Source organism: Hypanus sabinus, assembly GCF_030144855.1.
Source record: "Hypanus sabinus isolate sHypSab1 chromosome X2 unlocalized genomic scaffold, sHypSab1.hap1 SUPER_X2_unloc_4, whole genome shotgun sequence".
NCBI lineage: Eukaryota > Metazoa > Chordata > Chondrichthyes > Myliobatiformes > Dasyatidae > Hypanus > Hypanus sabinus.
The window spans coordinates 703484-770054 of NW_026779004.1; the positions used below are offsets into that span (position 1 = coordinate 703484).

General features: G+C 46.4%; 1 protein-coding gene across 3 annotated transcripts; it reads right to left on the reverse strand.

The window, feature by feature from the left end:
- Positions 1–18317: 18317 nt before the first annotated feature.
- On the reverse strand, positions 18318–51395 carry LOC132385898 (E3 ubiquitin-protein ligase TRIM39-like). 3 transcript variants are annotated; one of them, XM_059958138.1, is made up of 9 exons: positions 50896–51395; positions 50327–50422; positions 49683–49916; positions 47830–47852; positions 47625–47743; positions 37635–37766; positions 28143–36147; positions 23758–25896; positions 18318–19359 (listed from the first exon to the last, which is right to left on the reverse strand). In XM_059958138.1, the coding sequence occupies exons 1-7, from the start codon at positions 51304–51306 to the stop codon at positions 35597–35599; spliced, it is 1566 nt and encodes a 521-aa protein (XP_059814121.1). In that variant the 5' UTR covers positions 51307–51395; the 3' UTR covers positions 18318–19359; positions 23758–25896; positions 28143–35596. The 3 variants fall into 3 exon arrangements, with proteins under 3 accessions (XP_059814121.1, XP_059814120.1, XP_059814119.1); XM_059958137.1 differs by lacking the exon at positions 23758–25896; XM_059958136.1 differs by lacking the exon at positions 23758–25896 and having other exon boundaries at positions 18318–19363.
- Between the last annotated feature and the right edge of the window lie 15176 nt (positions 51396–66571).

Here is a 66571-nt window from a genome sequence, read left to right on the forward strand (position 1 = left end):
CCTCGGTTCCCCCGACCCCGAGCTCCTGGACTCGGGTCTGGGCAGCTTGTGCTCCCTCCCGCAGCGTGCAGCAGTTGTGTGAGCCTGCAGGCGGCCTCGGTTCCCCTGACCCCGAGCTCCTGGACTCGGGTCTGGGCAGCTTGTGCTCCCTCCCGCAGCGGGCAGCAGCGGTGCCGGAACTGTTCTGGCACCTTGTCCTTCTGACCACATCAGTGCTGAATGTGGTCGGTAATCTTGACCTGGCGTCTCAGCAGGGACGCAAACAACCAGAAGGCACCCCTTTGACCCCCCTGGCTTTGGGAACCCTGATTCCTTAAGGAGGGAGACCACATGGTGGCCCAGCCTCTCGCCAAGGGGTCTAACTGCTCCGACCGGTTCACTGGTTTCCCGTGGTCTGCCAGCATGCTGGCCAGACTCTCAAACCCCTCCCTTTCATCGGTCCACCCGGGGATCCTATTCTGGATGCCTGCACTGGCTTTCTTCCCCTTGTTCCAGAACATTCTCCCCTGTGCTTCTGTGTCCAGCCAAGACCGATGAGATCCTGCTCGCAGCGCCGAATGTTGTGACGGAAAAGAGAGATTCTCCGGGTCTCACAGGCAAGAGCTCTGGACACACAGTTTTAATGATGAGTTTATTTACAAGGGGAGAAAAGCTTGGGAACAACACAAATGGCTACAATATTCGCACAAATGCTTAGAATAGAGGAGCGTGGGAAAAGTTGGGTCGGCCGTACAATACCCGAGAAAACGGTGTGGGGACAGAGTACAGGTACGCATACGTGCAAGGTAAAAGCAACTACGAAACTCGTCACACCTAGATCATGGGCAGACACGGCTCTTTGCTAAAGGGACAATACTAAACGCTCCCACAGCCCTGTTCAATGCACACCTTGTCTCCAGCGCTGTTCTGCAGTCTTCAGCCTGGAGTGAAACAGGGTGGCCCCTCGAGGATGACAAAGAGAGCGAGCCAAGCACATGTAGGGACTGTGTCAGAGAGAGAGAGATGGGAGAGTGAGGGACTTTGAGAGTGGGAGAATGTTGACAGGGTGGGAGGGGAGGGGAGCGAGCGAAGAGAATGTGGAGTTTGGGACGGTGAGATGGGAGAGATGATTGTGTGGGAGAGAAAAGGGAACGTCGGTATGTGACGGGGGAGTGGAAATTGGAAGACAGAAGGGAGAGAGGGGTCTGGGAAAGAAAGAAATGAGCATCGGCGCGGGTCGGGAAATGCGGAGAGTGGGCAGGGCAAGGAAGCGAGAAATCTGAGAGTGAGTGTGTGAGTGACAGAGGGACTAAGGCACGGACAGAAGGAAGGGAGAATTGGGAGAGCGAGCGAGAAGTGGTTGTAAACTGTGGGAGAGAGAGTGGAGAATGCGGAGCGGGTGGAGAAATGAGGGTGGTGTGTGGGTGAGAGAGAAGGAAGAGTGGGGAGTGGGTGACAGAGATGGGATGGGATGGCAGATAGAGACAGTCAATTAAGAGAGAGGGGAGAGACAGAGATAAGGGAGAGTGTGGAGTGGGGAAAGGGAATTTATATTGTTGATTGGGAAAAGCAAGAATGAATCTGGTAGTGAGAGATGGGAAAGGCGTCTGTGAGACACAGAAGGGAAAGTAGAGGAGGGAGATGGGAGTGGATAATAGAGAACCGAAGGAGCAGTGTGGACTGGGAGAGAGAAAAAGGATAGAGTGACAGAAAGGGAAAGGAGTGGATAAGGAAAGGGAGAGTGGGGAGAAAGGGAAGGGAGAGAGGGGAGAAGGAAAGGGAGAGTGGGGGGAATGGGGAGAAAGGGAAGGGAGAGTTGGAGAAAGGGGAGGGAGGGTGGGGAGAAGGGAAGTTAGAGTGGGAGAAAGGGAAGGGAGAGTGGGAAGAAGGGAAGTTAGAGTGGGAGAAAGGGAAGGGAGAGTGGGGAGAGTGGAAGTGTAGAGAGTGTGAAAGAGAGATGGGAGATTAATGAGTAGACCAAATTGAGGGAGAGTGGGAAGAGTGAGAGAAATTGGACAGTTGCTTATGAGAAAGAAAAGCGAGTGCGTGTAGTGGGGGACAGAGTCAGGAGAGTGGAGAGTGGGAACGTAGGGATTGGGGACAGATAATGGAGAGAGAGAGAATGAAGTGTGAGGAGTAGGAAAGAGACGTAGAGTGAGAGCGGTTGGGCAGTGGGAGAGAGGGAAGGCAGCGTGGGAAGGGCGTGAGAGAGAAGCAAACTTTTGTGGTTTGAGAGAAAGAGGGGAGAGTGAGAAGTGAGAGAGAGGGAGCGTGTGTAGTGGGAGAGAAGAAAGGATTCGGAGTGGGAAAAGTGGGGATTGGGAAAGTGAGATGGGAGAATGGGGAGTGGCAGAGAATGAAGTCAGAGTGGGGAGAAGAAGAGAGATAAGGAAGAATAGGGAATAACTGAAGAGTAAGGACCAGTGTGTTGTGGAAGAGGGATTCCGGAGAAAGGGGAGTACAACAGTGTCACTCCACTCTTCAGGAAGCAAGAGAGGCAGAGGGAGGGAAACTAAAGGCCAGTTGGTCTGACCTCAGTGTTTGGGAAGATATTGGATTCGATTATTAAAGATGATGTTTCAGGGAACTTTGGACAAATGATAGAAAGGGCCGGAGTCAGCATAGTTTCCTGACAAATCTGTTGAAATTCATTGAAGAAATAACAAGCGGGATAGACAAAGGACAATCGGTTGATGTTGTGTACTTTGAATTTCAGGCCTTTGAAAAGGTGGCAGACATGAGGCTGTTTAACAAGCTACGAGCCCATGGTATTACAGAAAGAGCCCAGCACATATAAAGCAGTGGCTGATTGACAGGAGGCAGAACGTGTGAATAAATGGAGCGTTTTCTGTCTGGCTGCAGATGTCCAATGGCATTCCACGGGGTCTGTGATGGGACCGATTATTCTCTGCTAAATGGCGATGACTTGGATGATGTATTTGATGGCTTTGTTGCAAAATCTGCAGAGGACATGAACAGAGATGGAGGGAAAGGTAGTTCTGAGGACGTAGAGAGGCCACAGAAGGAGCTAGACAGATTAGGACTGGAAATGGCAGATGGAATACAGAGTCGGGAAATGTATGGTCATGAACTTTGGTAAAAGAAATGACTGGTTGGACGGGGAGAAAGTTTTTTTAATAATAACGAGGTACAGAGGAAACTGGGAATCCTTGTGCTGAATTCCCTAAAGATAAATTTGTAGGTTGAGACCGATGAGGAAGACAAATCTAATGTCAGCATTCATTTCATGAGGACTGAAAGGTAAAAGCAAGGACGAAATGTTGGAACTTTAAAAAGCTCTGGTGAGGCCTCACTTGTATTTTGAGCAGGTTTGAGCTCCTTGTCTTAGAAAGGATGTGCTGAATCTCGAGGGGGTTCAGAGGAGGGGCACGAAAATGGTTCCAGTATTGAACAGGTTGTCATATCACCATTGATGTCTCTGGGCCAGAATTCAGAAAAATAAGGGGTGAACTCGTTGAAGGAGGAGCCTTGATAGAGTGGATGTGGGCAGGGTTTTTCCTGTGATTGGTGGGTCTAAGACCGGATGACCCAAAACAGCCATCCTGTTAGAACGGAAATGAGGAGGAGTTTCTTTAGCCACAGTAGAGAATCAATGGGATTCTTTGCCACAGGCAACGGTGGAGGCCGAGTCTCTCTGTACATTTACTACAGAAGGTCATATATTACTGATTGTTCAGGGTGTGAAAGGATACGGGGAGAAGACAGGAGATTGGGTCTGCGACGAAATTGGATAAACCAGGATGATATGGTGATATGTTAAAGCAAAGTCCATGGGCCGAATGTCCTCATCTGCTCCTGCACCTTATGGTCTTATGGACTATCTGCCTTTTGAACACTTCTGTCTCTTTGGGATGTGTATATCCTGCGCTTTCTGAAGTGCTTCCCGAAATTCCACCCCGTCTTGCTTTGACATTATCGGTGCCAAAGGTCTTTTCCAATCACTTTTGGCCAGCTCCTCTCTCACACCTCTGCAGTTTCCTTCATTTCACTGCAACACTGCATCTACGTTGTGCTTCCCCTTCTCAAATTGCAAATTCAATCCCGGTTCATTGCATCACACCCTATCCAGAACAGCAGAACCCTTAGTGCAGTGGTCCCCAGCCACCAGGCCGCAAAACATGCTGTACCGGGCCGCGAGGGAACGATATGATTTGGCAATAGTGGGGTTAACCACGAGCTGCTCTCTGAAGCCACCTCGCAGGCATTCTAGAAATCCTCCCTCGGGGCATCCAGCACCAACCGGGTTTTCCCAATCTATTTGTGTACTGAAATCCCACATGACTATTGTAACGTTGACCTGCTGACTTGCATTTTCTATCTCCCGTTGTAGTTTGTAGACTACGTCCTTACTACTGTTTGGGGGTCTGCACATACCTTCCACCAGGATTTCTTTGCACTTGCAGTTCCTCAGCTCTCCCCACAGCGACTCAGCACCTTCCGACCCTATGCCAGCTCTTTCTGATGGTTTGATTTTGTTATGTTTACCAACAGGGCCACGCTGTCAGTGATGCCCACAACCTCATGTATGCCAGTCCGCAGCTCTTCCTCCTCGTCAGTTTGCACAATGCGCGCATTCAAATGTAATACCGTCAGTCCTGTGTTCAGCCTTTTAGATTCTGTGTGTCTTTTCCATCGCAACTCATCCTGTCGACTGCCAGGTTGCCCTATCAGCAGCCTTTCATTGCCAGCAGTCTCACAACATACTGTCTCTGTCTACAAACCAACTACCTCATCCTCGGCGGTAGCACATCGGTTCCCAAACCCCCTACCTAACTCACAAAATATCTTTTTTAGGGCCTGCTGACATTTTCTACCTGTCAGTGGTGCCAATATTTACCAACAAGTCTGGTTGCTCGCCCTCCCCCTTTAGAATGCCAGGGACCTGATCGGAGTCATCCCTGTCCCTGGCACCTGGACACATCTCACCATCCGGGTGACTCTATCGCCAGCACAGAACCGCTGGTCGTTGGTTGACAACAGGAGGAACTCTAACCCTGTTACGGCGGAGGGAGGATCGGGTGAGAGTTAATGTTCTGGAAATGGAGGGGATGCCTCATGGATCAGAGGGAATGAAAGGTTCGAGAGGCTTCAGTTGTTTCCTCTGTAGCGATGGGGGCTGAGGGGAGACCAGAGGCAGACTGAGGCTGAGTAGAGCTGAGAGAAGAGAACCGGCATCGTTTGTTCACCAGGTGAATATCTCAATTACCAGAGGACGTGATTTCAAGGTGACTGTGGGACAGTCCAAAGATGATGTTGACCTGTGCCCCAGTACTGTACTCTGCTCCACAGTTCGTTCTCTCTCTCTCTCTCTCTCTCTCTCCCTCCCTTTCTCTCTCTCTCTCTCTCTCTCCCTCCCTTTCTCTCTCTCTCTCTCTCTCCCTCCCTTTCTCTCTCTCTCTCTCTCTCTCTCTCTCTCTCTCTCTCTCTCTCTCTCTCTCTCTCTCTCTCTCTCTCTCTGTCTCTCTCACTCCCCCCTCAATTTCTCTATCTCCTCTTTTCCTCATCCGTACTCTTTTACACCTTCCCACTCTTTCCTCCAAACATTCTTCCCTACACCGTCACTAACCTGCATCTTTCCCTTATTGTCTCTTACTCCGTTTTTGCCTAACCTTTCGCTTGCCGCTCTTTCTCCCCAATTCCCCCTTTCCTGTAGCTGGCTGTCTCCGCCACCCACCCGTCCAGACCAGCACCACTCCCCCACCCCGCACTGTGATGACGGTTTTACACTCAGTGGATTACAGATGCTGTATAATGTCTCGTCCGTTGCAAAGATAAAGGCTTGTGGTTTCCGGGAGAGGCCTGTATGTTCCCGTTTAGTGTGCTGCAGAATAGGCGGTGGAGGAGTGTGGAGAAGCGGGGAGAGAGAGGGTAAGTGAGGATGTAAGAGAGGGGGAAGAAGAGGGGAAAGGAGAGGGGTAGAGAGAAAGGGAAGAGAGAGAGAGGGAGAGAGTCAGAGAGAAAGAAAGAGAGAGTGACAGGCAGAGAGACTGAGAGAGGGGGGAGAGAGAAGAGGAGAGGAGAGGTGAGCGTAAATTTGGACATTTGCTTTCAATGAATCAAGGTACAGTGATAACCTTTGATTCGCATCCCGTCCATAGAGATTAATTCTTCACCTCGAGACAGGGAGTGCGGGGTCACGAAATGTGAGGGCCAATTAATTAACTTAACGAATCATACAGTTTCCATGATGTACTGAACTTGTTCACAGCTCTCTGCAGTGTTCCGGTGGTGGTCAGTGCTGTTGCCATGACAACACGACTAGTTTCCGCACAGGATGTGTTCTGTAAAAATAGATGATGGTCGTCCAGGAGGCGCCGATTTTCTTCAGCCTCTGGAAGAAGCAGAGAGGCCGCTGAGTTTTCTTGGCGATAGTGTCCTTGTGGCTGGACAAGGACAGGCTGTTTGTGGTGTTCACTCTCAGGAGATTGGAGCTCTCAACCCCCTTATCCTCTGCCGTTGATGTAAACAGGAATGTCTGCATCGCCCCGGCTGACTTCCTGTTGTCAGTAACCAGCTCTATCGTGTTGGTGAAATGGAGGGGGTGGGGAGTGTTGATACCAGGTCACAAAGCTCTCCAGCTCGGACCCGACACGCGGGTGGAGAAGGTTTACAGGAGTAAATTCCAACCGTGTGCAAACAGCACTGGCTCTGTGAACACGGGTGGAACTGTCCAGACGGACTGAAGGATCTATTTCCGCGCTTTCCCCGAATCTCGTCCTTCTCTCTCACTTTTCTCACTCTCACCTTCCTCACTCTAGTCTCTCTCCGCTTCTCCTCTCTCATCCCAAACTCTACTATCCCTCCTCCTCACTCTCCTCTATTACTCCCCACTCCCACTGCCTTACACCACTCTCGCACTAACCCCTCACCCTCTGCTTACTCCCTACCTTCCTGAATCCTGCATCACTCATATGAAACATATTCCTCCCGCGCCCTCCTCATCCAGCCGAAAGGCTTTATCTGCTGTTGCTTCCGCAGGACACGGATTTAATCAACTTCCGGTGACTCTAATTCACTGTCAAAGATAGAACGGGTAAAGTGCTCGGGGGAAGTTGAGAAGCAGGAGATACTGGGAAAATGGAGAAACAGGACTGAATGGAACCAGACAGGAGAGAAATTTCACTCTCACCCTCTGCATCTCCCTGTATGTCTCCCTCTCTCTCTGTCTCTCACTCTCTTTCTCTCTCTCTCTTTCTGTCGCCCTCCCTCTCTCTATCGCTCTCCCTCTCTCTCACACTCTCTCTCCTCTGTCTGTCTGTCTCTCTCTCTCACTCTCTCCACACCCTCTCTCTCCCCTCACTCTCTGTCTCACTCTCTGTCTCCGTCGCTCACTCACTCTCTCCCCATCCTCATTCTCTCTCTACCTTTCTGTCTCTCTCCCTCTCTCTCTCCATCTCTCCCCCTCTCACATTCTGTTCTCTCTCCCTCTCTTTCTCTTTCTGTCTCTCTCTCTGTCTCTCCCTCTCCCCACCATCCCTCTCTGTCTCCCTCTCTCTCTGTCTCTCTCACTCTCTCCCCACACTCTCTCTCTGCCTGTCTCACTGTCTCTCCTCTCTCTCTGTCTCTGGCTCTCCCTCTCTCTCCATCTCTCCCTCTCTGTCTCGCTCTCTCACTCCCTGTACCTCTCTCTTTCTCTTTCACTCTCTTACTCTCTCTCTGTGTCTCTCTCTCCCTTTCTGTCTCTCTCACTCTCGCTCCCCCGCTCTGTCTATCTCCCTCTCCGTCTCTCTCACTCTCTCCCCACCCTCTCTCTATGCCTGTCTCTGTCTCCTTCTTCCTCTTTCTTTCGCTCTCCCTCTCTCTCCATCTCTCCCTCTCTCTCTCTATCTCACTCTGTTCTCCCTCTCTCCCCACCCACTCTCGCTCTCTCTCTGTCTCTCTCTCTGTTCCTCTATCTGTCTCTCTCTCTTGCTCTCCCTGTCTTTCTCTCTCACTCTCTGTTCCTCTCTCTCTGATTCTCTCCCTCTCGTTCCATCTCTCCCTCTCTCATCTCTGTCACTCTCTCTCACTGTTCCTCTCTCCCTCTCTCCCCACCCACTCTTTCTCTCCCTCACTGTCTTTCTCTCCATCTCTCTCTCTGTTCCTCTCTCTCTCTCTCTCTTCCTCCCTCCCTCTCTCTCTTTCTCACTGTTCCTCTCTGTCTGCCTCTCCCCCTCTCTCTCAGTCTCTCTGACTCTCCCTCTCGCTCCATCTCTCCCTCTCTCTCTGTCTCAGTCACTCTCTCTCTCACTGTTCCTCTCGCTCTCTCCCCACACACTCTCTCTCTCCCTCTCTCTTTCTCTCCATCTCTCTGTTCCTCTCTGTCTCTCCCTCTCTCTCTCTCTCTCTATCTCTCTCTGTCTTCCTCCTACTCTCTCTTTCTCTCTCTGTTTCTTCCCTCTCTGTCTATCTCCCTCTCTCCCTGTCTCTCTCACTCTCTCCCCACCCTCTCTCACTCTCTGCCTGTCTCTCTCTCCTTCTCTGTCTCTCCCTCTCTCTCTCCCCGCGCTCTCTCTGTCTGTCTCTCCCTCTCTCCCCACCCACTCTCTCTCTGTCTCTCTCCCTCATCTCTCTCTCTTCCTCTCTGTCTCTCTCCCTCTCTCTCTTGCTCTCCCTCTCCCCTCTCCCTCCCTCTGTCTATCTCACTGTTCCTCTCTCTCTGTCTCTCCCCCGTCCTCTCCCTCTCCGTCTCTCTCACTCTCTCCGCACCCTCTCTCTCTGCCTGTTCTCTCTCTCTCTTTCTCTCGCTCTCCCTCTCTCTCCATCTCTCCCTCTCTGACTCTCTCTCCATCTCACTCTGTTCCTCTCCCTCTCTCCCCAACCACTCTCCCTCTCTCTCTGTTCCTATATCTGTCCCTCTCTCTTGCTCTCCCTGTCTTTCTCTCTCACTCTCTGTTCCTCTCTCCCTGATTCTCTCCCTCTTGCTCCATCTCCCTATTTCTCCATCTCTGTCACTCTCACTCACTCTGTTCCTCTCTCCCTCTCTCCCCACCCACTCTTTCTCTCCCTCTCTCTGTCTTTCTCTGCATCTCTCTCTCTGTTTCTCTCACTCTCTCTTCCTCCCTCCCTCTCTCTTTCTCTGTTCCTCCCTCTCTCCCCACCCCTCCCTCTCTCTCTTTCTCTCTGTCTCTCCCCCTCTCTGTCTATCTCCCTCTCTACGTCTCTCTCACTCTCTCCCCACCCTCTCTCTCTCTGCGTCTCTATCTCTCTCTCCTTCCCACTCTGTCTCTCCCTCTCTCTCTACGCTCTCTCTGTCTGTCTCTCCCTCTCTCCGCCCCTCTCTCTCTCACCACACCCGCTCTCCCTCTGCCTCTCTCTCTCTCTCTGTTCCCCCACTTTCTCTCAGTCTCTGTCTCTCTCACTCCGTTCCTCTCTCTCCCTCTCTCTTTCTGTCACTCTCTCCCCACCCTCTCTCTGTCTGTCTCTCTCCCTCTCTCTCTCTGTGCCTCTCTCCCCCTCTCTCTTGCTCTCCTCTGTCTCTCTCACTCTCTGTTCCTCACTCTCTGTTCCACTCCCTCTCCCTCTCTCCCTCCAGCTCTGTCTCTCTCTCACTCTCTGTTCCTCTCTGCCTCTCTCCCCCTCTGTCTATCTCCCTCTCTGTCTCTCTCACACTCTCCCCACCCTCTCTCTCTCACTCTCTCACTCTCTTCCCACCCTCCCTCTCTCTCTGTATTTCTCCCTGTCCATCTCTCCCTCTCTGTCTCTCTCTCACTCTCTCTCCCCTCTCTCTCTTCCTCCCTCCCTCTCTGTCTTTCTCTCTCACTGTTCTCTCTCTGCCTCTCCCCTCTCTCTCTCTCTCTGTCTCTCTCTGCCTCTCTGTCTCTCCTTCTCTCTCTCTTAGCCTCTTGCTCTCCCTCTCTCTCACTCTCTGTTCCTCTCCCTCTCTCCCCACCAACTCTCTCCCTCTCTCTCTGTTCCTCTCTCTCCCCCTTGCTCTCCCTCCCTCTCTCTCTCTTGGTCTTTCTCTCTCACGGTTCCTCTCGCTCCCTCTCGCTCCATCCTCTCCATCTCTGTCTCTCCCCTTCTCCCCACCCACTCTCTCTCTCTCTCTCTCCCTGTCTACGTCTCTCTCACTGTTCCTCTGTCCCACTCTTTCTTCCTCTCTCTCTCTCTTTCTGTCTCTCCCTCACTCTCTTCCCATCTCTGAAAATCTCCCTCTCTCTGACTCACTCTCCCCATCCTCTCTCTCTGCCTGTCTCTCTGTCTCTCACTCTCCCTCTCTCTCTGTCTCTCTCCTTCTCTCCATCTCTCCCTCTCTCTTTCTCTCTCTCACACTTTGTTCCTCTCCCTCTCTCTCTTTCTGTCTCTCTCTCTCTGTCTCTCCCCCTCTCTGTCTCTCCCTCTCTCACTCTCTCCCCACCCTCTCTCTGCCTGTCTCTCTGTCTCTCCTTCTCTCTCTCTCTTAGCCTCTCGCTCTCCCTCTCTCTCCTCTCTCCCTCTCTCTCACTCTCTGTTCCTCTCCCTCTCTCCCCACCAACTCTCTCCCTCTCTCTCTGTTCCTCTCTCTCCCCCTTGCTCTCCCTCCCTCTCTCTCTCTTGGTCTTTCTCTCTCACGGTTCCTCTCGCTCCCTCTCGCTCCATCCTCTCCATCTCTATCTCTCCCCCTCTCCCCACCCACTCTCTCTCTCTCCCTGTCTATGTCTCTCTCTCACTGTTCCTCTGTCCCACTCTTTCTTCCTCACTCTCTCTCTTTCTGTCTCTCCCTCACTCTCTTCCCATCTCTGAAAATCTCCCTCTCTCTGACTCACTCTCCCCATCCTCTCTCTCTCTGCCTGTCTCTCTGTCTCTCACTCTCCCTCTCTCTCTGTCTCTCTCCTTCTCTCCATCTCTCCCTCTCTCTTTCTCTCTCTCACACTTTGTTCCTCTCCCTCTCTCTCTCTTTCTGTCTCTCTACCTCTGTGTCTCTCCTGCTCTCTCTTTCTCTCTCCCTCTCTCCACCCCTCTCTCTCTGCCTCACTCTCTCACCACACCCTCTCTCTCTGCCACCCTCTCTCTGTCCCTCTCTTTTCCTCTCCCTTGCCCTCCCTCTCTCTCTCTCCCTCTCCCTCTGTCTCCCTCTCTCCCCCTCTCTCTTTTCCTCTCCCTCTGCCTGTCTGTCTCTTGCTCCCTCTCTCTCTCCCTCTCTCTCTCTCTCTCCCTCCCTCTGTCTCCCTCTCTCCCCCTCTTTTTTCCTCTCTCTGCCTTTGTATCTCTCTTGCTCTCCCTCGCTGTCTCTCTCTCCCTCTCTCTCTGTCTGTCTGTCTCTCTCTCTGTTCCTCTCTCTCTCACTCTCTCTTTACATATACAATTCCTCAATTTCTCTATCTTTTCTTTTCCTCATCCGTAATCTTTTGCACCCTCCCACTCTTTCCTCCAAACATTCTTCCCGACACAGTCACTAACCTGCATCTTTCCCTTATTGTCTCTTACTCCGTTTATGCCTAACCTTCCGCTTGCCTCTCGCTTTCTCCCCAATTCCCCCTTTCCTGTAGCTTGCTGTCTCCACCACCCACCCGTCCAGACCAGCACCCCTCCCCCACCCCGCACTGTGATGACGGTTTTACACACTCAGTGGATTACAGATGTTGTATAATTTCTCGTCGGTTGGAAAGATTCAATGTTCTCTCAGAAGATAAAGGCTTGTGGTTTCTGGGAGAGGCCTGTTTGTTTCCGTTTAGTGTGCTGCAGAATAGGCGGCGGAGGAGTGTGGAGAAGGTGGGGGGGGGGAGAGAGAGAAGAGAGGAGAGATTAGCGTAAATTGGGACAGTTGCTTTCAATGAATCAAGATACAGTGATAAATTTTGATTCGCATCCCGTCCATATAGATCAATTCATCACCTCAGGACTGGGAGTGCGGGGTCGCGAAATGTGAAGGGACAATTAATTAAATGAACGAATCATACAGACCAATTAATCACAGCGCTACATTAGGGAGATTGTGAAGTTGGTGGTCCATCTCTCAGGAAGTCAGAATGTTGTCGTGTGTGGGGTCTTTGATAGCATGGACTGTTTTATTGAGGCAGAGAGATGTGTAAACAGTGTCCACAGTTTCCATGAGGTACTGAACTTGTTCACAGCTCTCTGCAGTGTTTCCGGTGGTGGCCAGTGCTGTTGCCGTGACAACACGACTAGTTTCCGCACAGGATGTGTTCTGTAAAAACAGATGATGGTCGCCCAGGAGGCGCCGATTTTCTTCAGCCTCTGGAAGAAGCAGAGAGACCGCTGAGCTCTCTTGGCGATAGTGTCCTTGTGGCTGGACAAGGACAGGCTGTCAGTGGTGTTCACTCTCAGGAGATTGGAGCTCTCAACCCCCTTATCCTCTGCCGTTGATGTAAACAGGAATGTCTGCATCGCCCCGGCTGACTTCCTGTTGTCTGTAACCAGCTCTATCGTGTTGGTGAAATGGAGGGGGTGGGGAGTGTTGATACCAGGTCACAAAGCTCTCCAGCTCGGACCCGACACGCGGGTGGAGAAGGTTTACAGGAGTAAATTCCAACCGTGTGCAAACAGCACTGGCTCTGTGAACACGGGTGGATCTGACCAGACGGACTGAAGGGTCTATTTGCGCGCTTTCCCCGAATCTCGTCCTTCTCTCTCACTTTTCTCACTCTCACCTTCCTCTCTCTAGTCTCTCTCCGCTTCTCCTCTCTCATCCCAAACTCTACTATCCCTCCTCCTCACTCTCCTCCATTACTCCCCACTCCCTCCGCCTTACATCACTCTCACACTGACCCCTCACCCTCTGCTTACTCCCTACCTTCCTGAATCCTGCATCACTCATATGAAACATATTCCTCCCGCGCCCTCCTCATCCAGCCGAAAGGCTTTATCTGCTGTCGCTTCCGCAGGACACGGATTTAATCAACTTCCGGTGACTGATTCACTGTCAATCCCTCAGCGGAGAGGGAGGGAGAGGGTGAGTGGAAGTTTCAGGACTTTAGGAATAGGGAGAAACACAGTTGAGGGAGTTGGGAAGCGGTGAGGGAGGAGGGAGACTAGGGGATGACGAGATATGGGGAGAGGTAAGTGTGTAGAAGGAGGAGAGATAGAACGGGTAAAGAACTCCGGGGAAGTTGAGAAGCAGGTGTTACTGGGAAGATGGATAACCAGGACTGAGTGGAACCAGACAGGAGAGCAAGTTCACTCTCACCTTCTCCATCACCTTCTCCCTATCCGTTTCCCTCTTTCACTACCCCTCCTCTCTCTCTCTGTCTCTCTCTCTCTCCCTCTATCTCTCTCACTTCATTTCCTGCCTAAACGTACGAGTCAGTTGCAAAACTAAAGTTAACCCTTTCTGAATTGGTGGTGGATGGGGAAGATTTTACATTGATGTAGGTCCCCATCACCCAGGACATGCCTTCGTCTCATTGCTCCCATCAGGGAGGATGTACAGAACCCTGGAGACACACTAACTGGTTCGGGAACAGCTTCTTCCCTCCACCATCAGATATCTGAATGGTCAAAGAACCCATGAACACTTCCTCAGTATTTTCCCTCTCATTTTGCACTACATTTCAAATTTAATTTTACACATCCTAATTGTAATCTGTAGTTTTTATTGCTAAATATTGCAATGTACTGCAGACACAAAACAACAAATTTCACCACGTATGCCGGTGATATTAAACCTGATTCTGATGCACAAACACACACAGCTGGGCTCAGACATACAACACTCCCACATTCCTCCCTTTGTGACACCCTGCTTGCTCCGACGGGCCAGATGGCCTCATTCTGCTCTTATGTCTCACGGTTCTTATGGTCTCATGGACTATTTTCTAAATGGGGAGAAATTTCAAAAACTGAGATGCAAAGTGCACAATTCCCACAAGTTTTCTGAATTCAAAAGTCAAATTTAGGGGCTCAGCGTTGGGGACGTTGCATGAAAGTGGCGCTGATATCAAAGACACGACCCACCCAGCCAACACACTTTTTGTCCCTCTTCCCTCCGGGAGAAGGTTCAGGAGCTTGAAGATTCCTACGGTCAGATTTGGGAACAGCTTCTTTCCAACGGTGATAAGACTGCTGAACAAGTCCTGACACGGATCTGGGCCGTACCTTCCAAATATCTGGACCTAACTTGCACTACCTTACTTTCCCTTTTCTGTTTTCTGATTATAATTTATAATTTAAATTTTTATTGTATTTACTTCGAATTGTACTTCTGGGAGCGCGAACACAGAATCAAACATCACTGTGATTATTGAACGCTCTAGTATCAATTGTTTGTCCGCCCTCAAACACTGTTGGGAGAGGTATGCTCCCATTGCCAGAGGGGTGTCAGTGGGTGGGACGCTGAGAGCCCGGCCGGGCCAGAGTTTGGAACCGGGACCGACTGAGGCCGGAGACCGGGAGCTGCGCCTCGGGTTTCGGCTGCAACACCGGCGGGTCGTGAATCCTTTTGAAGGCAGAGCTGAAGAGACTGGCGGAGATTCCGTGAGATGTTTCAGCTACACGGAGGGAGCCCGGCCTTTCCCCGCCGAGGATCGGGGCCTGTTGTCTGGAGTTGTCTCCCAGACCCGTCCCTTTCTGCCGGGAGACGGGAGCTGACCCGCAGCGGCTGCCGGTGGATCTCCGGAGCTCTCACCGCTCCCCTGTGCAATCCGGATGGCTGAAACCCATGGTCAACTCTTGCTTTAGAAAATAAGAAACAGTAGCAGGCGTGCGTGGCCAGTCAGCCCTTTGCGCCTGTTCTCCCCTTCCCTCAGAATACCCGATATTTATACTTTATACTTCTCTTTATTGTCACCAAACAATTGATACTAGAATGTACAATAATCAAAGCAATATTTGACTCTGCGCTTTGCGCTCCCTGAAGAACAAATCGAAGTAAATGCAATAAAAAATTAAATTATAAATCATAGTTAGAAAATAGAAAAGGGTAGTACAAGGTAGTACAAGTCAGGTCGGGATATTTGGAAGTTGCGGCCCAGATCCGGGTCAAGATCCGTTCAGCAGTCTTATCACAGTTGGAAAGAAGCTGTTCCTAAATCTGGCCTTACGAATCTTCAAGCTCCTGAACCTTCTCCCAGAGGGAAGAGAAACAAAAAGTGTGTTGGCTGGGTGGGTCGTGTCCTTTCCCATCATCGCTGAGTCCCTAAATTTGAAATTTGAATTTAGAAAACTTGTGGAGAAAATTCCAAATATTCACCACAATATGGGTGAGGAAATTTCTCCGGATCTCAGCCCTGCTGAGGTAACCTCGGATTTTGAGTCTCTGACCCCTTGTTCAACACCACCCCGCCGCCAACCCCCACCTAGGAAAACATCATTCCTGCCCCTGCCCTGTGATTCTGTGTCTCTTTCAGTCAGACCACCTCTTATTTCTCTAGTTTTGAGACAGGCCCAATCATTGTAATCTCTCTGAGGACACTACCACAACCGAAAATCAATCTGGGAAACTTCTTCATTCCCTTTATCCGATAGGCTGCCTCTGGGACGGGGACCAGACCTGTGCACAGTGTTCCATGCAGGCTCTCAACAGGACCCCATATACCTTCAGAGGAGATCTTTATTCTTGTATTTATTCTATCACGTCTGCTCAGCCATTTCATCATGGCCGATCCATTTTTACTCTCTACAGCAATCGCCTGTCTTTGCCCCGTATCACGTCAGGCACTGACCAATCAAGAATCAATCAACCTCTGACTGAAAAATACATAATGAATTGGCCTCGCAAGCTGATTTCCACAGATTCAGTTCTCCCGGCAACAGAAATTCTCCTCATCTCTGATCCAAAAGGACACCCTTCTATTTTGAGTCTGTGTCCTTAGACATGCCCACCAGAGGAAACACCTTCTCCACATTCACTCCATCAAGCTCTCTCAGTATTCAACAGGTTTCAATCAGGTCACCCCTCATTCTTCTGAATTCCGGTGAATTCAGACCCAGAGCCATCGAATGATTTTCATATGACAAGACATTTAATCCTGGAATCATTTTCATGAACCACATTTGAAACCTGTCCGGTTTCAGCACATCCTCTCCAAGCTCAGGGGCACAAAACTGCTCCCAATACTCCAAGTGAGGTCTCACCAGAGCTTTATAAAGACTCAACAGTACATTTTTGCATTTATAGACTTGTCCTCTTCAAATGAATGGTGACATCGCATATGCCTTCCTCACCACAGACTCCTGCAAATTAACCTTCAGGGAATCCTGCGCAAGGACTCCCAAATCCCTTTGCATCTCAATTTTTGAAATTTCTCCCCATTTAGAAAATAGTCCATAAGACTATAAGAACCGTGGGAGATAAGAGTAGAATGAGGCCATCTGGCCCATCGAGTCTACTCCGCCATCAATCATGGCTGATCCCTTGTTTAAAATCTCCTCCTCAACCCCAGATTCCAGCCTCCTCCCTGTAACCTTTGATGTCATGTCCGAACAAGAAGCAGTCAATCTCTGCAATAAATACTCCCAACGACCTGGCCTCCACAGCTTCATGTGGCAACAAATTCCACAAATTCACCACCTTTTGGCTAAAGAAGTTTCTTTGCATCTCTGCTCTGAAAGGATTCCCCTCTATCCTGAGGATCTGCCCTCTTGTCCTGGACTCTCCCACCATGGGAAACATCCTTTCTATATCTACATTGTCTAGGCCTCTCAACAGGACCCCATATACCTTCAGAGAAGGTTTTCTTCTATTCAAACCTTCCTTCCCATTCAATGCTCTTCATTTAATATCGAACTCAAACAGTGAACAGACACAACACAGCCTCAGCCATGAATTTAAAGGGCAGGTGTTGCAACAGTTTGAGCTTAATACCGGGGGCCACGGAGCAAGCAGGGTGTCACAAAGGGAGGAATGTGGGAGTGTTGTATGTCTGAGCCCAGCTGTGTGTGTTTGTGTATCAGAATCAGGTTTAATATCACTGGCATATGTGGTGAAACTACTGATTACAATTAGAATGTGTAAAATTATATTTAAAATGTAGTTCAAAACGAGATGGAAAATGGGGATGGGGATGTTCATGGGTTCTTTGCCCATTCAGAAATCTGACAGTCGGGAAGAAGCTGTTCCTGAACCAGTGAGTGTGTCTCCAGGGTCCTGGACATCCTCCTTGATGGTAGCAATGAGACAAAGGCATGTCCTGGGTGATGGGGGTCCTTAATTGTGGATGCCCTCTTTTTGTGGCATCATCTTTTGAATGTGTCCTGGATGCTGTGGAGTCCAGTGCCCATGAAGGAGTTGGCTGAGTTTACAACTTTCTGCAGCATTTTCCGATCCTGTGCAGAGGACTCTCCACACCACGCAGTGATGCAACCAGTTAGAATGCTCTCCACGGTGCATCTTTAGAAATTTGCAAGTGTCTTTAGTGTCAGTCCGATTCCCCTCAATCTCCGAATGAAATATAGCCGATGCTGTGCCTTCATTGTAACTGCATCAATATGTTGGGCCCCGGATAGTTCCTCAGAGATGTTGACAGGCAGGAAATGGGAACTGCTCACCCTTTTCACTTCTGATCCCACGATGAGGACTGGTGTGTGTTCCCTCGACTTCCCCTTCCTGAATCCACAATCAATTCCTTTGTCTTCATGATGCTGAGTGCACGGTTGTTGCTGCGACACCACTCAACTTGCTGATCTATCTCCCTCCTGTACTCCTCCTCGTCACCATCTGAAATTCCACCAACAATAGTTGTGTCATCGGCAAGTTTATAGATAAGCCTGGACACACAGACGTGGTGTAGAGAGAGTAGAGCAGTGGGCTGAGCACGCATCGTTGAGGTGTGCCGGTGTTGATTGTCAGCAAGGAGGAGATGTTATTTCTGATCCACACAGACTGGGGTCTCCTGGTGAGGATCCAGTTGCAGAAGGAGGTACAGAGGCCCAGGTTTTGGATCTTGTTGATTACAATTGAGGGTCTGATTGTGTTGAATGCTGAGCTGATATCAGCAGCCTAAATTGCTTTTATCCTGGTGATCTAAGGCTGAGTTTGAGCCAGTATTTTTTGACAGATTGTGGCGGTTGGCAAATTGCAGTGGGTCCCTGCACACAGACAGGAGTTGATTGACCATGACCAACCCCTCAAAGCACTTCATCACAGTAGTGAGCATCACTGGGCGATAATCGTTGCGGCAGGTCACCCAGGTATTTTTGGGCGCTGGTATGATTGTCGACATTTTTAAGTGTGTGTGTGTGTGTGTGTCTACGTGTGTTTGCACACTTGAGCAGAGAGACAGAGCATTTGAGGGTTTTGGATGCAGTAATATTTCCAGTAATTGGTGTGCCTCGAAGGATGGGTCACAGTGTTGGGCCGACCATTCAGATCAGAACAAAATAATTTACCCAGCAGACCGAGCTCACAACCCGCTCTTGTGTTTCAGAGTTATTTACAAATTGGAATGTACAATTTAAAATGTGCAAAGTAAATTTATTATCAAAGTATACGCATGTCACCAAGTATAATCCTGGGATTTGATTATATTGTAAATTCAGTAAACTCAAGAACCATTATACGATGAATGAAAGATCGCCCACAAAAGGACAAACAAAACAACCATGTGGAAAAGACAACGAAATTCAAATACAAAAGAATAAAACTAATAAATAACCCAGAAATAAAAATTAAGAACATGAGATGAAGAGTTGTTGATCATGTCCATCGGTTGTGGGAATGGTTTAGTGATGGGGCAAGTTAATTTGAGTAAAATTATCCCCTCTTTTTTAGGACCTGTTGGTTGAGTGTAATAACTGTTCCTGAACCTGGGGTTGAGGCTCCTGAGGCTCATGCACCTTCTTCCTGATGGCAGCATTGAGGAGAGAGCATGGCCTGGGTGGTGGGGGTCCTTGATGATGGATGCTGATTTCCTGTGACAGCAGCCCTCAGAGATGTGCTCAGTTGTAAGGAGAGTTTTACCCGTGATGTGCTGGGCCATATCCACTATTTCTAATCGGATTTTCCTTTCAGGGGCTTTGGTGTTTCCATACCAGGCCATGATGCAACCTCTGAACATGCTCCCCACCACACATCTGTCCAAGTTTGTCAGGGTTTTAGATGTCATTCTGAATCCATTCAAGCTTCTGAGCAGGAACAGACAGTTCCTGCTTTCGTGTAATTGCACTTGTGTCCCGGGCTCGGAACAGATCCTCTGAAATGTTGACACTGTGGAATTTAAATTTGCTGAAGGTCTCCACCTTTGAGCCCCGATGAGGATTGCCTCATGGGTTCCTGTTTCCTCCTCCAAAGTCCAGAACCAGTTCATTGCTCTTGCTCTAATTGAATGAGAGGCTGCTCTTGGACCATAAGACCATGAGAGACAGGAGCAGAATTAGGCCATTTGGCCCATCAAAACTGCTCTGCCACTTCATCACGGTAAATCCATTTTCCCTCTCAGCTCCATTTTCCTGCCTTCGCCTTGTATCCTTTCATGTCCTGACCGATCGAAAGTCCATCAACGTCTGCCTTAGCAAAAGGAAAAGCAGAATCCGTCATCAGGGCAAGATGAGGTGAGGCACCTCCCACTCCATACACATCCATTTCTGTCCCTCCCCCCTCCCCACTCTCTAGCCTACAAACCTCTTTTACTCCTTACCATTCTCTTCTCTCCCTCCCCTCTCTCAACTCTCTCCTCTCTCACTCACTCTCCTCCCCTCTTCCACACTCTCTCCTCACACTCCCGCAACTTTCTGCTTCACTCTTTCCTCCCCAATATACCTCACTCTCCTACACTTGAATCCTCTCTCCCCACGTTCTTTCTTTCACTCTCACCCCTCTCTTTCCTCACTCTACCCTTCCCTTTTCCCCTTTCTCCACCCCTCTCAAGTCTCACCCACTCTTCCCCTCATCCTCTCTACAACCCCTCTCTCAGATCAATGATTCTGTGCTCTGTTTACATTTGTTTAGTAGATTGTTCGTATCACTTGTTCCTTTATCAATTCTTTCACTCTTTGTTTTAGACTTGGGATTGTGTTTTTCATTATATATTGTACTTCTCACTTACTGTAATCTGACAAACAATCCCGCAGCATCCTCGACAGTTCCTACTCCCCACTGATAGAATCCTCTCAGCTTGCTGATCTCGGTCCGACACGTCCACTCTTTATTATTTTCCATAGAGGTTGCCTGAACTGCTGAGTTCCTCCAGCATTTTGTGTTCTCCGTTACACCTCCTCCTCTCTGCCCCTTTCTTTTCCCATTTCCTGCACGTCTCTCCCTTCCTCCATTCTTACCCATCTCTCCCACGTGCTCACTCTCTCTGTCCCTCTCTCACCCCAACTGTTCATTGCAGTCTCTCTGTCTCCCCCTTTATCACTCTCTCTCTCTCTCACACACACACACACACACCTCTCCCCTGTATTACTCTCGCAATCACTCCCACACTCTCCTCCACTCCAGCCCTCTCCATCTCTCCCACTTTCACGCTGGTCCACTCCTTCCTTCCCACCCCTGTTCCCGCTCTTCTTCTCTTGTTTGCTCAGATTTCACATAAAATGGTTCTGCCTGCCCACCCTCTATCGCTGCTCACGTTCTTAGCCTCCACCTTCCTTCCCCCTTCCCTCGGTGCCTCTCTTCACCCTCTCTCACTGCACCCACTCGCTCATCCCACTCTCACCCTCTTCAACCTACCTACCCGCACTGTCCCATTCTCTCCCCCATAGTCTACCCTTTGTCTCTTAACATATCTCTACCTCACTCTCTTTCTCTCCTCACCTCTGTCACATCTGTCCGCCACGGACAGTTAGACAGAGATGGAGAGCGAGGAGTGAAACTGACCAAGTCAGCAATTAATTGTATCGGCATTGGCTTTGGTCAGTGACCCCTGCTCCGCCTTGTTCCCAGACTGCATATCTTTTCCTCCATCCGTGCCTTTATAGTACACTGAGAGTGAGAGGGAGAAGGGGGAGAGGGAGGGAGAGAGACAGAGAGAGAGGAACAGAGAGTGACGGAGAGAGAGACAGAGAGAGAGTGAGAGCGACAGCGTGTGAGGAACAGAGAGAGGGGGTGACAGAGAGAGGGGGAGAGAGGGAAGGCCAAAGAGGGGGGGAGAGAGAGGGAGAGAGACAGAGAGAAACAGAGAGAGAGAGAGAGAGAGAAAGAGAGAGAGAGAGAGAGAGAGAGTGAGAGAGAGGAACAGAGTGGGAGAGAGGAACAGAGAGTGAGAGAGACAGCGTGTGAGGAACAGAGAGAGGGGGTGACAGAGAGAGGCAGAGAGAGACGAACGGGGGGAGAGGGAGAAGCAGAGAGAGGGAGAGAGATAGAGGGAGAGGAACAGAGTGAGAGAGAGCGCGAGTAAGGAACAGAGAGAGGATGGGGAGAGAGTGAGTGAGAGGGACAGACACAGACAGCGAGAGAGGGAGTGAGAGAGTCAGAGAGAGTGAGAGGGAGAGGGAAATAGAGGGGGAGAGAGGGGGTGTGGAGAGAGAGTGAGAGAGAGAGAGAGGAGAGTGAGGGAGAGGGGGAGAGAAGAGGAGCGGGAGAGAGACAGAGGGAGTTTGAGAGAGAGAGAGGGGGAGAGGGAGAGAGAGAAAGGAGTGGGAGTGAGAGAGAGAGACGTATAGGGAGAGGGAGATGGAGAGGGTGAGAGTGAACTTGCTCTCCCGGTATCTCCTGCTTCTCAACTTCCCCCGAGCTCTTCACCCATTCTATCTCTCTTCCTTCTACACACTTACTTCTTCCCACATCTCGTCGTCCCTTAATCTCCCTCCTCCCTCGCCCCCTTCCCAATTCCCTCAACTGTTTCTCCCTCTTCCCAATGTCCTGATACTTCCCCTCGCCCTCTCCCACCCTCTCCGCTGAGGGTTTGACAGTGAATCAGAGTCACCGGAATTTGAGTAAATCCGTGTCCTGCGGAAGCGACAGCAGATAAAGCCTTTCGGCTGGATGAGGAGGACGCGGGAGGAATATGTTTCATATGAGTGATGCAGGATTCAGGAAGGTAGGGAGTAAGCAGAGGGTGAGGGGTCAGTGTGAGCGTGGTGTAAGGCGGAGGGAGTGGGGAGTAATAGAGGAGAGTGAGGAGGAGGGATAGTAGAGTTTGGGATGAGAGAGGAGAAGCGGAGAGACACTAGAGAGAGGAAGGTGAGAGTGAGAAAAGTGAGAGAGAAGGACGAGATTCGGGGAAAGCGCGTAAATAGACCCTTCAGTCCGTCTGGACAGATCCACCCATGTTCACAGAGCCAGTGCTGTTTTCACACGGTTGGAATTTACTCCTGTAAACCTTCTCCACCCGCGTGTCGGGTCGGAGCTGGAGAGCTTTGAGAGCTGGTATCAACACTCCCCACCCCCTCCATTTCACCCACACAATAGAGCTGGTTACTGACAACAGGAAGTCAGCCGGGGCGATGCAGACATTCCTGTTTACATCAACAGCAGAGGATAAGGGGGTTGAGAGCTCCAATCTCCTGAGAGTGAACACCACTGACAGCCTGTCCTTGTCCAGCCACAAGGACACTATCGCCAAGAAAGCTCAGCGGCATCTCTGTTTCTTCCAGAGGCTGAAGAAAGTCGGCTCCTCCTGGACGACCATCATCTATTTTTACAGAACACATCCTGTGCGGAAACTAGTCGTGTTGTCACGGCAACAGCACTGACCACCACCGGAAACACTGCAGAGAGCTGTGAACAAGTTCAGTACATCATGGAAACTGTGAACACTGTTTACACATCTCTCTGCCTCAATAAAACAGTCCGCATTATCAAAGACCCCACAAACGTCGAACATTCTGACTTCCTGAGAGATGGACCACTAACTTCACAATCTGCCTAATCCAGTGTTGTGATTAATTGGTCTGTATGATTCGTTGTTAATTAATTGCCCCCTCACATTTCGCGACCCCGCACTCCCAGTCTCGAGGTGATGAATTGCTCTTTATAGACGGGATGCGAATCAAAAGATATCACTGTACCTTGATTCATTTAAAGCAAATGTCCCAATTTACGTTCATCTCTCCTCTTCTCTTCTCTCTCCCCCCACCCTAACTCTGCCTGTCACTCTCTCGTACTCTCTCTCCTCTCCCCCCCCATTCTCTGTGCCTGTCACTCTCTCCCTCTCTCTTTCCCTTCTCTCTACCCCTCTCCTTTCCCCTCTTCTTCCCCCTCTCTTACATCCTCAATTACCCTCTCTCCCCCTTCTCCACACTCCTCCACCGCCTATTCTGCAGCACACTAAACGGAAACAAACAGGCCTCTCCCAGAAACCACAAGCCTTTATCTTCTGAGAGAACATTGAATCTTTCCAACCGACGAGAAATTATACAACATCTGTAATCCACTGAGTGTGTAAAACCGTCATCACAGTGCGGGGTGAGGGAGGGGTGCTGGTCTGGACGGGTGGGTGGCGGAGACAGCAAGCTACAGCAAAGGGGGAATTGGGGAGTAAACGAGAGGCAAGCGAAAGGTTAGGCATAAACGGAGTAAGAGACAATAAGGGAAAGATGCAGGTTAGTGACTGTGTCGGGAAGAATGTTTGGAGGAAGGAGTGGGGAGTGGGAAGGTGCAAAAGAGTATGGATGAGGAAAAGATGAGATGAGGAATTGTATATTTATAAAGAGAGAGAGAGAGAGAGAGAGAGAGAGAGAACACGAACGAACTGTGGAGCAGAATTGAGTACTGGGGCACAGGTAAATATCATCTCTGAACTGTCCCACGCTCACATTGAAATCCTCTGGGAATTGAGATATTCACCTGGTGAACAAACGATGTCGGTTCTCTTCTCTCAGATCTCTACTCAGCCTCGGTCTGCCTCTGGTCTCCCCTCAGCCCCCATCGCTACAGAGGAAACAACTGAAGCCTCTCCAACCTTTCATTCCCTCTGATCGATGAGGCAACCCCTCCATTTCCAGAACATTAACTCTCACCCGATCCTCCCTCCGCCGTAACAGGGTTAGAGTCCCTCCTGTTGTCAACCAACGACCAGCGGTTCTGTGCTGGCGATAGAGTCACCCGGATGGTGAGATGTGTCCAGCTGCCAGGGACAGGGATGACTCCGATCAGGTCCCTGGCATTCTAAAGGGGGAGGGCGAGCAACCAGACTTGTTGGTAAATATTGGCACCAATGACAGGTAGAAAATGTCAGCAGGCCCTGAAAAGATATTTTGTGAGTTAGGTAAGGGGTTTGGGAACCGATGTGCTACCGCCGAGGATGAGGTAGTTGGTTTGTAGACAGAGACAGAATGTTGTGAGACTGCCGGCAATGAGAGGCTGCTGATCGGGCAACCTGGCAGTCGACAGGATGAGTTGCAATGGAAAAGACGCACAGAATCTAAAAGGCTGAACACAGGACTGACGGTATTACATTTGAATGCGCGCATTGTGCAAACTGACGAGGAGGAAGAGCTGCAGACTGGCATACATGAGGTTTTGGGCATCACTGACAGCGTGGCCCTGTTGGTAAACATAACAAAATCAAACCATCAGAAAGAGCCGGCATAGGGTCGGAAGGTGCTGAGTCGTTGTGGGGAGAGCTGAGGAACTGCAAATACACAGAAAACCCTGGTGGAAGTTATGTGCAGACTCCAAACAGTGGTAAGAATGTAGTCTACAAACTACAACGGGAGATAGAAATGCAAGTCAGCAGGTCAACGTTACAGTAGTCATGTGGGATTTCAGTACACAAATCGATTGGGAAAACCCGGTTGGATGCCCCGGGGGAGAATTTCTAGAATGCCTGCGAGGTGGCTTCAGAGAGCAGCTCGTGGTTAACCCCACTATCGCCAAATCATTTCGGTTCCTCGCGGCCCGGTAGAACATGCATTGCGGCCTGGTGGCTGGGGACCACTGCACTAAGGGATCTGCTATTCTGGTTAGGGCGTGATGCAATGAACCGGGATTGAATTTGCAATTTGAGAAGGGGAAGCACAACGTAGATGCAGTGTTGCAGTGGAATGAAGGAAACTGCAGAGGCCTGAGAGAGGAGCTGGCCAAAAGTGATTGGAAAAGACCTTTGGCACCGATAATGTCAAAGCAAGAATGGGTGGAATTTCGGGAAGCAATTCAGAAAGCGCAGGATATACACATCCCAAAGAGACAGAAGTGTTCAAAAGGCAGAAAGTCCATAAGACCATGAGGTGCTGGTTAGGTCATTCGGCCCATCCACTCTGTTTCAATATATCACCATATCATCCTGGTTGATCCAATTTCGCAACAGACCCAATCTCCTGTCTTCTCCCCGTATCCTTTAACACCCTGAACAATCAGTAATATATGACCATCTGTAGTAAATGTACAGAGAGACTCGGCCTCCACCGTTGCCTGTGGCAAAGAATCCCATAGATTCTCCACTCTGGCTGAAGAAACTCCTCCTCATTTCCGTTCTAACAGGATGCCCTCATGTCTCATCCGGTCTTAGACCCACCAATCACAGGAAAAACCCTGCCCACCTCCACTCTATCAAGGCTCCTCCTTCAACGAGTTCACCCTTTATTTTTCTGAATTCTGGCCCAGAGACATCAATGGTGATATGACAACCTGTTCAATACTGGAACCATTTTCGTGCCCCTCCTCTGAACCCCCTCGAGATTCAGCACATCCTTTCTGAGACAAGGAGCTCAAACCTGCTCAAAATACTACAAGTGAGGCCTCCCCAGAGCTTTTTAATGTTTCAACATTTCGTCCTTGCTTTTATCTTTCAGTCCTCATGAAATGAATGCTCTGAATACCATCTGCCGTTTCCAATCCTAATCTGTCTAGCTCCTTCTGTGGCCTCTCTACGTCCTCAGAACTACCTTTCCCTCCATCTCTGTTCCTCTGCAGATTTTGCAGCAAAACCATCAAATACATCATCCAAGTCATTGCCATATAGCAGAGAATAATCGGTCCCATCACAGACCCCTGTGGAATGCCACTGGACATCTGCAGCCAGACAGAAAACGCTCCATTTATTCACACGTTCTGCCTCCTGTCAATCAGCCACTGCTTTATCTGTGCTAGACTCTTTCTGTAATTTCATGGGCTCGTAGCGTGTTAAACAGCCTCATGTCTGCCACCTTTTCAAAGGCCTGAAATTCAAAACACACAACATCAACCGATTGTCTTTTGTCTATCCCGCTTGTTATTTCTTCAATGAATTTCAACAGATTTGTCAGGAAACTATGCTGACTACGGCCCTTTTTATCATTTGCCCAAAGAGCACTGAGACATCATCCTTAACAATCGAATCCAACATTTCCCAAACACTGAGGTCAGACCAACTGGCCTTCAGTTTCCCTCCCTCTGCCTCTCTCGCTTCCTGAAGAGTGGAGTGACACTGTTGTACTCCCCTTTCTCCGGAATCCCTCTTCCACAACACACTGGTCCTTACTCGTCACTTATTCCCTATTCTTCCTCATCTCTCTTCATCTCCCCACTCGGACTTCTACCTCTTTCAATCCACACTCTCCCTTCTCTCTCTCTCTCTCTCTCTTTCCCCCTACAATCCCTTTTCTCTTTTACTACCCCGTCTCTTCATATCCACTCCCCGTCTCTCTCCCGGTCCCCACACTCCCTTCTATTGCCCTCTCTCCCTCTCTCTCACAGGCCCCACTCCCCCTTCTTTCCTCTCCCCACTCCCCCGTCTTTCTCCCCAATCTCACTTCGTTCTCTGCATTACAGGGGCAAATCTAGCTGCAACAAGACCACCCAGACCGCCCCACCCAGCCAGATTATGCCCACACCAACCCACCCTCTGCACCTTCCTTACCTGAAACTGCCTGAGGGCAGAACTCAGAGATTTCCTGAGACAGGAAATGCCCCACCTCAGCCACCAAGGCGCCTCACCACAGGGGTGACAGACCTTCTCCCCCCCCCCATAGGATGAAGGCCAGGGCCCCCGGAGCATTTACTCTCTTGCCCCCTCCCGCCCGGGGGACCTGAAGCTACATATACCTGTCATAGTACACTGGGGAATGGGAAACACGCAGAGGTGGATGGCATTTAGAGAACCATGGTCTGATCAGTGACAGTCAGCATGGCTTTCTGAAGGGCAGATCGTGTCTAACAAGCCTGATGGAGATTTTTTAAGAGGTGACCAGGCATATAGATGAGGGTAGTGCAGTGGATGTGATCTACATGGATTTTAGTAATGCATTTGACAAGGTTCCACACGGTAGGCTTATTCATAAAATCAGAAGGTCTGGGACCCAGGAATGTTTGACCAGGTGGATTCAGTATTGGCTTGCCGGCAGAAAGAGAGTTGTGGTGGAGGGTGTACACTCGGATTGGAGGGTTGTGACTAGTGGTGTCCCACAAGTTTCAATTCTGGGATCCCTAATTTTTGTGATTTTTATTAACGACCGGGATGTGGGAGTAGAAGGATGGGTTGGCAAGTTTGCAGAAGACACAAAGGTTGGTGATGTTGCAGATAGAGAAGAGGATTGTCAAAGATTGCAGAAAAACATTGATAGGATGCAGGAGTGGGCTGAGAAGAGGCAGATAGAGTTCAACCTGGAGAAGTGTGAGGTGGTACACTTTGGAAGTACAAACTCCAAGGCAGAGTACAAAGTAAATGGCAGGATACTTGGAAGTGTGGAGGAGCAGAGGGAGCTGGGGCTACATGTAGACAAAGTAGTTGAGAAAGCTTATGGGGTGTTAACGTTTATAAGTCGAGGGATAAGAGTTTAAGAGTCGCGATGTAATGATGCAGCTCTGTAAAACTCTGGTTGGGCCACACTTGGAGTACTCTGTCCAGTTCTGGTCACCTCACTATAAGAATGTTGTGGAAGGGTACAGAGGAGATTTACCAGAATGCTGTGTGGTTTAGAGAGTATGGATTATGATCAGAGATTAAGGGAGCTAAGGCTTTACTCTCTGGAGAGAAGGCTGATGAGAGGAGAAATGATAGAGGTATAGTTGATATTAAGGGGAATAGATAGAGTGGACAGCCAGCGCCTCTTCCCCAGGGCGCCACTCTCAATACAAGAGGACATGGCTTTAAGGTAAGGGGAGGGAAGTTCAAGGGGGAAGATTTTATACTCAGAGAGTGGTTGGTGCGTGGAATGCACTGCCCGAGACAGTGGTGGAGGCAGATACACTGGTGAAGTTTAAGTGCCAACTAGACAGGTATATGGAGGAAGTTAAGATTGGGAGGCAGAGTTTAAGGGTCGGCACAACATTGTGGGCCGAAGGGCCTGTACTGTGCGGTATTGTTCTATGTTCTATCTATTTCTCGCTGGAATCTCTCTTTTAGTTTAATTGTTTATTGAAGGCACGACACAGTCCAGAAAACGTAATGCATTACATTTTCCTCCATTTTGCTTTTATACCTTACCCCTAAACAACACCACAACGTCATCAGTGGGGCCTTCTGGGAGTTGTAGTCATTGGTCCTCGCTCGCTCCCTGACAAAGCATGTTTCGTCAGCCACCACAGACGCCACCGAAACAGACCCACCGAGGCGCGAAGGGGAATCACACCCGTCCTTGTGGGCGCCGAGGCCGGCGACACCGACAGAAGCGACTCGCTGATCTCCGCCATGGCGACGGAGCGGAAGAGGAGGGGCTGGTCAAGGGCCGATTTCCTCCAGCCTATCGCAGCTCAGACCTAACACTGACGCCTGCTGTCATTGGCTGCAGTGCCTGTCGCTCAAATGGGAACTCGGAGGGTGATTAGTTTATGTGAACGTCAGTCAGCCTTCCTGTCTTTATGAGTTTGGATTTGGATTTATAACGGGACAGGAAGCAAATTGGGAGAAATGTGAGTTTTTATGTGATGGTGCATCAGTCTCCGAGTTACATTATTAACAATAAAAGGGCAAAGGCCGTGGTGAGGAAGGAGGTGATTTACTGGAGGTTATATGGAGATAATATTGGAAGGGATATCAAACTTGGAATTGTTTGGGATATGATTTAGAAAATGGGGGGATTTGTGGGGATCATAATATTCCTGTGTTGATTATTGAGGGCAAAATGATTGTTACTGAAACAGGGAAGGTTGGGTTACTGGCTGGGTCATTTGCAGAGATTCATAATCAGGATAATTTAAGTGAAGAAATTAAACAATATAGGGATATGTTTTTTCAGTGAATACCCTGATGTGTTGGAAGTCTGCTGCAGCAATGATAGTATCACAGATGGAGAGATTTCTTTGTATGAATTTAAGAAGTCTATTAATAATGCAGGTCAGGTGTCTCCAGGAAAGAGTGATATTTGAAATTGTAATTGTATATAATTTGCATTTGTAAAATATTAAATATTTGAATTGTGCATCCACTTTCCTCATGGAAAATGGAAATAGTAGTGCCTGAAAACCTGGTAGATCCCCATTTGATCCTTCTAGTTAAGGGCCTATATCGTGAAAGTCTCATTTATGTAAACTTATGGAATGTATGGTAATCAAGCGCTTGAGTTATATTTTGGAAAGAGTGGTGATAAAATGTTTTATTAGAGTGGATTTTGGAAGTGTGAAATGACATTAGATTCAGTTTTAGGTTTGGAAGATGATATTCGGAAAGCACAATTAAATAAAGATGTTGTAATAGCAGTATTGAGACTGAAAAGGGAAATGATATGGAAGAAAGGACTTTTGATTAAATTAGGAGTAAGGGGGTCATTGTATTTTTTTCTGAGTTTTTTTTTGTATGGACTGTCCAAGTAACGGTCGGCATGTTTGTGTCTATGAGATAGAGAATGGAATCCCACAAGGCAGTATTTGTAGCCCTTCATTATTTAATATTATGATTAATGATATTTTCTGTGAGATGGGAAAATGGGATTCCCTGGGTAAATCACAATATACAGATGACTTAGCTTTATGGATTTGAGGTATTAACTGCAATTTACAATTAATAGATCAAACAGTGGGCAGATTGATGAGGATTGTAAGCTTTCAGTCGTTAAAACACATTACGTGGTTTACAAACAGCATTAATAGACTTGCACTTGATTTTAACTTATGGGATTAATGTCTCGAGGAAGTGTCAGTGGTAAGATTTCTCAGTATGTGGATGAATAATAAGCTGATGGGGAAGCACCTGTCAGTAAAATAATTGATAAATATAAAGGAGCTTTAAATCTCCTCAGACATCTATGTGGGTATTCTTGGGTGCAACATGAAAATCTTTGTTGACCAATTATATTTGTTTAATTTGATCTGTTCATGATTATGTCTGTGTGGCTTGTGGATCACCTTCATCTTCAAATTAAAAGTGTTTGTATGTGATACAATTACAGACTTTTAATTGTGTTCTGGTGCGGTAATGTTGTCTCCTGCTTTGGCTTTACTGATTGCAATGGGACAATTGCCCTCAAAGTAACAGAGGTTCAAGTTGATGTCAACATACTGGATTAATTTGCGGGTCAAGGAAATGATCATCCTGTTAAAGTTGTGCTAGAGGACGGTTGGGAACATCACTAGAAGAGTGTTTTTTGTTTTGGGTGGCTGGGTTCTTACCATGCTGCGAATATGGGTGTATTTGATGACACAGTATGTCCCACTGTAGCGTTCTCTGTAACCCCACATTGTTTTTTCCATTGACTTCAGGTGATTTTACTTTTTACACGATCGGATTCGGTTCTGCCTGAGAGTCTGTTGGTCATCAGTATATTAATGAAAGTTATTATCATACAGTAACCATTTTTACAGATGAATCAAAAGATAATTTAATTGGGGATGTTGGTGTGGCTGTTTTTGTGTGCCTGAATAGCAGGTAATGATAAAGAAATGACTTATAGCCATTTATCAGCATAGAAAGCAGAATTCTTTGCCAACAGTTTAGGCTTACAGTGGATGGAGGAAATTGGTCCTTATAATTTGCTCAGAATACATTTCAGTTTTGATGAGTCTTAAACAGGTCATTCTGGCAGTAGGTCAGATTGACTGTTGGAAACTTGACAAACGGTATTTCATATATAAAGTTTGATTTATATGTCTGCACATTATGGGGCCTGCATATCACACTGTTGAGGGAAATGATGATGTTGACTGTTTAGCACCAAAAGCTGTTAAATGTTAAGCTGTGGATATAGACCTTCCACTTAGCAAATTAGAAGCTAAAGGGTTGGTAGTGTTAAGAATTAGGGGCTTATGGCAAGACGTAGGATAATGGACGTAAAGACAGACACCTTTCCAGAATACATAAACCTGTTGGGTTTATAGAAGAAGGGCTTAAAACAAGGGAAGGAATGATATTCACATGACAGAAATATCCACACTATGCTTAATTATGCCTTGTAACTAATTGGAAAACTTCATTCTGTGTCGTGTACATTTTGTCATTATGAAACCGTCGAAACACATACTATTTCAATGTGAAGCGTACAAGGCTGAAGAAAAATCAAATGCAGTCTTCAGTACAATCTTTGCGAGGGTAGATAGTTTTCAAATAAAAGCTATTAAATTATGGGACTGACTTTAAATCAATTCACAGTTTGAGCTGGAAAAGGCACGTAATAATTGTGTTAAACGTAAGGAAATAACATAAAGGGTAGCAAAGGTGAGTGGGCTGTTGGATTACTGAGATGCTCTTTTTATTTATTTATTAAATTTTTAGAAAATTACAAAGAATAAATGTAATGAAAAATTAGTAAGAAAAAGAAAAATAATATTAGTCCTCCTCCCCATCCCCACCTTAACCCTTATCTAAAGAAAGAAATAAAGAAGAAAAAGATTGCCTCGATATTGGAGGATACCCACATGCTCCATGGAGTTCAAAATAATTTTAATATTTATTCTTACTTTCCCCAATTACATTATAATTTTATCTTCAAAGGACCTATATATTTAATCCTATCTTTTGTAGGTATGGGAGCCAAATTTTGAAAAATATATCATATTCATTTCTTAGATTATATGTAATTTTTTCAAGTGGAATACAACTATATATTTCATTATTCCAATAATCCATAGTTAAATATAACTCAGATTTCCAAGTAATTGCGATAACTTTTTTAGCTACTGCCAATCAATATCTATAATTTTTTTCTGATATATATTCAATTTAATTTTCGGTATTGTCCCTTCAATATCTCCTAATAAAAATAATATTGGACTATTTGGGAGTTGAACTCCAGTACTTTGTTCCAATAAAAGTCAGATATATCGAAAATGGTTGAATTTTAAAACAAGACCAAGTAGAATGTAAAAAAGTACCAATTTCTTGATTACATCGAAAGCATTGGTCAGACATATTTGAATTTAATCTATTTATTTTCTGTGGTGTTATATATAATTGATGTAAAAATTATATTGTATTAATCTAATTTGAACATTTATTGTATTTATCATACTATCAGAACATAATTTTGACCAACTTTTTCCAACAATTTTAACATTCAAATCAGTTTCCCATTTTTGTCTTGATTTATGAATTCCAGATTCAGTCTGTTTTTGAATCAAATTGTACATACAAGATGTAATTTTTTAAATTTTTCCTTTTTGAATTAATATTTCTATTTCACTAAGTTTTGGCATCAACATTGTTTGACCCAGCTTTTCTCGTAATTGTCCTTTAATTGAAAATAAGAGAAAAGAGTGTTGTTTGATATTTTATATTTATTTTTTCATTGCTCAAACGACATCAATACAATTACATATATATTTAATCCCCTTTTGGAACCAATTATGTAAAAGTTTATTATCCATTGTAAAAGGAATAAGCCTATTTTGAATTAAAGTTTATTTTTGCTAATAAAGATTTCTTTATCTTATCGTCCATATTTACCTTATTCCATAAATCATTCAAGTGTCTTAATATAGGAGATTCTTTTTTTTTCCCGTATCAATTTGGATTCCCATTTATATGTAAAATCTTCTGGTATGTTTTCTCCTATCTTATCTAATTTTATTCTAATCCATGCCGGGTTTTTTTTTCATCAAAAAAAGATGCAATAAATCTAAGTTGAATTGCTTTATCATAATTGTTAAAATTTGGAAGTTGTAACCCTCCTAAATCAAATTTACATCTCAATTTTTCCAATGATATTCTTGACATCTTTCCTTTCCAAAGAAATTTCCTTACATATTTATTTAGTTCTTGAAAAAACTTCTGCGGTAATTGTATTGGTAAAGTTTGGAATATATATTGCAATCTATGGAATATATTCATTTTTACAGCATTAACTCTACCTATTAATGTTATTGGTAACATCATCCATTTATCAAGATCCTCTTTTATTTTTTTTTAATCATGGCAAATAATTTTGTTTATATAAATTTTTTACATCATTGTCAACTCTGATACCTAAATATTTTATCCCATTTATTGACCATCGAAATTGAGTTACTAATCGACATTGATTATAATTTCCTTTTGTAAGGGGTAAAATTTCACTTTTATTCCAATTTAATTTATACCCTGATACTTTCCCGTATTCTTCCAATTTAAAAGATAATCTTTGCAAAGATTGTAATAGGTTTGTAAAATAAATCAAAACATCATCAGCAAATAAATTAATTTTATATTCTTCTTGATTAACTCTAAAACCGCCAATATCTGAATCTGTTCTAATTAATTCAGCTAATGGTTCTTTTGCCAATACAAATAAAGCAGGTGATAACGGGCAGCCTTGTCCAGTTGACCTCGTTAAGCAAAATGGTGTTGAAATCTGAGCATTTGTAACTACTTCAGCTTGAGGATTAGTATTTAAGGTTTTAATCCATTGTATAAAAGATTTTCCTCGCTCATATTTTTCCAATACCTTAAACAAAAAAATCCCATTCCAATCTATCAAATGCTTTTTCTGCATCCAAAGCAAATGCCACACTCATTTCCTCTCTTTTTTGTGCCAGATGAATTATACTAAGTAACCAGGTTAGATTATCCATTGATTGTAATAAAATCTGTTTGATCCATATGCATTAATTTTGGTAAATATTTAGATATTCTATTAGATAAAATTTTTGCTATTATCTTATAATCTGTATTCAACAAAGAAATAGGCCTATATGATGTTGGTTTTAGAGGATCTCTTTTTTTGGCAATACAGTTATGATCGCTGTTAAAAAAGATTGTGGGAGTTTATGCATTCTTTCCACTTGGTATATTAATTCCATAGAGGGAGGAATTAATATATCTTTAATTTTTTTTATAAAATTCAGGAGGAAAACCATCTTCTTCTGGGGATTTGTTACTCTCAAGTGATCCTACAGCTTCTTCAACCTCTTTTAATGTAAAGGGCATATCTAATCCTTTCTGTTCTTCCAAATTAAATTTCGGAAGGGTTATTTGTGATAAAAATTTATCCATCTCAGTAATCTTATTTTGTGATTCTGATTGATATAGTTCAGTATATAAAAAAAAAATAAAGTTTCATGAATTTCCAAAGGTTTATCAGCAACCTTATTTACACTTGTTCTAATTGCATTTATTGTTTTAAAAGCCTGTTCTGTTTTCAACTGCCAAGCAAGAATTTTATGTGATCTTTCACCTAATTCGTAATATTTCTGTTTAGTTCTCATAATTACTTTTTCTGTACGATATGTACGATATTATATTGTAGTTTTTTATTAACAAGTTGTCTTTGTTTTTGTTCTGTCATATATCTTTGAGATTCTTTTTCTAACTTTATATCTTTTCCCAATTTTCCTTCTTAATTTTAGATGTATAACTTATAATCTGACCCCTTAAATATGCTTTCATCGCTTCCTATAATACAATTTTACCCTCAACTGAATGTAAATTTGTATCCAAAAAAAATTGAATCTGTTTTTTCATAAAATCACAAAAATCTTGACGTTTTAATAAAATTGTATTAAATCTCCATCTAAGCTTTATGTCTATTTGAATAAAATGAATAATCTCTTTCTCTTGGATTAATTTTCCTCCATATATCAATCAGGTTTAAATCTTTCATTAATGATAAAGTTAGTTTTATTTCTTTTAATTTTGTAACAACTGTAGTTGACCTTTCCAAAACTGGATCTAAACAAAAATTAAAATCTCTGCCTATTAATATTTTATCATTTGCGTCAGCCAAGTTCAAAAAATCTTCTTGTATGAATTTTGCATCATTTTCATTTGGTGCATAAATGTTCATAAAATTCCATAATTCTGAAAAAATTTGACAATGTATAATCTCGTATCTCCCCACAGAATCAATTATTACATTTTGTATTTTAATTGGTAAAGATTTATTAACCGAAATTGCAACTCCTCTCGATTTTGAATTAAATGAAGTTGCTATAACATTTCCAACCTAATCTCTATTTAATTTCTTATGCCTGTGAACTTACTGAACACATCCTTGCCAGAAAAAAAACTTATCCCAATCCACTCTTCCTAGATCCTTTTTCATTTCCACAAAATTGGCCCTTCTCACTAATAGCAGTAATGTCGTTATCCCACGTGTCAACCCAAGCCCTAAACTCATCTGTTTTACCGACAATACTCCGTGCATTGAAATAGATGTACCTGAGAATATGTATATCATCTGCTTTTTTATCATTTCCGTTTATACATGCAGTCCTCTCATGTTCCTTATCCTCCTGCACCTGACTATCTGCTCTAACACTCTGGTTCCCCTCCCTCTGCAAATCTAGATTAAATTCCCCGGAGCAGCACTGGCAAATCTACCCGCAAGAATGTTATTCCCCCCCCCCCCGCCCAGTTTAGGGGCAAACCGTCCCGTCGGAACAGGCCCCACCTTCCCGGGAACAAAGCCCAATTGACCAGAAACATGAAGCCCTCCCTCCTGCACCATCTCCTTAGCCACGTATTTAGCTGCACTCTCCGCACATTTATATTTACAGGGACTTTACTCCTGACGCCGGTCCCGGGACCCGACCCGTTTACAGACCCGGAGCGGAACCGGAGCAGATTCTCAGCCACTGGTTCGCACCCCAGGTCCGGAAGAAAGGATAAAGTTTCCCCGTGAATTTATTCCCAGTGAAGGTGTGGAGATGGGACTTGGTCTCCGCGTTGTAAAATGAAACTGTCCCGGACTCGTAACTGAGATAAACTCCCACCCTCCCGGGGATGGGACCGGCAGCGAGACGGGACCCGGGGGAGGGGCGACCGGACACGTCACAATCCCAATGTAACACGTCACCAAACCGCCTGATGACCCAGAATCCGGTCTCCGGACTCAGACTGACTCGTCCCTTCCTCTCCACAGACTCTGCGGCGACTCCCAGACCCCAGAACCGAATCCCCGTCACCTCCACCTCCCAGTAATGTCTCCCCGATGTGAATCCCTCCGATCCCAGCACACAATCCCAGTATGTGAATCTCTTCCCGGTGTCAGGGAGATTCCTCCGGGTCCAGGTCCGTCTCACACTCTTCCGATCCTCAGACACCTCGAGCCGCGGATTCGCCGTTTCCACATCCAGGGTGACAGAGACTGGGGGGAGAAGCAGAGAATTAGAGAGTCCCCGGGGATCGGGGGGAGACTCGGACAGCGCGACCCCGGGGATCGGGGGGAGACTCGGACAGCGGGGCCCCGGGGATCGGGGGGAGACTCGGACAGCGCGGTCCCGGTGATCGGGGGGAGACTCGGACAGCGGGGCCCCGGGGATCGGGGGGAGACTCGGACAGCGCGACCCCGGGGATCGGGGGGAGACTCGGACAGCGGGGCCCCGGGGATCGGGGGGAGCCTCGGACAGCGGGGCCCCGGGGATCGGGGGGAGACTCGGACAGTGCGGCCCCGGGGATCGGGGGGAGACTCGGACAGCGGGGCCCCGGGGATCGGGGGGAGCCTCGGACAGCGGGGCCCCGGGGATCGGGGGGAGACTCGGACAGTGCGGCCCCGGGGATCGGGGGGAGACTCGGGCAGAGCGGCCCCGGGGATCGGGGGGAGACTCGGACAGCGCGGCCCCGTGATGGGGGGGAGCCTCGGACAGCGGGGCCCCGGGGATCGGGGGGAGACTCGGACAGCGCGGCCCCGGGGATCGGGGGGAGACTCGGACAGCGCGGCCCCGGGGATCGGGGGGAGACTCGGACAGCGCGACCCCGGGGATCGGGGGGAGACTCGGACAGCGCGGCCCCGGGGATCGGGGGGGAGACTCGGACAGCGCGGCCCCGGGGATCGGGGGGAGACTCCGACAGCGCGGCCCCGGGGATCGGGGGGGAGACTCGGACAGCGCGGCCCCGGGGATCGGGGGGAGACTCCGACAGCGCGGTCCCGGGGATCGGGGGGAGACTCGGACAGCGCGACCCCGGGGATCGGGGGGGGGGGAGACTCGGACAGCGCGGCCCCGGGGATCGGGGGGAGACTCAGACAGCGCGGCCCCGGGGATCGGGGGGAGACTCGGACAGCGCGGTCCCCGGGGATCGGGGGGAGACTCGGACAGCGGGGCCCCGGGTATCGGGGGGAGACTCGGACAGCGGGGCCCCGGGGATCGGGGGGAGACTCGGACAGCGGGGTCCCGGGGATCGGGGGGAGACTCGGACAGCGGGGTCCCGGGGATCGGGGGGGAGACTCGGACAGCGGGGTCCCGGGGATCGGGGGGAGACTCGGACTGCGCGGCCCCGGGGATCGGGGGGAGACTCGGACAGCGGGGACCCGGGGATCGGGGGCAGACTCGGACAGCGCGGCCCCGGGGATCGGGGGGTGACTCGGACAGCGCGGCCCCGGGGATCGGGGGGAGACTCGGACAGCGCGGCCCCGGGGATCGGGGGGAGACTCGGACAGCGCGGCCCCGGGGATCGGGGGGTGACTCGGACAGCGCGGCCCCGGGGATCGGAGGGAGACTCGGACAGCGCGGCCCCGGGGATCGGGGGGAGACTCGGACAGCGCGGCCCCGGTGATCGGGGGGAGACTCGGGCAGTGGGACCCGGGGATCGGGGGGTGGTGGAGATCTCAGGCGCGGTCGGGTGGCCGACACGAACCTTTGATTCGACAAAAGCAGATGTCTCCACAAGGGTTTTCCGCTGAACAGGGGAAACATCCTCGCTCACTCCTGCCTGTTGACCCCTGAAAGAATTTTGTGTTTCCATGAGATCTCCTCTCATTCTCCGAAACTGGGAACAGAGAACATAGAGCAGTACAGCACAGGAACAGGCCCGTCATACAATGTTCACTTTCATTTGTGAGTGGGAAGTGGGGCAGTGTGATGGTTTGAAACAGTAAAGGAGGTGATGATGGGAACCGGTAGGGGAGAGATGAATGGCAGATTGAACCAGGAGGGGGTGGGGTGGAAACCCTGTGGGTGATCTGTGTGTGTAGACGTAATGAGAAGCTAGAGGGGGCAAAGATGGCAGATCAGGATGACTTTGTCCCCTTTCCCAGAGCCCCATCCCCCGCAGCCCCTCATTAGGACAGGGGATGAATTTGCAGGAACCCTTAAGCAACACAGGTCCTGATGAAGTGTTTCAGTCTGAACCGTAGACTGTTTACTCGTTTCTATAGAAACTTACCGGCCTGCTGTTCCCCCAACAATTTGTTTGTGTTACTCTGCTTTAAATATACTCAATTATTTGGCCCCCACCGCTGCCTGTGGCAGATTCACTATCCTGTGGATAAAGGAATTCCTCCGCATCTCTGTCCTAAATGGACATCCCTATAGTCGGAGGCTGTGCTCACCGTTCTCGACCCACCCACATCCTCCCAACATCAACTCTCTCCAGACAGGTGTCAGAGAGATCTGGCGAGACCCTTCACCAGGACCCGTGTAGCTTTGATTACCAGCATCTGCAGATTTTCTCCTGTTTGATTTTTAATGCAGGAGTTAATAAGTAAACTTCTTGATTGGTCAGAGTCTCAAAAGTTATGGGGAGGAGACTGGAGAATAGGGTTGAGAGGGATGATAAATCAGCTATTCTTCTAAACTCCGGTGAGTACAGGCCCAGAACCATCTAACACTCCTCATATGTTAACTCTTTCATTCATGGAATTATTCTGGTGAATCATCTGCACCCCCTCCAATGCCAGCACATGATTTCCGATAGAAGGGACCCAAAACTGCTCACAATACTCCAAGTGTGGTCTGACCAATGCCTTATAAAACCTCAGAATTACATCCTTGCTCTTGTACTCTAATCCTCTCGAAATGAAAGCAAGCATTGATTTTGCCAATCTTACCACTGACACAAACTGCAAGTTAACCTTCAGGGAATCCTGCCCAAGGACACCCATGTCCGTTTGCACCTCTGATTTTTGAATTTCGCCCTGTTTACAGAATTGTCTATGCCTTTATTCCTTCGATCAAAGTCGTACCTGCCCAAGTTTGTACCTGTCAAACTCTACCTGTACTACAAGATCCCTATTACGTATACTGGTGCATTCAAATAAGACCATAAGACACAGCAGCAGAAGCCGGCCATTTGGCCCTTCGAATCTGCTCCGCCATTTTATCACAAGCTGATCCATTCTCCCATTTAGTGCCACTCCCCCACCTTCTCACCATGACCTTTGATGCCCTTGCTACTCAGATACTGATCAATCTCTGCCTTAAATACACCCAATGACCTGGCCTCCACTGCCACAACAAATTCACAGATTCACCACCCTCTGGCTAAAAAATTTTCTTTGCATCTCCGTTCTGAGTGGGCGCCCTTCAATCCTTAAGTCATGCTCTCTCGTACTAGACTCCCCCACCATGGGAAACAACTTTGCCACATCCACTCTGTCCATGCCTTTTAAAATTCGACATGTTTCCGTGAGGTTCCTCCTCATTCTTCTAAACTGCACGGAGTTCAGTCCAAGAGTGATCAAATGTTCCTCACATGTTAACCCTCTCATTCCCAGAATCATTCTGGTGAATCTGCTCTGAACCCTCTCCAATGTCAGAACATCCTTTCTTAAATAAGGAGCCCAAAACTGCACACAGTATTCCAAGTGAGATCTTACCATTGCCTTATAGAGCCTCAACATCACATCCCTGCTCTTATATTTTATTCCTCTAGAAATGAATGTCAACCTTCTTCACCACCGACTCAACCTGGAGACTAACCTTAAGGGTATCCTGCACGAGCACCCTCAAGTCCCGTTGCATCTCAGAACTTTGAATTCTCTCTCCACTTAAATAATAATCTGCCAACACTTTTCAACATTGTATTTCATTTGCCACTTCTTTGACCATTCTCCAAATCTATCCAAGTCTCTCTGCAGACTCTCTGTTTCCTCAGGTGGGGGAGTTTCCACCTACCTTTGTATCATCAGCAAACTTAGCCACAAAGCCATCTTTTCCATAATCCAAATCGTTGATATACAACGTAAAAAGAAGTGGCCCCAACACGGACCCCTCTGGAACGCCACTGGTAACTGGCAGACAACCAGAATGGGATCCTTTATTCCCACTCTCTGTTTCCTCCCAATCAGCCAACGCTGAATTCACATATGTAACTTTCCCGTAATTCCATGGGCTCTTATCTTGTTTAGCAGCCTCATTTGTGGCACCTTGTCAAAATCACCTTCTGAAAATCCAAATACACAACATCCACTGCATCTCCCTTGTCCAGCCTACTTGTAATCTCCTCAAAAGATTTCAATGGGTTTGTCAGGCAGGATTTTCCTTTAAGGCAACCATGCTGAGTATGGCCTATCTTGTCATATGCGTCCAGGTACTCCGTAACCTCATCCTTGACAATTGACTCCCACCGATGTCAAGCTAACAGGTCTATAATTTACTTTTTGCTTCCTTGCCCCTTTCTTAAATACCAGAGTGGCATTTACAATCTTCCACTCCTCCGGAACCATGTCAGAATCTATTGACTTTTGAAAGATCATTGCTAATGCCTCTGCGATCTCCACAGCTACTTCCTTCAAAACACAAGGGTGAATTCCATCTGGTCCTGGAGATTTATCTACCCTGAGACTATTCAGCTTCCTGAGTACTTTCTCTGTCGTAATTGTGACTGCGCACACTTCTCTTCCCTGACACCTTTGAGTGGCCGGTATACTGCTGATATCTTCCTCAGTGAGGACTGATGAAAATACTCGTTCAGTTCCTCAGCCATCTCCTTATCTCCCGTTACAATTTCTCCAGCATCATTTTCTATCAGTCCTATATCCACTCTCACCGGTTTTTTTATTCTTTATATACTTGAAAAAGCTTTTGGTATCTTCTTTGATATTATTTGCTAGCTTTCTTTCATAGTTCATCTTTTCCCTCTTAATGGCCTTCTTAGTTTCCTTTTGTAAGCTTTTAAAAACATCCCAATCCCCTGTCTTCCCACTATTTTTTTGTTTCCTTGAATGCCCTCTCCTTTGCTTTTACTTTGGCTTTCACTTCTCTTGTCAGCCATGGTTGCATCTTTTTCCATTTGAAAATTACTTCTTTTTTGGAATGTATCTGTCTTGCACCTTCCTCACTTCTCGCATAAACTCCAGCCACTGCTGCTCTGCTGTCCTCCCGCTAGTGTCCCTTTCCAGTCAAATTTGGCCAGTTCCTCTCTCATGCCACTGTATTTTCCTTTACTCCACTGCAATACCGACACATCGGATTTCTGCTTCTCTTTCTCAAATTTCACAGTGAACTCAATCATGTTACGATCACTGCCACCTAACAGTTCCTTTACCTCAATCTCTCTAATCACCTCTGGGTCATTACACAATATCCAATTCAGTACCACTGATCCCGTAGTGGGCTCAACAACAAGCTGTTCTGAAAAGCCATCTCGTAGACATTCTTCAAATTCTCTCTCTTGAGATCCAGTGTCGATCTGATTTTCCCAATCCACTCGCATGTTAAAATCCCCACAATTATCATAACACTGCCCTTCTGGCAAGCCTTTTCTATTTCCTGTTGTAATCTGTAGTCCACATCGCTGCAGCTGTTAGGAGGCCGGTAGATAACTGCCATCAGGGTCCTTTTACCCCTGCGATTTCTTAGCTCAACCCATAAAGATTCTGCACCTTCCGATCCTATGTCACCTCTTTCCCACCCCCCTGCCAAATTAGTTTAAACCCTCCCAAACAGCTCTATTAAACATTTCTGCTATGATATTGATCCCCTTCGGGTTCAGGTGTAACCCATCCTTTTTGAACAGTTAATACTTCCCCCTAAAGAGATACCAATGATCCAAGAATCTGAAGCCCTGCCTCCTGCACCAGTCTCTCAGCCATGCATTCATCTGCCTGATCCTACTATTCTTGCCCTCGCTAGCACGTGGCACAGGTAGCAATCCTGAGATTACTACCCTGGAGGTCCTGCTTCTCAGCTTCATTCCGAACTCCCGGAAATCTCTCTTCAGGACCTCCTCCCTTTTCCTCTCTATGTCATTGGTACCAACATGTACCAAGACAGCTGGCTGCTCGCCCTCTCCCTTCAGGATATTCTGGACCCGATCCGAGACATCCCGTACCCTGGCACCTGGGAGGCAGCACACCATGCGGGTATCTCTATCAGGCTCACAGAATCTCCTGTCTGTTCCCCTGACTATGGAATCCCCTATGACTACCGCATTCCTCTTCTCCCTCCTTCCCTCCTGCACAACAGCGCCAGGCTCAGTGCCAGAGACCCGGTCATTGTGGCCGTCCCCTGTCAGGTCATCCACCTCAACAGCATCCAAAACGATATACTTGTTGCTGAGGGGGGCAGACACAGTGGTGCTCTCCACTATCCGGGCATTTCCCTTCCCTCTCCTGACAGTCACCCAGTTTTCTGACCCCTGTAGCCTAGGGATGACTACCTCCCTGTAGCTCCTGTCCATCTCCTCTTCGTTTTCTCTAATAAGCAGTAGGTCATCAAGCTGCTGCTCCAGATCCCTAACACGGTCTCCGAGGAGCTGAATCTCGGTTCACCTGGTGTAGATGTGGCTATCAGGGAGGCTGGAGGTCACCCAGGATTCCCACATCTGACACCCTGAACAAAGCACTGACCCTGCAGACATGCTACCTAATTCTACAGGAATGAAACAAAGAAAGATAGGTCTACTCACCCACTTACTTCCCCAGACACACGAACTTTTTAAACCGTTCGCTAATGTGCCCTGCTGTTCCCCTGTCCGACGGGCCGATTTACCAAGGGGAGAAAAAGAGTCGGTGCCTCGCTCTCGCCTCTTCCCGTTACCGCCTGAGCCAGTTGAGCCAAAGCCCTACACTCTGCTGCCACCCACTCCGCTGCCCGCTGTATAGGGTGGTCATCTTTTTAAACTCTCCGCGCTGTCCTGCGCAGTCTCGCCGTTCTTGTACGCAAAGTTTTTTTTTACACTGTCTTCCTTCAGAATTTAGTTCCCACGCCGCCCTTCTTGTCCCAATCTAAAAAACACCTTCAGTCCTGTATTCATCAGCCTACTCCACACTGTCCACATGAAATTCAGCAAGGCCTTTGATGTCGATGATAGACCACACTTGGAGTATTGTCTGCATTTCCGGTTCCCGAATATGGGGAGGATGTCATTACACTGGACAGGAGGCTTCAGGAGGATGTTACCAGGACTGGGGGCCTGGGTTAAAAGCAAAGAGTGAGTAAGCTTGGGCTATTCAGCTGTAGTGTAGGATGTTCAGGTATGACCCCTTATCAAGGTAAATAATTCTAAGGAGCTTAAATAACGTTCTTTTTCCAAGAAATGGGAGTACAGAACCAGAGGCCTCAGATTGAAAGTGAGATGGGAAATCGGGTAACATTCTCAGAGAGAGGGAGGTTGGTGAACGGAATTTGCCCTCAGACGCTGTCGAAACAGGTAAAAAATAACATATTTTAAAATAAATACACAGATGGGAAATGGTTAGAGGGATGGGGGCGGGGGGCAAACACACACAAATGGGACATGCTCAAGAAGACATCTTAGTCTTGCAGATTGATGAAGTGGGCCGTGAGTTCAACATCCATCAAACCCTCCCAGATCATCCTCCTGAGGAATCTCACCCCGGAGTCTGTCTGTGAAGTGTTGATGTGACGTCACGTCAGAGGGCAGCTCAGTGACACAGAACAGACAGACTGGGTAAGGACGGCAGATTTCAATCCTAAATGGGAATTTGTGCCTATTTCTGTGGTTGTGTATCACACTCTGATAGTATATCGTGTGTGTGTGTGTGTGTGTGTGTGTGTGTGTGTGTTGATTGTGGTAAATATCCGTGTGGAGTGTATACACATTGAAGGAGAGTGTGCACATTGAAGAATTTTTATGTTACAGTGTGTCATCACATGTCTGGTGTGTGTTGACAATGTGTCACACGTGATTGAGTTGTTTAAATGAATAAATGACTGTCTCTGAAGAGACTGGTTTCCAGGTTACTGAGGGAAATAACAACGTACATTGCTGAGGCTCTGACTACAATCTGCCAGTCCTTCCTGTGTATGTGTGTGAGGGAGCTTTGCCAGGCCGGTTATGCTGTGTGTGCTTCTCCCGAGATGAAATCTTGACCCATGTCAATGCTTGTTGGTGTGTCCGAGCTCATTCTCACAATGCTTCAATGTAGTGGTCTGATCACCATAAGACATAGGAGCAGAATTAGGCCATTTTCCTATCGAGTCTGCTCCGCCATTCAATAATTGCTGATCCTTTTTTCCCTCCTCAGCCACACTACCTGGTCTTCTCCCCGTAACCTTTGATGCTGTGTCCAATCTAGAACCTATCATGCTCTGCCTTAAATACACCCAACAGGTTCCACAAATTCAACAGCTGCTGGCACAAATTTCTCCACGTTTTAAATAGATTCCCCCTCTGTCTTGAGGCTGTGCCCTCTTGTCCTAAACTCCACCACCATGGGAAACATCCTTTCCACATCTACTCTGTCTAGGACTTTCAACATTCGAAAGGTTTCTAGGACTTTCAACATTTGAAAGGTTTCAATGAGATTCCCCCTCATCTTTCTAAATTCCAGCGAGTACAGACACAGAGCTATCAAACGTTCCTTGTATGATAACCCTTTCATTCCTGGAATCATCCTTATGAAATGAACCTTCTGCAATGCCAGCACATCTTTTCTTAGACGAGGAGCCCAAAATTGTTCACAATACACAAGGTGAGTCTTCACCAGTGCCTTATAAATCCTCAGCATCACATCCCTGCTCTTGAAATGAATGCTATTTAAACCGATTGAATTCAATGCTAACATTGGATTTGCCTTCCTCACCACTGACTCTACCTGCAAGTTACCATTTAGGAAGTTCTGCAAAATGACTGCTAAGTCCAATTTCGTCTCAGATTTTTTTGATTTTCTCCCCATTTGAAAATCTGCACATTATTTCTATGACCAAAGTGCAGGACCATGTATTTTCCAACATTGTATATAATTTGCCAATTTCTTTCCCTTTCTCCTCATCCAAGTCCTTGTCAGGACTAACTGTTTCCTCAACACTACCGGCCCCACCGCCAATCTTCGTATCATCTGCAAAACCTGGAAACAAAGCCATCTACTCTAGGACAAGAGGGTATGACTTCAGGATTGAAGGACGTCCTTTTAGAACTCAGATGCAGAGAAATTACTTTAGTCAGTGTGTGCGGAGAATCTGTGGAATTTGTTGCGACATGTGGCTGTGGAGGCCAAGGCATATTTAAGGCAGAGATGTACCGGTTCTCATTTAGCCAGGGCATCAAATGGTATGGGGTGAAAGCAGGGGAGTGGGGATAACCGGAAGAATTGGGTCTTCCCATGACTGAATATTGGAGCAAACTCAATGGGCCGAATGGCCTATTTCTGCTCCTATATCTTATTGTCTATTCCATCAGCTAATTCTTGATATACAGCATAAAATGAAGGTGTCCTAACACCTGTGTCCCTGTGGAACACGACTCACTGGCAGCCAACCAGGAAAGGTTCCGTTTACTCCCATTCGCTGTTTCCTACCAATCAGCCAATGTTCTAACCATGCCTGTAACTTTTCCGTAATACCATGGCCTCTTAACCTGGTTACCACCTTCATGCGTGGCACTTTGTCAAAGGCCTTCCGAGATTCCAAATATACAACATCCACTGCATCCCCTTTATCGATCCTGCTTGTAATCTCCTCAAAGAATCCCAGCAGGTTTGTCAGGCAGGATATTCCCTAACGAAGCCATGCTGACTTGTCCTATCTTGTCCAGTGTCACCAAGTATTCCATAACCTCATACTTAACAACTGACTCCAATTTCTTCCCAACCACAGAGGTGAGGCAAACTGGTCAATAATTTCCTTTCTGCTGCCTTCCTCCTTACTTAAAGAGTCAAGTGACATTTGCCATTTTCCAGTCCTCTGGCACCATGCCAGGGTCCAATGATTTTGAAAGATCATTTGGAATGCCTCCATAATTTCTGCTGCGACCTCTTTCAGAACACTGGGGTGCAGTTCATCTGGTCTGGGTGACTTATGTATCTTTAGGGCTTTCAGCTTTTTGAGCAGCTTCTCCCTTGTAACAGTAACTGCACTCACTACTCTTCCCTCACACTCTTCAACACCGGGCACAGTGCTGGTGTCTTCCACGGTGAATACTGGTGCAAAATATTTGGCTTATCTGCCATCTCTTTATCCTCTGTTATTATGCATCCAGCCTCATTTTCTAGCTGTCCTATATCCACTCTCATCTCTGTTTTATTTTTTTACAATACTTGAAAAATAATTTGATATTGTTTGCTATCTTGTTTTCCAAAGATAGGTGTGTAAAAAGGGCCTGAAGGATCATTGGATACCAGAGTCACTCCAACCACAAACTGTACCAGTTGCTACCATCCGGGATACGGTACCACAGCATAAAAGCCGGGAGCAACAGGCTCCGGGACAGCTTCTTCAACCAGGCCAGTTCAATTCAAATCAATTTCTTGTTTATTTTTTCCCACCCAATCATCCTTTTAGTTCCCCTCTGTAGATATTTAAAAGCTTCCCAATCCTCTCCCTTCCGAATAATTTTTGTTTAGTTGTATGCCCTCTCCTTTGCCTTTACATTAACTTTTCTTCCCTTGTCAGCCATGGTTGTACTATTTCGCCATTTGAGTATTTATTTATTTTTGGAGTACATCTTCCTCATTTTCCCAGAAACTGACACCATTTCTGCTCTGCTCTCATCCCTGGCAGCATCTCCTTCCAATTTGCTTTGGCCAACTCCTCTCTCAGACCACTGTAATTTCTTTTACTCCTCTGAAATAATACAATGTCAGGCTTTACTGTCTCCTTATCAGATTTCAAGTTGGACTCGGTCATGTTGTGAGCTCTGCCTCCTAAGGTTTCTTTTAACTACTCACCTCTGGTTCGATACATAACACCCAATCCAGTAGAGCTGTTCCCCGAGTAGGCTCAACGACAAACTGCTCTAGAAAGCCATCACATTGCATTCAACAAACTCACTCTCTTGAAATCCTTTACCAACCTGATTTTCCCAATTGCCCTGCATGTTGAAATCTCCCATGATTATCATAACATTGTCCTTTTCATCAGCCTTTTCTATTTCCAGTTGTAATTTGTGGGCCTCAACCCACTGACTGTTGGGAGGCCTGTGTATGACTGGTGTCAGTGTCATTTTTACTTTTGCAGTTCCTTACCTCAACCCACAAGATTCAACATCTTCCAATCCTATGTCACATCTTGCTACTGATTTACCAGCAGAGCCACACCACCCCCTCACCCGACCTTCCTACACCACCGATACATTGTGTAACCTTGGACATTCAGATCCCAACTACAACCATGATTCCGCGATGGCCACAACAACATCACAACACCAGTTCCTCTGGTTGGATGCAAACTTATGCACTGGTGTGTTAGTGCATTCGCCTGGGATTGGAACACAGTGGTTCATCCGCCAGTCCCGTGTATTGGTTGTATTGTGACCCTGTGCTGGTGTGTCCAGGGGTCTGACATCTCCAGCTGACCATGTGACAGTGATGCCTCCCAGTCAGTGGGGTTGATGTGGAATAAACTTCAGTTCCCCTTCAGCCCAGTATTATAGACAATCTTTGCCTCAAATTGAAACTAAATTGAGCTTCATAAATAAGGAGAAATGAATCTTTGTAAGTTTTACCTCGATTAATAGCATCAAGTGTTTCTCTAAGCACTGTGTTCAACAAATAGAGGTGATCGAATTTTTCAACCGGTAGGGTCTCATCTGTCACTGACAATTCCTGGACATCGTCATTAATCCTGTAAATATTAAACTGCTGGTTATAAATTGCTATTCTGAACTATTTTCAAATCCATTCAGGGTTTCAGTAAAGAGCCTGTCCTACCTTCTGTTCCGACGAGCTTCCTCCTGAAATAAATAAAACACAAATCTGATTAGACTTGGACTTACTGTCCACATCCTGAATTTCATCCAAATCATTACAAGGTGTTGAAAATTCCCACTCCCACAATCACTCAGACACACGGACAATACAGAACCATGGGGTAAATGACAGGGAAAGTTTCTGAATGTCAGACCATTACTGAGAGGAAGAAACTTACAGGGAAGACAGGACAGGCTGTGCATTATCATCTGGATATGAAGTCAGTCTGATAGGATGGAGGAATTTAAGATCAGTGATGTATGTGATTGTGTGCAGGTGGAGGAAGTTCCTCTATTTATGGGGAGACTCGTGGGGAGATGTAATTCCAGATGGATTTTAACAAATTCCACAAGAAATTTAGTGAGGAGGATGTGAAACTCGCTGCCACAGGAGTGGATGAAATGGAACAGCAGAGACTGACTGTAATGGGGAGGCTGGATAAACACGTGAGGGACCAGGGAGTTCGGGGCACTGTTGCTGGGTGCGGTGAGTAGGTGGCAGGAGGATTGTGAAGCAGGGATACTGATAGAAGATGGACCTAATGGCCTGTTTATGATAGAGAATGGGATATAATCCCATGCGAAATATATCCAAAAAATAAAGAGACAGTGAAAGTTTCCATAATCTGATGGAAACCGGATATGGATGATAAGTCTAATGTGTGGGTCAAATTCTTTGTTCTCACTGATTGACAGAGAGACCCTCACACCAACTGCATCAGACACTCTCACAGCCTGTGACTGGAACCGGGTGTTAATGGGAGTTTCAGAGGATATTTAATGTGGTAATTAAGGAAACAGTCAGCAGCTCTGTGTTATGATCGGAGTAAATAATTTCAGAGAGATTTGCATTTTGTCCTGGGGTGTACAGAAGTTGTGGAAGCCCAGTTTTAGGACAATAGACAATAGACAATAGACAATAGGTGCAGCAGTAGGCCATTCGGCCCTTCTAGCCAGCACAGCCATTCACTGTGATCATGGATGATCATACACAATCAGTACCCCGTTCCTGCCCTCTCCCCAAATCCCTTGACCCCACGATCTATAAGAGCTCTGCTCTATCTAACTCTCTCTTGAATGCATCCAGAAACTTGGCCTCCACTGCCTTCTGGGGCAGAGCATTCCACATATCCACCACTCTCTGGGTGAAAAAGTTTTTCTGCATCACTGTTCTAAATGGGCTACCCCTTATTATTAAACTGTGGCCTCTAGTTCTGGACTCACCCATCAGCAGGAACATGCTTCCTGCCTCCAGCGTGTCCAATCCCTTAATAATCTTATTATTATGGGACAACAACAACCCTGAATCGTTGCATCAGTTGTCTGGTGAGAAACAGTTTACTGCCATTTGTAAATGCTGTGTGTAGGAGCAATGCATCTGTTTTCTGTCTGCATTGTATTCTGTGTTACGTGTTTATTATGGTAACTCATCATGTGAGTGGGGACGTGGTAAAAGCGAAGGGAAAAAGTTACGTATCTGTACTTTGTTCTGGGCAGTTTTGAGCTGGGGACGGGCGGATGTCATTCTGTACTTGACCGCTGTGTTGCAGCTTACTTTACAATGAATTACCTTGAAGTTTCATCGCTTCAAGGTTGTATTTGGCGAATGAAGGACTGAAAGCGTATCTTGGACATTTTGAAATGTCATTATTAGAGTGATGGGAGGGTGCATCATGCAGGTATAACAACTTGTGTGAGGTCGCCAGCAGCGGCAATTGATTTGTTAGAATTGGCCGCTGTGCTGTGTTTATTTCAAATATACCACTGTTCATTCAGTGCCCTTTGACAGAAACAAATTGAAATATAATCCCTCACCTTGAGAAATATCACACCATCTTTCTGATCCATCTGTTCCTTTAACTTAGTGATTTCCTCCTGAATAATCCTTATATTCTCTTGAAGTGCTAGAAGATTTTTCTCCATTGGGTTGAGAATCCTCTTCTCTTCTTCCCTGAGATCCCTGAGTAAGCTCTGCTCTTTCTCAGTGATAATCTGGCGCAGTTCAGCAAACTGGGATGTGACGTGGGACTGAAGGCTGTGTGACTGTTCCTGTTGAATGAAAGGTGAAGATTAATATACTGCATTGCTGTGCTCTGTTTCCTTTTGTCGTTAAGTTCGGTCTATTGGAGTCCATGCTACTTCTGAGTGCATTCCCGTCAACACCATTCCCTCACGTTTTCCTGAAACCTACTCTCACATATTGAACCATAAACTCCCATCTGATTCACACACACCTTCCCCACCTTTTCAGGGTTAACGGTAATTAGCCATTCATCCAGCATGTCCTTGGGATGTGTCGGAGTCTCTCGTGGTCACAGGGAGAGCATGCAAACTCCACACAGACAGCAGCAGAGGTCAGGATCGAACCCAGGTCACTGGAGCTGCGATACTCGGCTATTCTGCATTAAATGGATCAAAACTCGACAATAATATCAGAAATTCCGCTCAGGAAGCCTCACCCGAACTCCGGAAATCTTCTCTTTCTGTTGCTGCTCCTTTTCCTGGAAGTCTGATTTCTTTTTTGTGAGAGAGTCTAAGGAAGATTTTAGCTGATCCTGGAAGTCAGAGAGTGAAGGAAATAGAAACAAAGATGCATCAAAAGAAACAGGTGATCAAACCCGATTATCACACAAAATGCCGGAGGAACTCAGTGAGTCTGGCAGCATCTATTCAGGGGAAATAAACAGTCGATGTTCCGGGATGAGACCCTTCTTTGGGACTGGGAAGGAATGGGACAGAAGCCAGAATAAAAAGGTTGGGATGAGAATCCGCTGACAGGTGACGGGTGAGACAACGTGAGGGGGAACGTGGGGGAGGGTGATGAAGTGAGAAGCTGAGAGGGGACAGGTGGAAGAGATAAAGAGCTGGAGAAGAAGGAATCTAATACGAGAGGACAATCGACCATGGAAGAAACGGGAGGAACTGGGCTGTTTGCGGCCCTGAATGGCGACGAGGGAGGAGGTTAGGAGTCAGGTGTTGCAAAGGACAAAGGAAATGTGTTAAGTGTTAAATTAACGTTAGTTTTTACCTTATAGTTTTTAACAGCCTCTTTAATCAGCACAAATCGATGCTCTCTGTGTTCCTGCGCAGCTGCACAGATCACACAGATCAGTGTCTTGTCCGTTTCACGAAACAGCTTCAGTTCTTCCTCATGTTCCTCGCAGTGACGTTTACTTTCCTTCCCTTTCAGATTCAGGCTTAGATTCCGAACTTTGTGTGTCAGATTTGCTAAGGCCCGATTCACCCTGAGGGTGCGGTCAGCAAACTCCTCTCTACATTCCGGGCAGGAGTTTCTCTCCTCCCTTTCCCAATACTGTGTGATACAAGAGCGACAGAAGTTGTGTCCACACTCCAGTATAATCGGATCGGTGAAGAAATCCAGGCAGACGGGACAAATTACCTCCTCGCTCAAACTCTCGGTCTCTCCTTTCGAAGCCATGTTAACTCCGGCACTTCCTGATTCAGAATGCTTTCACTTTCGGGGAGCTGCTGATCCCCTGCAGTACCGCGATTGTCCACTACGCGCGCTGCAGACTCGGGGAATCACACAACACACACATAACGCTGGTGGAACACAGCAGGCCAGGCAGCATCTGTAGGGAGAAGCACTGTCGACGTTTCGGGCCGAGACCCTTCGTCAGGACAGCTGGTATGGTATACTGTGTCCGGTCTTCCCGGTGTGGCCTTTTATATATTGGTGAGACCCGACGCAGACTGGGAGACCGTTTCGCTGAACACCTACGCTCTGCCCACCAGAGAAAGCAGATCTCCCAGTGGCCACACATTTTAATTCCACGTCCCATTCCCATTCTGATATGTCTATCCATGGACTCCTCTACTGTCAAGATGAAGCCGCATTCAGGTTGGAGGAACAACACATGGGTAGCCTCCAACCTGATGGCATGAACATTGACTTCTCTCATTTCTGTTAATGCCCCTTCTCCCCTTCTTACCCCATCCCTGACATATTTAGTTGTTCGTCTTTTTTTTTCTCTCTCCCTCTCCCCATCACTGCCTGTTTTCCATCTCTTTCAGGTGCTCCCTTCCCCTTTCGTTCTGCCTAGGCCTCCCGTCCCATGATCCTTTCCCTTCCCCAGCTCTGTATCCCTGTGGCCAATCACCTTTCCAGCTCTTAGCTTCATCCCACCCCCTCCGGTCTTCTCCTATCATTTCGCATTTCCGCCTCCCCCTCCTACTTTCAAATCTCTTAATATCTTTCCTTTCGGTTAGTCTTGACGAAATGTCTCGGCCCGAAACGTCGACAGTTCTTCTTCCTATAGATGCTGCCTGGCCTGCTGTGTTCCACCAGGATTTTGTGTGTGTTGCTTGAATTTCAGCATCTGCAGATTTCCTCGTGTTTGCTCAGGGAATCAACGTGGTTTTGCTGGATGTGTTCAGTGGAAATTCTGGCCTTTTCTATGTTGAGTGTGGGATCAAACACACATTAAAGAGACAACAGATACGAAAACGCATCCATGGACTGTCTAAGCCCGGCTACGAGCGGAGGACGGTTGGCCGTATGGCTGGCAACCCCATCTTGTAAAATTCCAGTGCGACAAAAACGTCAGCTGAATCTCCAAAGGCCTCATCCATGCGGTCGGAAGGACATTCCCCTGGAAGACGATTGAAGTGCTGAGATGAAAGGAGAAGCCATGTGCCCCCTGGGGTGCTTCACTACTACCATAACTGTGAGGCTTCCTCAGCCAACCCGGCCTCTCCCTGTCCAGTGTAGAGGACCCCTGTAGTTCCAATGGTGTCCCTGACGTCTGGAATGTGTCAGTAGGCAGCATTCCTGTACGACTGGTCTTCGCAAACTTTTTTTAATGCCAAGGACCAATACCAGTAACCGTGGATCTCAGGTTGGGAACCGCTGCTCTCCAGACATCTCGATGTGATGGCAGGCCAACAAGTTTCGGGCGTCTTTCCCCGAGTTGATGATCTTCCAGCAGCAATCGCTGTCTATTTCCAGAGCATCCTGGGAACAGCCCGAGGATCAGTGAGCCTTCTGTCACACACAAACACACACAGCTGGGCTCAGACATACATCACTCTCACATTCCTCCCTTTGTGACACACTACTTGCTCCGTAGCCCCCGGTATGAAGCTCAAACTGTTGCAAACCTGCCCTTTAAATTCATGGCTGAGGCTGTGTTGTGTCTGTTCACTGTTTCATTTCGATATTAAATGAAGAGCATTGAATGGGAAGGAAAGTTTGAATAGAAGAATAAAGATCTCCTCTGAAGGTATATGGGGTCCTGGTGAGAGCGTACATGGAACACTGTACACAGGTCTGGTCTCCCTCCTGGAGTCAGCCTGTGGGATGAAGGGAATGAGGAGAAGTTTCAGAGATTGATTTGGGGGGTGCGGTAGTGTCCTCAGAGAGATTACATTGACTGGGCCTGTCTCAAAATTGGAGAAATAAGAGGTGGTCTGACTGAGACAGACACAGTCTGACAGGGTATTGACAGGGTGGGGCAGGAATGGCGTTTTTCTTCACTGGGTGTTGAATAAGGTCACAGACTCAGAATCCGATGTCGTCTGACAGGTCGCAGATGAGGAGTGCAGCGAATCTTTGGATTTTTTCCCCACAAGGTTTCTAAATTCACAAGGAATATTGAAGGGCGGAGCGAAGATGGGAACATTGCAAGAAAGTGTCCCTGAGGTCAAAGTTCAGCCATTATCGGAGTGAAAGGCCGAACTGGCGCAACGGGCCGAAAGGCAACCCCTGCTCCTGTTTCTTATTTCCTAAATCACGAGTTTACCTTTGCGCCTTGTTCTCCCTTGGCCTTCCGCCTGTCGGATTGCACAGGGGAGCGGTGAGAGCTCCGGAGATCCACCAGCAGCCGCTGCGGTTATTTCATGCTGTTGTTATTTATCGGTGTTTCTCTGTTTTTGCACAGTTTGTTACCTTAAGCACTCTGGCTGATCTTTCACTGCCTGCTTCTGTTATGGTTACTATTCTATACTTTTTCTAAGTATGTCCGCAGGAAAATGCTTCTCGGGGTTGAATGTGGTGACTTATCTGGACTCTGATAATAAAATTTATTTTTGAAATTTGAGTTTCGGGGATTTTCCTTTAATTCTGGGAACAAACTGTGACTGACATCTCCAGCTCCCAATAGCAGCCCGTTCTGACACACACAGCCAATCAGCGATCACCGCTGGGAGAGGGATGCTGCCATTGGCTGAGGGGTGTCAGTGGGCGGGACGCTGTTTGGACCGGGACCGAGTGGGCCGGAGACCGGGAGCTGCGCCTCGGGTTTCGGCTGCACCACCGGCGGGTCGTGAATCCTTTCGAAGGCAGAGCTGAAGCGACCGGCGGAGATTCCGTGAGATGTTTCAGCTGCACGGAGGGCGCCCGGCCTTTCCCCGCCGAGGATCGGGGCCTGTTGTCTGGAGTTGTCTCCCAGACCCGTCCCGTCCTGCTGGGAGACGGGAGCTGCCCCGCAGCGGCTGCCGGTGGATCTCCGGAGCTCTCACCGCTCCCCTGTGCAATCCGAACGGCTGAAAGCCAAGGGAGAACAAGGCGCAAAGGTAAACTCGTGCTTTAGAAAATAACCAACAGGAGCATGTCCGGCCATTCGGCCCGTTGCGCCTATTCCACCCTTTCCTCAGAGTAGTCCTTTTAAAATCTTTTTATTGAGTTTAAACAAACATAAATGAAACACGAATACAAAGAGCTTGAGAGTAAATAATTAATAGGTTAAGGTATAAATACAAATAGATGATAATAACCTCCCAAACTCATAGGTGTTACAAAAAATGGAGAAAATAAATGAAACAAATCCTAACCGACATGGGCCATTGCATTATATCAATTATACACAGTAACGTCAATAACTCCGCACCTCCAACCAAATAATTAAGGATATTAAAAGTAAAGTTTTGGAAAAGTAAATTTAGCTCATATGAAAATGTTGAATAAATGGTCTCCAAATTTCTTGAAAATTAACTGAAGGGTCAAAGACAACACTTCGAATTTTTTTCTAAACTCAAACAAGAAATAGTTTGAGAAAACCACTGAAATATAGTTGGAGGATTAATTTCTTTCCAGTTAAATAGGATAGATCATCTAGCCATTAATGTAAAAAAATGCAATCATCCGCCGGGCTGAGGGGGGAATAAATGACTATTATCCACCATTGGTAAACTGAAAGTTGCAGAAATAGGATGCGGTTGCAATTTGATATTCAGAACTGTTGAAATAATACCAAAAACATCTTTCCAATAATTTTCCAAACAGGGGCAAGACCAGAACATGTGGGTCAATGAAGCAACTTCAGAATGACATCTGTGACAGGCTGGATTAACATAAGAATAAAATCGAGCGAGTTTATCCTTGGACATGTGAGCCCTATGAACATCCTTAAATGGTATTAGGCATGTTTAGCACAAATAGAAGAAAAATTGATTAATTGTAAAATGTTCTCCCACTGCCCTGTGAGTATAAGAAAATGAAGTTCTTTTTCCCATTCCTTCTTAATTTTTTCTCATAGTCCTGGCTGTATTTTCATGATCGTATTATAAATGATGGCTACTAAACCCTTCTGGCAAGGATTCAGAGCCAGATTTTTTTCTGTAATGTCCATTGGACATAATTTCAGAAAAGACTAACATTCAAGAAATTTCTAACTTGCAAGTATCTAAAAAAAAAAAGAGTTTTAGGCTGGATAGCTGTTCAAAGGACATAAAACTGTTATCTAAAAATAGATCACGAAAACATGTTATACCTTTTGTTTTCCATAACACAAAGGCTGGGTCCATAAAAGAGGGCTGGAAAAAAAAGTTAGATATCAGAGAGCTTGATAAGATAAACTTATTCAAGCCGAAGAATTTACAAAATTGAAACCATATTCTTAATGTATGTTTAACTATAGGATTAGTTATTTGTTTATTTTGTTTAGATAAAGCAAAAGGAGGCAAAGATCCTAAAATAGAAAACAATGAGAAGCCTTGTACAGATTTACACTCCAAATTTACCCATTGTGGGTAAGGTACTACGACCAATTCTCGTGTCCAAAATATTAACTATCAGATGGTAACTGCCCAGTAGTAAAATCTTAGGTTTGGCAAAGCAAAACCACCTTCCTACTTAGGCTTCTGTAAATATTTCTTACTTAATGTAGGATTTTTATTCTGCCACATGTACTAAGATATTTTGCAATCAATAATATCAAAAAAAGCTTTAGGAATAAAAATTGGTAATGCTTCGATTAAATATAAAAAATTGGGTAATACTATCATCTTGTTAGTATTAATTCGACCAACCAATGACAGAGATAATGGGGACCACCTGGTAACAATTTGCTTGATTTGTTCAATTAAAGGTAAAAAATTAACTTTAAATAAACCCTTATGTTTCTTGGTAATTTTAATACCCAAATAAGTAAAATGATCTGTCACAACTTTAAATGGTAAGTGTTTATAAATTGGAACTAGCATATTTAATGGAAATAATTCACTCTTATTAAAATTCATTTTGTAGCCAGAAAAGCTACTAAACTGAGCAAGCAAGGATGAAACAGCAGGAATAGATCTCTCGGGGTCAGATATGTATAGTAGCAAATCATCAGCATATAATGATAACTTATAAGTCCCTTACCCACGGGTAATACCAAAAATATTAGGTGATTCATAAATGGCAACGGCTAAAGTTTCCAAAGCAATGTCAAATAATAGAGGACTTAAAGGGCAGCCTTGCCTCTTACCAGGGGACAACTGATAAAAAGATCTTTGATTACTGGTAAGAACCGAAGCCAAAGGTTTATAATACATTAATATAATCAATGATATAAATTTCAAGCTGAAATTAAAATTCTGCAACGTATTAAATAAATATAATGATTCAACTCTATCGAACGCTTTTTCAGCATCTACGGAAATGACATTCTGGTATTTTAGATGAAGTATAGATTATATTAATTTATTTTCTAATGTTAAAAGATGAATAACAGGTTTTAATAAATCCGGTCTGATCTTCAGAGATAATTTGAGGGAATACATTTTCTCATGCAGTGGCCAAAATTTTGGAAAAAATCGTAGAATCCGTATTCAGCAAGGATATTGGCCGATAGGATGCACATTCAGTGGGGTCTTCAACTTTTTTTAAGAATTGGAGAAATGGAGGCATCATAAAAAGATTGTGGTTATTTACTTACAGTTAACGCATCTTTAACAATTTTACAAAGCCAAGGAGTGAGTGTAGAAGAAAAGGATTTAAAAAATTCAGCAGTATAACAGTCCGGACCAGTGGCTTTAACTGAATTCATTGAAAAAGGGAGTGGGTTCCCTTTTCCAGACCCTGCCCGGGGACTTGTGCCACTCCTCAGGGTTATATATGGAACCTCTCGGGCAGGGACAGGGAGTGGGTTCCCCTTTCTAGACCCTACCCAGGGACTCGTGCCTCTCCTCAGGGTTATATAAGGAAGCTCTTGGGCAGAGACAGGGAGTGGGTTCCCCTTTCCCAGGCAGATGCCTGAAGGTGACCGGGAGCCACCAGAGGGGCTGATGTAATACAAGCCATGTCATGGTGGGTCGCTGAGGTAAGGGAACCCATTTGAATGACAGCCCGACTGCATGCAGATTTTGAGAATTTATCCGATAGCTACAGAAAAAAAGAGAATCCCTTGCGTACTTTATAGCTCGTTTTAAGGATATGTGAGAGTCCAATGCCGGCAAACCCCTGGACAGATCAATGTGTCCAGCTGGCAGTGCAGACTTTTCTACACTGTCTCAGGCCCAAGCCTGCCCACTCCTTTAAATTAACTAATCTCAATTCCCTGTGTCAGACCTGGCACCGGGTGACATAAATTCTGATGAATAGGGAGTGCATTTGACTCTTTAAAGGGACTGGGGAAAAGCGAGAGTGTGCACAGAGAACCGGTAGTGAGGAGATGGAGTTCGGGTACCAGCGAAGAACCCAGAACGGCTGTCAGGATCGTGCGGACGGTGCAGATGAAGAGGACACTTGGCTAAGGACAGAAAAGGGGTTTGTAGAAAGAGGGGACATTGGGCCAGAGATTGTCGCACTGCATTCACAGACAAGAATAATAAGCGGCAGGAAGAGAGCCTGGATGACAGTGATACTCGACAGAGTACCACATTTACTCTTCACAATCCCTTTGGTCCCGGATAGGACAGGCCAGAGGGGACGGTTCACAGTGATACTCGACATAGTACCACATTTACTCTCCACAATCCCTTAGGTCCCGGTTAGGGCAGGCCAGAGGGGACGGATCACAGTGATACTCGACATAGTACCACATTTACTCTCCACAATCCCTTTGGTCCCTGATAGGGCAGGCCAGAGGGGACGGATCACAGTGATACTCGACAGAGTACCACATTTACTCTCCACAATCCCTTTGTTCCCGGATGGGGCAGATCGGAGTGGATGGATCACAGTGATACTCGACAGAGTACCACATTTACTCTCCACAATCCCTTTGGTCCCGGATAGGACAGGCCAGAGGGGACGGTGATACAGGCGGTTGTGATCAGGCTCACCACACAGGCAGGCTCTTTTCTCACTGCTGCAATCAGGTAGAAGGTACAAGAGCCTCAGGACTTGCCCCACCAGGGTCAGGGACAGTTACTACCCCTCAACCATCGGGCTGTGGAACAACACAGGACAACTGCACTCACTGGTCCATAGAGAGGCTCCCACAACAAATCATCATACTGAGACTGTATCAAAATGAGTGAAATTGGAGGTGGTTTGACTGAGACAGATCACATTCCTGTCTCAGAATTAGAGAAATAGAATCTCACAGGATATTTACAGCAGAAGAGCTGGAATGAAGTTTCCCATAAGGTGTGGAACCAGCGCTCAGATTCTGTGACCCCGGTTCCTCAACACAGCCAAAGGAAACATCATTCCTGCATTTGTGACACCCTGTTTGCTCCGTGGCCCCCGGTATGAAGCTCAAACTGTTGCAACACCTGCCCTTTAAATTCATGGCTGAGGCTGTGTTGTGTCTGCTCACTGTTTGAGTTCGATATTAAATGAAGAACATTGAATGGGAAGGAAGGTTTGAAGACAAGAATAAAGATCTCCTCTGAAGGTATACGGGGTCCTGGTGAGAGAGTCAATACACTGTGAGACTGTGTCTGTCTCAGTCAGACGGCCTTTTATTTCTCCAATATTGAGAGAGACCCGGTCAGTATAATCTCTCCGAGGACACTACCTCACCTCCTAAATCAATCTGGGAAATCTCTTCATTCCCTTCATCCCACAGGCTGACTCGGGGAGGGAGACCAGACCTGTGCACAGTGTTCCATGTACGCTCTCACCAGGACAACATATACCTTCAGAGGAGATCTTTATTCTTGTATTCAAACCTTCCTTCCCATTCAATGCTCTTCATTTAATATCGAACTCAAACAGTGAACAGACACAACACAGCCTCAGCCATGAATTTAAAGGGCAGGTGTTGCAACAGTTTGAGCTTCATACCGGGGGCCACGGAGCAAACAGGGTGTCACAAAGGGAGGAATGTGGGAATGTTGTATGTCTGAGACCAGCTGTGTGTGTTTGTGTATCAGAATCAGGTTTAATATCAGCGGCGTATGTGGTGAAATTTGACAGCAGCAGATTGCATTATTTATTAATAAAACCTACAGATTACAATAAGTATGTATAAAATTATATTTAAAGTGTAGTGCAAAAAGCGAGGGAAAATCCTGAGGAAGTGTTTATCAGCTCATTGTCCATTCAGAAATCTGACAGTGGGGAAGAAGCTGTTCCTCAACCGGGGAGTGTGTCTTCAGGGTCCTGTACATACTCCTTGATAGTAGAAATGAGAAGAGGTCATGTCCTGGGTGATTGGGGTCCTTAATGATGGATGTCACCTTTTTGTGGCATCATCTTTTGAATGTGTCCTGGATGCTGTGGTGCCCATGAAGGAGCTGGCTGAGTTTACAACTTTCTGCAGCATTTTCCGATCCTGTGCAGTGGCCTCTCCACACCAGGCAGTGATGCAACCAGTTAGAATGCTCTCCACAGTACATCTGTAGAAATTTGCAAGTGTCTTTAGTGACAGACTGATTCCCCTCAATCTCCGAATGAAATATAGCCGATGTTGTGCCTTCATTGTAACTGCATCAATATGTTGGGCCCAGGATAGTTCCTCAGAGATGATGACAGGCAGGAAATGGAAACTGCTCACCCTTTTCACTTCTGATCCCTCGATGAGGACTGGTGTGTGTTCCCTCGACTTCCCCTTCCTGGATCCACAATCAATTCCTTTGTCTTCATGATGCTGAGTGCACGGTTGTTGCTGTGACACCACTCAACTTGCTGATCTATCTCACTCCTGTACTCCTCCTCGTCACCGTCTGAAATTCCAGCAACAATAGTTGTGTCATCAGCAAGTTTGTAGATGAGCCTAGACACACAGACGTGAGTGCAGAGAGAGTAGAGCAGTGGGCTGAGCATGCATCGGTGAGGTGTGCCAGTGTTGATTGTCAGCAAGGAGGAGATGTTATTTCTGATTCACACAGTCTGGGGTCTCAATAGACAATAGACAATAGGTGCAGAAGTAGACCATTCGGCCCCTCGAGTCTGCACCGCCATTCTGAGATCATGGCTGATCATTCACTATCAATACCCAGTCCCTGCCTTGTCCCCATATCCCTTGATTCCCCTATCCATCAGATATCTATCTAGCTCCTTCTTGAAAGCATCCAGAGAATTGGCCTCCACTGTCTTCCGAGGCAGTGCATTCCACACCTCCACAACTCTCTGGGAGAAGAAGCTCTTCCTCAACTCTGTTTTAAATAACTGACCTCTTATTCTCAATCCATGCCCTCTGGTACTGTACTCTCCCAACATCTGGAACATATTTCCTGCCTCAATCCTATCAAATCCTTTAATTATCTTATACGTTTCAATCAGATCCCCTCTCATTCTCCTCAATTCCAGCGTGTACAAGCCCGATCTCTCCAATCTCTCTGCGTAAGACAGCCCTGCCATCCCAGGAATCAACCTAGTGAATCAAGGCTGCACTTCCTGAATTGCCAAAATGTCCTTCCTTAAACCTGGAGACCAAAACTGTACACAATATTCCAGGTGTGATCTCACCAGGGCCCTGTACAAATGCAAAAGGACATCTTTGCTCTTGTACTAAATTCCCCTTGTAATAAAGGCCAACATTCCATTTGCCCTCTTCACTGCCTGTTGCACTTGCTCATTCACCTTCATTGACTGATGAACTAGGACTCCTAGGTCTCTTTGCATTTCTCCCTTACCTAACTCTACACCGTTCAGACAATGCTCTGCCCTCTTGTTCCTGCTTCCAAAGTGGATAACTTCACATTTATTCACATTGAATGACATCTGCCAAGTATCTGCCCACTCACCGAGCCTATCCAAGTCTCCCTGTATTCTCCTAACGTCCTCTTCTCATGTCACACTGCCACGCAGTTTAGTATCGTCAGCAAACTTGCTGATATAGTTTTCAACGCCCTCATCTAAATCGTTGACATAAATCGTAAAGGGCTGTGGTCCCAATACAGAGCCCTGTGGTACCCCACTAGTCACCTCCAGCCAGACCGAGAAACACCCGTTCACTGCTACCCTTTGCTTTCTATCTGCCAACCAGTTTTCTATCCATGTTGAAACCCTGCCCCCAATGCCATGAGCTCTGATTTTACTCACCAATCTCCGATGTGGCACCTTATCGAATGCCTTCTGAAAATCTAGGTACACAACATCCACTGGCTTACCCTCGTCTAACATCCCTGTTACACCCTCAAAAAACTCCAACAGATTAGTCAAGCATGATTTGCCCTTGGTAAATCCATGCTGGCTCGGCCTAATCCTATTACTGCCATCAAGATGTGCCACTATTTTGTCCTTAATACTGGACTCAAGCATCTTCCCCACGACTGACGTTAGGCTAACAGGGCGATAGTTCTCCGTTTTCTCCTTCCCTCCCTTCTTGAAAAGTGGGGTAACATTAACACTCTCCAATCTTCAGGAACTGATCCTGAATCTAAGGAACATTGGAAAATGATTACCAATGCATCCGCATTTTCCTGAGCCACCTCTTTTAGAGCCCTCGGATGCAGACCATCTGGACCAGGGGATTTATTAGCCTTCAGTCCTACCAGTCTACTCATCACAGTTCCTTTCCTAATGTCAATCTATCTCAATTCCTCTGATAACTTATGACCCTGGCCCATCCATACAACTGGGAGATTGCTTGTGTCCTCCCTGGTGAAGACAGATCTAAAGTACGCATTAAATTCTGTTGCCATTTCCCTGTTTCCCATAACAATTTCTCCCAATTCATTCTTCAAGGGGCCAACATTGTTCTTAACTATCTTCTTTCTCTTCACATAGCTAAAAAAGCTTTTGCTATCCCCTTTTATATTCCTGGCTAGACTGAGCTCATACCTTATTTTTTTCTCTCCATATTGCTTTTTTAGTTAAGATCTGCTGTTCCTTAAAACTTTCCCAATCATCTGTATTCCCACTCATTTCGCCCTGTCATACTTCTTTTTCTTTAATGCTATACAATCTCTGACTTCCACCTCTTTGAATCCTTCCTTCTCATTGGAATGAACTGCTTTTGCATCTTTTGTATTATCCCCAAGAATATCTGCCACTGCTGATCCACTGTCTTTCCTGCCAGGGCATCCGCCCATTTAACTTTGGCCAGCTCTTCCCTCATGGCTCCATAGTCTCCTTTATTTATTTGCAACACTGACACCTCTGATCTGCCCTTATCCCTCTCAAATTGTAGATAAAAACTTATCATGTTATGATCACTACTTCCTAATGGCTCCTTTACTTCAAGATCACTTATCAATTCCTGTTCATTTCTCATCACCAAGTCCAAAATAGCCTCGTTCCTGGTTGGCTCAAGCACAAGCTGTTCCAAAAATACATCCCTTAGACACTCCACAAACTCCACAAAGTCCTCCTGGTGAGGATCCAGTGGCAGAAGGAGGTACAGAGGCCCAAGTTTTGGAGCTTGTTGATTACAATTGAGGGTCTGACTGTGTTGAATGCTGAGCTGTAATCATCAGCCTATCTTGTGTATTGCTATTGTCCGGGTGATCTGATGCTGATTGTGAGCCAGTGAGAATTGTTGACCGATTGTAGTGATTGGCAAATTGCAGTGGATCCCTGCACACAGACAGGAGTTGATTGACCATGACCAACCCCTCAAAGCACTTCATCACAGTAGTGAGCGTCACTGGGCGATGGTTGTTGAGGCAGGTCACCCAGGTATTTTTGGGCACTGGTATAATTGTTGACGTTCTGAAACGCGCCCGTGTGTGTGTATGTCTACGTGTGTTTGCATGCTTGAGCAGAGAGACAGAGTACTTGAGGCTTTCCAGTTCGATGCAGGAATATTTCCAGTAATTGGTGTGCCTTGAAAGACGGGTCACAGTGTTGGGCCGACTATTCAGATCAGAACAAAATCATTTACCCAGCAGACTGAGCTCACAACCCGCTCTTGTGTTTCAGAGTTATTTACAAATTGAAATGTACAATTTAAAATGTGCAAAGTAAATTTATTATCAAAGTATAGGCACATCACCATGTATAATCCTGTGATTTGATTATGTTGTAAATTCAGTGAACTCAGGAACCATTATAAAATGAATGAAAGATCGCCTCCAACAGGACAAACAAAATAACCATGTGCAGAAGACAACAAAATTCAAATACAAAAGAAATAAAACCAAAAAATAACCCAGAAATAAACATCAAAGACATGAGATGAAGAGCTGTTGATTGTGTCCATTCGTTGTGGGAATAGCAAAGTTTAGGGATCTGGTCTCAATTTAGAAATTTTTTTGGTTTAGAGAATTTTTCATTATCATCTCCCAATCTCCTTAATTATTTTTTTTAATCCCTTCCATGACTGACAAAGTCTTTAAGGATTGGGATGAACTAGGTATTAAGTGTTTTTGGGACTTGTTTATCTCAGGATCTCTTGCATCATTTGACCAATTGTCAAATCAATTTGCACTCCCAAAATCACATTTTTCCAGATACCTTCAAATTAGAGATTTTCTACATTTCCAATTAGCTACTTATCCTATAGGTCCTGATAAAAATTTACTGGAAGATCTTTTAAATTTAACACCTTTTGTTAATGGTTCTATTACCAGTATCTATAACTTGTTGATTGATTCTAGACAAGACTTTTTAGATAAAATAAAAAAAACGCTTGGGAGGATGACCTAAGTTGTCAGATTTCTGATGATAGATGGAATAAAATTTTTAAACAGGTTAATAAATCATCTTTCTGTGCTCGTCATTCTCTTCTACAATTTAAAGTGTTTCATAGAGCTTACATTTCTAAACAGAAGCTGTCCAGTTTTTACCCGAATGTTTCTCCACTTTCTAATAAATGCAACTCTGCTGATGCCTCTTTAATTCATATGTTTTGGTTTTGCCTTACAATTGAAAAGATTTGGCGGGAAGTATTTCATACCTTCTCCCAACTTTTTAGGATCCAATTTGATCCAAATCCCCTTACTTCCTTGTTTGGTATTATTGCAAATGAAGGCATAACTTTAAATACTCCTAACCTACAGGTTTTAGTTTTTACCTCTCTTTTAGCAAGAAGAGCAATCTTGCTTAAATGGAAGGAGTCAACCCGTCCTACACATCTTCAAAGGCTACGTAATATTATGTCGTATTTAAATTTAGAAAAGATCCGCTGCTCAGTCTTAAATTCGAAACAATCTTTTTATGATATTTTGGGACCTTTCCTAAATAACGTTTCCAATTTATAAAGTTTAACAGTGCACAGACTTTGATGTATATTTTTATCTTCTCTTCTTAAGCGAATATGTTTTTTTTTTCTAATCCATTGTCATCCATCAGCTTTTTTCTTTGGTAGTTGGTAGGGGGTTGACTTTATATATATATATATAACATTTATTTTATGATTTGATCTGTCTTTAAATTTTTGATTACCGAGTGCTATACCTTTATGTGTTATGCTATAACATCTTGATCAATATTATTACAATATATGAATGTACACGTTATGATGAGATGTATCTATGTGTTGCACTCTGTAAATCTTTTTTTTTCTTCTGAATAAAAATATTGTAAAAAGAAAGCAGGACCTGTTGGTTGAGTGTAATAACTGTTCCTGAACCTGGGGTTGATGCTCCTGAGACTCATGCACCTTCTTCCTGATGGCAGAATTGAGAAGAGAGCATGGCCTGGGTGGTGGGGGTCCTTGATGATGGATGCTGATTTCCTGCAACAGCACTCCACAGAGATGTGCTCAGTCGTGAGCAGAGTTTTACCTGTGATGTGCTGGGCCACATCCACTATGATGTGCTGGGCCGTACTACTGAGGACAGAGAGTTCCCGCTTTTTTGTAATTGCACTTGTGTCCCGGGCTCGGGACAGATCCTCTGAAATGTTAACACTGTGGAATTTAAAGTTGCTGAACGTCTCCACCTTTGAGCCTCGATGAGGATTGCCTCATGGGTTCCTGTTTCCTCCTCCAAAGTCCAGAACCAGCTCATTGCTCTTGCTCTCATTGAATGAGAGGCTGCTCTTGGACCATAAGACCATGAGGGACAGAAGCAGAATTAGGCCATTTGGCCCATCAAAACTGCTCTGCCGCTTCATCATGGTAAATCCATTTTTCCTCCCAGCCCCATTTTCCTGCCTTCACTGCGTATCCTTTCATGCCCTGACCGATCGGAAGTCCATCAACGTCTGCCTTAGCAAAAGGAAAAGCAGCATCCGTCATCAAGGCAAGATGAGATGAGGCACCTCCCACTACATACCCATCCATTTCTGTCCCTCCGCCCTCCCCACTCTCTTGCCTACAAAGCTCACTTTCACTCCTTACCATTACCTACCCAGGACTGTATACAGTGTAGGCATTACAATAAATAATAAACAGGACAGTAGGGCAAGGGGTCAGTCCAGGCTCTGGCTATTGAGGAGTCTGATAGCTTGAGGGAAGAAACTGTTACAGAGTCTGGTCGTGAGAGCCCAAATGCTTCGGAGACTTTTCCCAGACGGCAGGAAGGAGAAGAGTTTGTATGAGGGGTGCATGGGGTCCTTCATAATGCTGTTTGCTTTGCGGATGCAGTGTGTAGTATAAATGTCTGTAATGACGGGAAGAGAGACCCCGATGATCTTCTCAGCTGACCTCACTATCCGCTGCCGGGTCTTGCGATCCGAGATGGTGCAATTGCCGAACCAGGCAGTGATGCAGCTGCTCGGGATGCTCTCAATACAACTTCTGTAGAATATGATGAGGATTGGGGGGGGCGGGGTGTGAGATGGACTTTCCTCAGCATCCGGAGAAAGTAGAGACGCTGCTGGGCTTTCTTTGCTATGGAACTGCTGTTGAGGGTCCAGGTGAGATTCTCCGTCAGGTGAACACCAAGAAATTTGGTGCTCTTAACGATCTCTACCGAGGAGCCGTCGATGTTCAGCGGGGAGCGGTCGCTCCGTGCCCTCCTGAAGACAACAACCATCTCTTTCGCTTTGCTCACATTCAGAGGCAGGTTGTTGGCTCTGCACCAGTCCGTTAGCCGCTGCACCTCCTCTCTGTAAGCTGACTAGTTGTTCTTGCTGATGAGACCCACCACGGTTGTGTCATCGGCGAACTTGATGACGTGGTTCGATCTGTGTGTTGCAGCACAGTTGTGGGTCAGCAGACTGAACAGCACTGGACTGAGCGCACAGCCCTGGGGGACCCCCG

Bases quoted from the DNA above. Each gene is read 5' to 3' on its own strand.
- LOC132385898 (XM_059958137.1), bottom strand. From the start codon at position 51,306: ATGGCTTCGAAAGGAGAGACCGAGAGTTTGAGCGAGGAGGTAATTTGT. The intron at 50,423-50,895 runs GTAAAAACTAAC...TCTGACTTCCAG, and splicing joins AGGCTGTTAAAAACTATAAG to GATCAGCTAAAATCTTCCTT. The intron at 49,917-50,326 runs GTGAGGCTTCCT...TTCATTCAACAG, and splicing joins AGAAGATTTCCGGAGTTCGG to GAACAGTCACACAGCCTTCA.